This window comes from Siniperca chuatsi, linkage group LG21 (genome assembly GCF_020085105.1).
Source record: "Siniperca chuatsi isolate FFG_IHB_CAS linkage group LG21, ASM2008510v1, whole genome shotgun sequence".
NCBI lineage: Eukaryota > Metazoa > Chordata > Actinopteri > Centrarchiformes > Sinipercidae > Siniperca > Siniperca chuatsi.
This window is the reverse complement of record NC_058062.1, coordinates 10653-82741: the sequence shown is the minus strand read 5'-3', so window position 1 is coordinate 82741 and position 72089 is coordinate 10653. Positions and strand designations below refer to the sequence as shown.

The window sequence follows — 72089 nt, the reverse complement described above, 5'->3', positions numbered from 1 at the left end:
TATTTAGCTGCCAACGAAATATATTTGAACCATGTACCTGAATTATTCTAATAATAGAATATATTTGAAAGCCACCTTCAAAAAAGTCTAAACAGTCTAAATACAAGCAGAGTAACTGTTAAAGGTTCTGATGGGAACTAAAAGTGAAAATAGAACAGGAGGTTAGTGGAGAAGTCAGAATTGCATTGGACGATATTGCATGATTTTCTTAATAAACTGGGGGTTGTGTTTATAGTGGGAGGAGGCTCAGATGATTGTTGGTCTGAAGTGTATGTGATGAAAAATGTAGTAATGTGCAGTTAGAGGAGGTTTAGATTAAATTACATTTTGTTTGAAATGTCCATTTAAAAACTGAGAAAGTTATTGACAAAAATGTGAAAAGCCCATTAGCTATTATATTATTATATTTGTCCCATTAGCAGCATTTTAGAGACGGCCCCTAACTTCACAGTGCCAGGCTTCAATATCTGATCATCAGGTAAAAACAACACCTGCGGAACATCGGTCATCTTTATACTGAACTACTAATCTGGTGAAAACTGATGCAAGTATTGCTGCAAAAATTCTGTTCAGAGTGATTTATCTCTGCATATAATAATATACAACACACATAACAGTATTGTGTAGTATTCTCACAGAGCTGCGTTGTGTCTCGTGCTTGTCGATGGGGCTGATGATGTAATCAGAGTTGCAGAAATCCTGCAGGAAGATTTTGTTGAGTTGACGCTGCTCCTCCGTCTGCAGAGAGCTCTCCTAACAGACACAAATACACAAAGTAATACACACAACATTTCACACAGATGTTTAATGGGATACAACAATGAAGTGATGACATTTTTTACCCAAAAGGTCAAAGGTGAACTTCACTGTGACATCATCATGTCCTGAAAAACCCTTTTTTGGCCATTTTTCAAAACCAAAACTCAGGAACAGATGGGGAGACTGTGACCATATTTCACAGCTAGTCAGACACTGAATAGGGGACACTTTTGACTCAAAGGTCAAAGGTCATTGTGACCTCAAAATAGGTTTTTAGGCATAATTTAAGAATGAATTGGGCGATTCCAGATTTCACACACATGTTGACTGGGACGACACAAAGACTAAACAATAACTAACACAGTACGTGCTTTCCTCCATCTCATCCATTCTGCCTTTCCTGCCTCATTCTGAATTTCGAGCGTCATCGGAATCACGTGACTGCAAACAACAAATTGGAGCGCGCCTAGCTAATCGTGATTCTGTGAGTGAGTTTCACCTACAGCTCATAGAGAGGCTTCACATCTAAAAATGCCCGGAGAAAACAAAAGCAGCACATTTTGTGCAGCTCTACTCTATAAGAATCCATCTTTACATAGTAATCAAGTACATGTGTCCCTGTTCAGCTAATACATCTATGATAATTCATTAATCAGTTCAACACTTTATATTCACTGGAATCAGACATATGTATCATCAATATAGTGATAACTTACATTTAACCAGAAATACACTTTATACCTATTATTCTATTCCTTCCAAGGCTTCACTACATATATGAGTCTGGACAGACGTGGATGGAAACTGCAACTTCATTGGTTGGTGGATGACCTGCAATTTTCTGATGTTAAACTCTGACAAAACTGAAGTTATTGTACTTGGCCCCAAACACCTCTGAGACACATTATTTAAAGATATAGTTACTCTAGATGGCATTGCCCTGGCCTCCAGCAGCACCGTAAGGAACTTCTGAGTTATCTTTGATCAGGACTCATCCTTTAACTCCCACATGAAACAAACTTCAAGGACTGTCTTCTTTCACCTACATAACATTGCAAAAATCAGGCACATCCTGTCTCAAAATGATGCCGAAAAACGAGTGCATGCATTTGTTACTTCTAGGCTGGACTATTGCAATTCCTTATTATCAGGCTGCCCAAAATAAGTCCCTTAAGACTCTCCAGTTGATCCAGAATACCGTGGACGTGTACTGACAAGAACTAGGAAAAGAGATGATATTTCTCCAATATTAGCTTCTCTGCACTGGCTCCCTGTAAAATCCAGAATACAATTTAAAATCCTTCTCCTCACCTACAAAGCTCTTAATGGCCAGGCACCATCATATCTTAAAGAGCTCATAACACCTTATTATCCAACTAGAACACTGTGCTCCCAGGATGCAGGGTTACTAGAGTCTCCAAAAGTAGACCGGGAGCCAGAGCCTTCAGTTATCAAGCTCCTCTCCTGTGGAACCAGGTCCCAGTTTGGGTTCAGGAGGCAGACACCATCTCCACATTTAAGAGTAGGCTTAAGACTTTCCTCTTTGATAAAGCTTATAGTTAGGGCTGGCTCAGGTGAGTCCTGAACCATCCCTTAGTAATGCTGCTATAGGCCTAGACTGCCGGGAGACTTCCCATGATGCACCTCTCTCCTCTCTCCTCCTCTCCCTCTCCGTCTGAATGCATTTTTATCCCATTGCTGCATGTTACTAACTCGACATCTTCTCTCTCCCGTAGTTTTGTGCTTTCTCGTCTCTCTCCTCTCTCCTTCTGTCGCTTTCAGCAGGTATTTCTGCAGGTATTTCTTGTGGGCCGCCGCTGCTGCCGGAGCTGCAGAGTCTGGATCTGTGGATGTTCCTGCAGAGCCACCTGCCACCTGCTGCCCCGTGTTCCTGCAGAGTCTGGATCTGTGGTTGTGGGCCACCTGCTGCCCCCGTGTTCCTGCTCGACAACTGCTGCTACAGTTGTTGTTATTGGCTCTGTTACTGATGCTGACATTATTTTTCCTATAGCTGTCATTCCTATTATTATTAATTTCTTAATATTACCACTACAATTACTATTCTACTATTTAAAAAATTCTAGATGTTATTTGCATTGTGTTGGGTTCTGTACAAGGGTTCTGCCTCTTAAAGGAAGTTTTTCCTTGCCAAATTTGCATTGTGTCTCCCTCTCCCTCACCCCCCCAAAACCCCTCTCTCTCTCTCTCTCTCTCTCTCTCTAAATCTTTCAAAACCTAACACGGCAGCAGTGGATGGTCACCCACCAATGATTCTGGTTCTGCTCCAGGTTTCTGCCTCTTAAAGGAAGTTTTTTCTTGCCACTGTCGCCAAATGCTTGCTCATGGTGGGATTTGTTGGGTCTAAGTAAATTGTATTATAAACATTACGGTCTAGACCTGCTCTATAGGAAAGTGCAATGAGATAACTTCTGTTATGAATAGGCGCTATATAAATGAAAGTTAATTGAATTGAATTGTCTCTGTTTTGTGTTTTTGTCTGTGTTGTGGGATTTTTGTCTCATTGTCTTTTTGTCTCTTTTGTGTGTTTTTGTTCCTGTTGTGTCTTTTTTGTCCTTGTATGTTTTTCTCTCTGTTATGTGTTTTTGTCTTTGTTTTATCTCTGTTGTGTCTTTTTGTCTTTGTTGTGTGTATTTGTTCTTGTGTGTTTTTGTCAGTTTTTTCTCTGTTGTGTCTTTTTGTCTTTGTTGTGTGTATTTGTATCTGTTGTGTCTTTTTTTGTCTGTGTTGTGTCTTTTTGTCTCTGTTGTGTCTTTTTGTTCTTGTGTGTTTTTGTCAGTTTTTTCTCTGTTGTGTCTTTTTGTTGTGTCTTTTTGTCCTTGTTGTGTGTTTTGTCTCTGCGAGCTGCTGTAAACTTACGAAGTCAGAGAAGAGTCTCTGAGCGAGCAGGTGGAGGTGTTGAACTCTGCTGACAGCTATGGAGAACAGACGCTGGCTGTCTGTGATTGGTTGAGAGGAGACGCCCAGAGACACCACCGACAGCAGGAGGACAACTGACAGACAATTAAGAGACAGGTGAGAGAAAGGGGAGCGAGAGACAGTAAAGGGACAGGTGAGAGAGAGACGGGGAGGTTCAGACTCACCTGTTCTCAGGTAACAGACACTTTACGATCATTAATGTTCATTTTATAATAATTAATTTCAATTAATCAAAGTTCACTAAAGTTGTTTTAATAAAGTTTTTTGGGTTCAAACTGTTGCTCTGCTGCTTTAAACCTGCTGATGTCACAGTACACCACAGTGCAGTGTGACATCTGGTGCTTCAGTATTTACCAACTCCACTATTTCTCATCGGGTTGCATCACAAGAAATCAAAAATGATAACTAAAAGGAGTAAAAAATATATATGTGTACTATAAAAAATAAACAAGAATAAAACCACTGATCTTCATGTCTTACCTCTGTCCATGGCTGGTCTGGGATCAGTTCTGGTTCAGGTTCTGGTTTGGATTCAGGTCTGGTTAATCTGAACAGAGTTCAGTTGTTCAGTGCGTTCTGGTGTTTCAGCTCAGAGTTTTGTGGTTTTATAGCAGAAAACTTGATGATTAAATTCAACAGAAACATGAAACTAACAAACAACCACGTGTGCGTGTGTGTGTGTGAGAGAGAGAGAGTGTGTGTGTTCTCTATTTAACATTAACACCTTTATAATAATATTTATAGAGCATTACAAAACTGACTGTTGATGGTTTAATTGATTTTGAGGGGAAAACACTGAAAACAAGACAAAGGAAACATTCAGATTTTTGTTTGATTGAAAAGTGAAAAAATTGTGACTACACTACTGTCAGAAGGAAGAATCTACAAAAAAATGAACAAATAAAAAATGTAATCTTTACCTAAAGAGGAAACAATATTAAATCATTAATTAATTATTATTATAAAACAACTGAATTTAAAACAGAATATACAACTCATTAGGACTGATGTGAGGTTTATTGATGGTCTAAAATGACATTATTGATGATGTCACACAGGTCCCAGACAGTCAGTGTTGGCAGTGGTCAGTTCTCATATGGTGCTTTGTCCATGGGGCTCAACACATAGCCCTGTGGGGAGTGTAAGGGTGGAGGAGAGGTGAGGGCCCAGTCTAACAGTCTGGGGGCAGTTGGTCAGAAAGTCCTTGATCCAGTGGCAGGTGGGTTGGGAAAGTGCTTAAGTTAGTAAGTTTAGTAACCAGTTTGCGGAGGATGACAGTGTTAAAGGCAGAGTTAAAGTCTATGAAAAGCATCCTCACATAGCTCCCCTGGTGTTCAAGGTGGGTCAGTGCAATGTGAAGAGTGGTAATGGCATCCTCTGTAGACTTATTTGCTCTGTAGGCAAACTGGTATGGGTCAAAGGTATGTGGGAGCACTTCGAAGCACTTCATGATGACTGGTGTGAGTGCTACTGACAGTGGGATGATGGATTTAGACAGGACCAGGTTGAAGATCTTTGTCAGACCTTGGATAGCCGGTCTGCACATTTCTTCAGCACACTTCCTGTCACACCATCAGGTTTCGTCAGATTCCCCGCTCTGAGCAAACGCCTCACATCATGCTCCTGCACAGTGAGGATGTGGCTGTTGGAGGCTGGTGAAGGTCTTTCACCTCAAAGTAAGCAAAGAAACAATTAAGTTCCTCTGCCAGTGAGATGTCACCATCGACAGTTGTGCAGTTGCTGGTCTTGTAGTTGGTGATGTGCTGGATGCCCTGCCACACCTTCTGTGGGTCATAATTGGTGAAGTGGTCCTCAATCTTCCTCTTGCAGGCTGCTTTAGCATCCATGATGCCTTTCCTCAGGTTGGCTCTAGCAGCACTGTATAAGGCTCTGTCGCCAGACCTGAAGGCAGTGTTATAGTCCTTTTTGACCTCCTTTGTCATCCAGGCCTTCTGATTGGGGTACACCCGGAGGTGTTTGTCGATGGTGACATTGTCAACACAGTTCTATATGTAGCCATTGTGAAGCTCAGTGTGGCGCCTCCTTCTTGGCAGTCCCTGACTCCGGCTAATCCAAAAATGGGCAAAGAAGTGGAGCTGAGGCAGGCTGAATGTAGCCTGGTTGCTGAAACCACCTAGCGGCTAACCACCTGTGACAACACCCACCTGTCACTCAAAGCGGCCATTCCCTTAATTATGCATAACTTTAAGCCTTAACATAATTTAAATGGGTGAGTTATATAAAACCTCTTCCCATAAGTTGCCATGAATGGGGAAACTAGCTTTAGAGACCAAAGTCGTTTTTTGTACCAGGCTGGAAACATGTTTATTTCTGCTGTAAAGTTTAACACGGGGTGCTTTGGGGACTGACTCCCTTTTGGAGCCTCAAGTGGCCATTCAAGGAACTGCTGTTTTTGGCACTTCCTGTTGGCTTCATTTTTCAGCCCTGGAGGTTGCTGCTTGGGTGTGATCGCACGACTGAACTTAACACTGGCAAACAGACAAACAAAAACACACATAAAAAGCACAGAAAAGGAGAGCGAGAGCATCAAGCAGGCTGAGTCTGTGCGCACCACCATCGTATCTTATACACATTCATACTTATTAAATATTCTTTTGGTTACCATCTACTCTCCACTCCCACCTCTAGGCTCTGCACTATGGGTGATAGGGCACAACTGAAAACTCACTTGTTTGAATGAGTTTTTCCTGGTGCTTCGTAATGTGTATATTATGATTTCTTTCTTTTATCTGTATATATATTTCTTTGCTGTTGTTGTTCTCATCTTTTTCTTACCACTGTTATCTTTTGATGTCTTGATTTGTAAAGTGTCCTTGAGTGACTTGAAAGATGCTTAAAAATAAAATGTATTATTATTATTAAAAGTGGACATTACCTCAGCGAGGACTCACGTTCCAAAAGTGAGAAGACAGCAGATTAAAGAAATTAAGTGTATAAAATAAAAACACTTCCTTTAATTATGAAATTATCTACAAACTGAAACTACAGACAGAAACGTCTGAAAGAAAAATTACTCATTAGAAATAAAGTCTTAGATTCCACAAAACAGACAAAATGAAACAGAAAAGTGAAAGTTAATGTTGAAACACTGTTATTATGAATCTTATTATTTATTTACCTTTTTTCTTTCTTTGTTTTTGTCTTTATTTTCTTTCTTCTTTACTCTTTGTTTTTTCTGCTTGATTTTTGTCTCAAATTAAATAAATTATAAGAAAAAAACACAGAAAAGAAGTCTGAAGAATAAACACAAGGATTTATGAAAATAAAAAACAACAAATAAATGAAGATTAACAAAAGAAAGACAGCCAGCAGAGTGTTTTATTAAGTCAACTTCCTGTCGTTAGTAATCATTACAAAGAGTCAATTAAACCTCCAAGAAGAGCAGAGAACAATAGTTTCAAGAGTTAAAATCATCTGAACAGAAAGGAGACAAAGTAAAAAATAATATTTATATTTAATATTTGTTTTAATGTCCAGTGAAAGTTATTCAGCTGTAAATTCACTGATAAAGTCCATTTAGTATAGAAGTACTCCAATCTGTTACTTCAGTAAAAGTACCAATACTACAGTGTAGAAATACTCTAGTATTAAAAGTAAGTCCTGCATTCAACATTTTACTGTGTTAAAGTACAAAAGTATTAGCAGTGTTCGTCACTTTAATATTTTAATATTGCAGCTGGTAAATGTGGAGCTAATTTTAAGTCAGTATATATATATATATATATATATAGTATATATGTATATTATGTACTGCTGGGTAGTTTATTGTATTTTGTATAAATCTGAATTTGTATTTTTAATCTGAAATGAAGTGGATCTGAAGTACAAAGTAGCAGAAAATGGAAATAATCAGGTAAAATACAAGTACCTCAAAACTGTATTTAAGTGCAGTACTTGAGTAAATGTACTTAGTTACTTTCCATTTCAGCCTGCTACAACATTAAAATGCTGCTTACACAATAATCAGTCTTAGTAATCCAAAAATAAGTATAATGTAAAACTCTGACTGTCTTGTACTTTAAGTACAAAACAAAAGCATGGCCATTAGTATTTTGTTTATCTGAATTATTCCCAGTGGTGGAATAAATATTCAAATCATTTAGTTAAATAAAAGTAGCAATAAACAGATACAATAAAAAGTCCTGTGTCTCTTCAGTAGAAGTACAGAAGTATTATCAACAAAATGTACTTAAAGGTGGGGTATGCGATTCTAATCCAATACACGTTTTTTTTGTCAAATTCAGCGAATATTCATGGCGCTAATGAAAAAACACCGGTGTTTGTACATTTCTGTAGCACAGTTTGCTAACCCACATCCGCTAACCCACAACCTAGCTGTTAGTTCAGTGTCATTGTTCGCTCTATATCATGATATTTTTCATGGTATTGGATTTCTCCAAAACCTTTAAAGTATTAAAAGTAAAAGCACTCAGAATGGCCCCTCTCAGTATTATTGGATCAATGACGTATTAATATGTAAGCGGTAAAATCTGAATCTGAAAAGTAACCAGTAACTAAATAACTGTATATCAGTTACCACTGATTTAGCAGCAGTCCTGTAGCTTTTGATCATGTCACCTGATCTTCATCAGCAGATGATATATTTTTTTCAATGTCATAGAACTGTAGATGTTGAAAAATGTTCATGTTTATATTCTTGATGTTGGAAAGTTTCTAAAATCAACACTGAAGTTCAGCTGCTGTAAATGTTTCTGACTGATCAATAAAAAAATCAATTCAAATCTAAAATATCAGAGTTCATTCTGAGACAATGCATTAAAGTATGTGACATGATCACTGTGTGTTGATGCAGTGTGTTACCTCATAACAATAATTGAACTTGAACATCAATAAATGCAGATTTGAACTTAATGCAACAAGTTTTAACACTGTTTTATACAGTATGAACATGAATGGAAAACAGTGGAGACCTTGAACTGTAGATCTCTCAAACACAGCAGCAGGTCTGTAAAATGTTTTAAATGGGATCAAACATGAAAAATAAAACCCTCGTCTGGTTCTTTAAACTAATTAACATCTGCAGGTTTTTAACAGGACGATTCAGTACAGCTGCAAAACTGTGGGATTACAAATAATAATAATGTTTAAAAGTAAAACTCAAAACTGAACAGAAATCCATCTAACTAAATGATTCTGAAAATGTCTCAGTAAGGAACAATGTGAATATTTAAAGCTGAGGTTCTGTAATTTAGTAGATTTAGAGGAAACACGTTTCTGATGTAAAAATGTAAGATCCACTTTTAGAAAACAGAGTCAGATGTTTGATGTTTTTGTCCTCAGAGATCTGAATTTATTCATAGCTGTCACTGATCTGAGGTCAGACATTTAACAGTTACATTACACAGGAAACTGAATTTATTCAACACTCCATGACAGCGATACGACCCGAGCAACATCAGCTCAGATACATGAGACAGCAAACAGAATTAACAGGTTTATCTAATTAAACTTGTCAACAGAGGAGGGATCCCTCTCCCAGGACGGACAGACAGGAAATAGATGTGTGTACAGAATAGACCAACATAATAAAATTACAGTCTGGCCAATCATGATGACAAAGTTATGAATAGATTGTAACATATATGAAGACTACGGATCTGGGAGGATGCCAATTCAATTCAATCAAATTTTATTTATACAGCGCCAATTCATAACAGAAGTTATCTCATCGCACTTTTCCTATAGAGCAGGTCTAGACTGTACTCTTTATAATATAATTTATTTAGACCCAACAAATCCCACCATGAGCAAGCACTTGGCGACAGCGGCAAGGAAAAACTTCCTTTAAGAGGCAGAAACCTCGAGCAGAACCAGACTCAATGGTGGGTGGCCATCCGCTGCTGCCGTGTTAGGTTGGGGGGAGGGGGTAAGAGAGCATACAGTAGCACAATGCAAATTCCACATAGATAATAAATTAATAATATTAGGAATGACAGCTATAGGAATAATAATGTCAGCATCAGTAACAGAGCCAATAACAACAACCGTAGTAGCAACAACAAGCTGATAGTAGCAGTTGATCAGACTCTGCAGGAACACGGGGCAGCAGGTGGCCCACAACCACAGATCCAGATCCAGACGGGGGCAGCAGGTGGCCCACAACCACAGATCCAGACTCTGCAGGAACACGGGGGCAGCAGGTGGCCCACAACCACAGATCCAGCTGCAGCTGGAGGCAGAAATACCTGCTGAAAGCGACAGAAGGAGAGAGGAGAGAGACGAGAAAGCACAGAACTACGGGAGAGAGAAGATGTTGAGTTAGTAACATGCAGTAATGGGATAAAAATGCACACAGACGGAGAGGGAGAGGAGGAGAGAGGAAAGAGGTGCATCATGGGAAGTCTCCTGGCAGTCTAGGCCTATAGCAGCATAACTAAGGGATGGTTCAGGACTCACCCAAGCCAGCCCTAATTATAAGCTTTATCAAAGAGGAAAGTCTTAAGCCTTCTCTTAAATGTGGAGATGGTGTCAGCCTCCCGAACCCAAACTGGGACCTGATTCCACAGGAGAGGAGCTTGATAACTGAAGGCTTTGGCTCCCAGTCTACTTTTGGAGTTAAAAGTAGTGAACCTATAGTTTACCTATAAGTTAAAACATATAGGTAAAACAATAGCCAGGAAAACAGTGTAGCATTGAAACTTGGCTTAAAAACTAGAAAATTTCAATTTATGATGGTTTAAGACAAAGCCTCTGGTGGGCACACAAAAACGGTGACACATGCGCACAGGATGGATGAGGGGGCGAGCCCATTTACAGTTTTATAAGTCATCAGAAGCACCTTAAAGTCTGATCTGACATGATTAGGAGCCAATGAAGGGAAGCTAAAGTTGGTGTGATATGATCAAATTTTCTAGTTATAGTTAAGATTCTAGCTGCAGCATTCAGAGCCATTTGAAGACTTTTAGTACTAGTGTAACAGATAGAAGAAATGACAGGAAATAATTTTTGTAATTTTTACAACGCCAACAGGCAGCATGCACAAAAAAAAGGCTTGTTGGTATCAGGAGTACTGTATTAGTTTGTGTTATTGCTCCCTCTATTGATTGTTAGCAGTCATACTGCATAATCATCATTATCATTAGAGTAGACTAACCGTGTAGTTTTCTGTTTTTTACATTTTACTTGTAAAGTGAGTTTTGAGAGATTGAGTAAACTAGCTAAACACATTTTCTGTGTGTGTGTGTGCTGGCAGTTGCCATTTTATCTTCTCGTGGGATACATGTTGGCTCTGTTGCCGATACTGACATTGTTTTTCCTATGGCTGTCATTCCTATTATTACTAATTTATTAATATATTTAACAGAGCGGCTAAAGCTCCTGCCTCCCAATTGGGACTATTCTACTATTCCGGGTTCTCCGGCTTCCTCCCACCGTCCAAAGACAATTCTCTAAATTGGTGAATGTATTTGAGATTGTAGCCCCCTCGAGTTGGCCACTGTCCAGGGTGTACCCTGCCTAAGGCCCAAAGTCACTGGGATAGGCTCCAGTCACCGCGACTCCCTAACGGGACCAAGCGGTAGAAAATGGATGGATGGATGGTATTTGCATTGTGCCTCCCTCTCCCTCTCTCTCTTTCTCTCTGTCTCTCTCTCTCTCTCTCAGCAGCAGATGGCCGCCCACCCTGAGTCTGGTTCTGTCCAAGGTTTCGGCCTCTTAAAGGAAGTTTTTCCTTGCCACTGTCGCCAAATGCTTGCTCATGGTGGGATTTGTTGGGTCTCTGTAATTAATATTAGAAAGAGTATGGTCTAGACCTGCTCTATAGGAAAAGTGCAATGAGATACCTGCTGTTATGAATTGGCGCTATTTAAATAGTGTGTTTAAGCTTGTCTTTTTCTTGGAGTGTTGTTGTGAAGATGAGATGTGTATGACAGCGTTTTGCTCTCTTTGGACTCAAAACAGGAATAAACCTGAGTTCAACAAGATGTGCCAGTGTCCAGTGTCTAATTGTACACCAGAACACAATGCAGTGTAGTCAGGACCTGCTACACTAGCACACAGCAGACCTGACAACAAAACGTAACAGTAATCAAGTCAGGATGAAACATTCCAGTATTCAATTGCGTAAAATGACTCCACTCCTCCCCATCCAAATGATTTTTACATGAATAAATTTGAAATGTTCTTTAATTTGTGCGCACATGACAAGTGTAGAGAGCCAGCACAACAGACCAGCCTTGTTTATCAGAGTGTTGAATGGGAAACGTTAATTCTGAAGGACTAGGAGTTAACAGTTTGAGTCAAGTATAGAAGGTGTATTAGGCTATGTGTAGCTCTGGTTGTGTCTGTTTTACAAACCAACTGCAAAAAAACAAACACAAAGCCAGCAGTGCTGCTGATGCCATTGTGAGATGAAGTTTCCTCGGTAAACACACGATCTCTTCGGCTGTTGCGCTCCCTCTTGCCTGGCCTGCCTGCTGCTCCTCTCGTGATCACTTCTCCTTGGGAGCCCACTTCACTGCCGGAGTCTTTCTGGGCTAGGTAGAGCGGACAGGCTGGATGTCCGCAGAACTGGCTGCCACGCACTGGTCCGGAGCTGGGTCCAGCCCGCTGGAGAACAAGGTGTAGAAGTGTTCAGTGTGTGTGGAGGGGCTGCCCGGCCTGCAGACTTGGTGGTTTCATTAATGTGTTGATCAAAAGAGAGGGTAGGATCAAACGTAACACCAACAAGATTCTTGACTGTGACAAATCCCACAGGAGCCAAGAGTTACTGTTACTTGATCAAATTGGTGTCTATGTTGAGCAGGGCCAATAGCACTGGTACCGATACTGATACTGGTACTAATACTACTGCCACTGCCACTGACACAGCCAGGACCACAGGCAGTCACTCACCAAATGCAGCTAAAGTTGACAGACCGATGTGGCGAGTGGTGAATACATCAGCATCAAAATTACAAGGATAGGCTAGTGTGCCCCTTTTAACACTCATCACTGTTTTCTCTAGTCAAGTGGCCATCACTCCATGCCAGATCCACTGGTAGGTCATTTATAAAACTCATTGGCAAAACCCCTCCATATCTCCACTAACTACTCAATATTTCTAACGGTAACCGCAATTTACGTTCTAGCAAAATCATTAGTATTGTCATTCTAAAGTCAGCACCTCCTTTGGCCATTACTCATTCCAGTTTGCCACTCCTAGTGACTGGAATGAGTTGCAAAAGATGCTAATAACTCATTACAAGTGATAGTTTCTGATCACTGTACCTCCTTTTGAATTTGCTTCTCTGGAACACAGTTCATAGATCACTGTTGTATATAATGTATATATTCTGATGTTTTAATTTTGTCTAATATTGTTTTCTTGCACTAGCTGTATCTATGTTTTAATAACTTGTATCGGCTTGCCTCCTGTTGCTGCCTCTTGGTCAGGTCGTTATTGTAAATGAGAATTGGGTTAGAGGATCAAAGACCTTATTCAGGAGAATATTGATATCACCAATAATTAAAATCTCCTCAGAATGAGTAACAAGGTCTGAGAGAAGTTGGGAATAAGGCCTAGGTGGTCTATAGAGAACCACAAGGTGGAATGATCTCTGAGTCTGAGTTTCCCTGGACAAAGCAATTCATAGTTGATGGAGATGGTTTTAATACAAGAGCCTTAAATTAGCTGAATTTAATATGAACATTGGAGTTCACATTGAAAATAGATTCATAGATTAAGGCAACACCTCCACCCTGTTTAGAAGCCCAAGCAACATGGGTATTGATATAGTCATGTGGGGAAGCTTCATTTAATGGGAGGAAAACATTTGGTTTCAGCCATGTTTCACAAAAACCAGTCATATCCAGATTATGCTCAAGAATTAAATCATTTATAAAACCAAAGGGTTTATATGGGGGTCTTGTTGGGGCTGCAGTTTTCATTAGAAAGCCAATCTGTAGAGCTAGCAGTAGATGGTGTATTAACTGGAACAAGATGCCTTATAGTTTTATTATTGGAAAAATGTTGTGGCCTGCACACGCCACGATGTGGGGATGTAAATGTGATTACCTTAGATTTTTTTTTTGTAGGACTTTATCAGGTGCTTTATGGGACACTTCACCACCGCCAGAGATGATAATTAGATTTTTGTGATTCACATATTTTGGGAAAGAGAACTTCTGAGTAATACGGTGGGGGAGGGAGACAGTCTCAATGTTATTAATCAGTCTGATAGTCTGCACTGTGAAGGTATCCTTTGCTGGACATATTAACAAAGCCAGTGGACCCCAAATCTGCATTAACTAAATCTATGTTGTTAATCAGTCTGATAAGTCTGCACTGCAGTAGGATGATGGCTGTCTGCTCTCAGCAGGTTGGGGCAGCAGGGTAGAAACTGTTCTTGTGTCTGGTTGTTTTGGCATACAGCCCTCTGTAGCACCTGCCAGAGGGGAGAAGGTGGAACAGGCTGTGTACAGGGTGTGATGGGTCTGCAGTGATGTTTCCTGCCCGTTTCCTGACTCTGGATGAGTCCTGAATGGAGGGCAGGTCGGCACCAAGGGTTTTCTCTGCAGTCCCAACTGTCCGCTGTAGTCTGTTCCTGTCCTGTTTGGTGGCCGATCCAAACCAGACAGTGATGGATGTGCAGAGAACAGACTGGATGATTGCAGAGTAGAACTGGATCGGCAGCTCTTACGGCAGGTTGACCTTCATCCTCTGCTGGGTCTTTTTGATGATGGAGTTGAATTTGGATGGCCACTTCAGGTCCGGGACCAAGTTATCAGACGGCTGTGATTTGATGTGAGCAGCTGTGTCTATCATTCGTCTGTGTGACATCAGTGTTAAACCTCCAAAGAGACTTGACTTTTGTGTTTTGTGACTTTAGCTTTCAGTAAATGTACAAACACATTCTATATAAACAGGAGCATGTTAACAGGTAAGAGCAGGTGAGATAGTTGAGATTTAGTTCTTAAAGACAGTTGCAGACTTTAAGACTCTTTTGTTTGTATTTATATCTATGATTTAACCCTCAGGCTCCTTTTCCACTGTAGTTCACCAACAACCAATAATTAAATAAATCATTTTATTTTGCTTCTCCCAGAGAGCTCCAATTATATACATATATAATAATTACACATATTTTACTTATTAACAAAAAGTAGTAAAACATTCATTATTAAAGATACAGTTATTTGTGTCTTAACAAACTGTGCTTGTTGTATATTAACGAGTTGTGTTTGTGGTGTATGATGTTGCTGGTGTCTGACCTGTGTCTGTTTGTGTTATAATGAGATAAAGCTGTTGTTATTGTATATTAACAGTGTGTGTGTGTGTGTGTGTGTATGTGTGTGTGTTGTGATGTTTGAATGGCTCTGACCTTCTCGTTGACACACTTTATCTCAGTTTAAATATTCAGCATCTGACAGCAGAAACAAACTCATTCATCTTAACAAACCTACATAATCTCATCTCCATGGTGATAATGACACACACTCAGAGTCAACTGTGCAGGTAAAGCTGCCCCCTGCAGGTGTGTGTTTACACACACTGAAGACACTGGGCCTCATGTAAGAACCAATCCTCCTCTATCTGTACAAATTCTTATCCCATTACTGCATATTACTAACTCGACATCTTCTCTCTCCCGTAGTTTTGTGCTTTCTCGTTTCTTTCCTCTCTCCTTCTGTTGCTTTCAGCAGGTATTTCTGCCTCTGGAGCTGCAGAGTCTGGATCTGTGATTGCAAGGCACCTGCTGCCCCCGTGTTCCTGCTCGACACCTGCTGCTACAATTATTATTATTAGTCTTATTAATATTATTACCACTACCATTTACCAACTATTATTTTAAATCTTTATGTGGAATTTGCATTGTGCTACTGTGTGCTCTCTTACCCCAACCCCAACCCCTCCGGCCATATTATCTGCCACGTGAATTCTCACATGCCATTGTTGTGGCTGTTTACATCCCCCCCTCTGCTAACCCGCCATCGGTGTGCAACGCCATTCACACCGCCATAGCACAACTCCAGACCCAACACCCGAGTGCACTCATATTAATCTCGGGTGACTTCAACCATGTCAGTGTTTCAACAACACTGACTAATTTCACCCAGTATGTGAGTTGTCCTACTTGAGAGGAAAGGACACTGGACCTGCTGTATGCTAACGTTAAGGACGCATACAGCTCTTCCCCCCTCCCCCCCGGGTAGGTCAGACCACAATCTGGTTCACCTCAAACCCTGCCTATGAGGCCTATGAGACACTGCAGGAATGTTTTGAGGTGACAAACTGGGATGCACTCTGTGAGCCTCATGGAGAGGACATTGATGGGCTCACTGAGTGCATTACTGGCTACATTAACTTCTGTGTGGACTGCAATGTCCCAACTAAGGTGGTCCATTGTTACCTGAATAACAAACCCTGGGTAACAAAGGACATCAACGACATCCTGAATGCCAAGAGGAGGGCCTTTACTGATGGTAATAGGGAGGAGGTGAGGGCAATCCAGGCTGACCTGAAGGTGAAGATCAGGGAGGCCAAGGAGAAGTACAGGAGGAAGCTGGAGCGGAAACTCCAGCAGAACAACATGAGAGAGGTCTCGAGCGGCATGAAGAGTATCACTGGCTGCTTGGACAGGGCCATCGAACTTAATCTGTTCTTTAACAGATTCGACACCCTGGCTCCTGCTCATCCCCCCTCTAACTCTGCTGCTGTGGGCCCTCAGACTCCTCTGAGCCCTCTGTTCCCCCCTCCTCCATGTTCCTGGGAGAGTCCTACTCCCCCCTCAACTGGCTACCAGGCTAACGGCCCTCTTGACACTAATGATACCCCCTCCCCGCCTGTAACCTCTGCTGTGTACCTGACTACTGACCAGGTGAGAAGACAGCTGATGAAACTCCACTCAAACAAGGCTGCAGGCCCCAATGGAGTTAGCCCCGGGTGCTAAAAGCCTGTGCCCCCCAGCTATGTGGAGTCCTTCAACATGTCTTCAACGTGAGCCTGAGTCTTCAAAGGGTCCCTGTTCTGTGGAAGACATCTTGCCTCGTTCCTGTGCCGATCGGTGGCACTGACCTCCCACATAATGAAGACCCTGGAGAGACTGGTGCTGGAACAGCTGCGGCCCATGGTCAGACCCCTCCTGGACCCCCTTCAGTTCGCCTACCAGCCCCAGCTGGGAGTTTAGGATGCCATCATCTTCCTGCTGAACCGCATCCACACCCACCTGGACAAGCCGGCAAGCAAGGTGAGGATCATGTTTTTTTACTTCTCCAGTGCTTTCGACACCATCCGGCCTGCCCTGCTGGGTAAGAAGCTGGCAGTGATGCAGGTGGATGCCCCCCTCGCGCAGTGTTCTAGTCGGGTAATATGGTATTATGAGATCTTTAAGATACGATGGTGCCAAACCATTAAGAGCTTTGTAGGTGAGGAGAAGGATTTCAAATCATATTCTGGATTTTACAGGGAGCCAGCGCAGAGAAGCTAATATTGGAGAAATATCATCCCTTTTCCTAGTTCTTGTCAGTACATGTGCCACAGTATTCTGGATAAGGAATTGCAATAGTCCAACCTAGAAGTAACAAATGCATGCACTAGTTTTTCTGCATCATTTGGAGACAAGATGAAGAAGATTTCATGTGGGAGTTAAAGGACAAATCCTGATCAAAGATAACTCAGGGGTCCCTTATGGTGCTGCTGGAGGCCAGGGCAATGCCATCTAGAGCAACTATATCTTTAGATAATGTGTCTGAGAGGTGTTTGGGGTCAAGTACAAAAACAGTTTTGGCAGAGTTTAACATCAGAAAATTGCAGGTCATCCAGGTCTTTATGTCCTTAAGGCATGCTTAAAGTTTAGCTAACTGGTTTCATCTGGCTTGATCGATAGATATAATTGGGTATCATCCGCATAACAATGAAAGTTTATGGAGTGTTTCTTTATAATATTGCCTAATGGAAGCATATATAAGGTGAATAGAATCGGTCCAAGCACAGAACCTTGTGGAACTCTGTGACTAACTTGGGCGTGCAAGGAGTACTCACCGTTAACATGTACAAACTGAGATCGATCTGATAGATAGGATTTAAACCAACTTAGTGCGGTTCCAGTCTCTGTAATAGGATGTGATGGTCAGTGGTGTCGAATGCAGCCGTAAGATCTAACAAGACAAGTACAGAGACAAGTCCATTGTCTGATGCAATTAAAAGGTCATTTGTAATTTCACCAGTGCTGTCTCTGTGCTATGATGCACTCTAAACCCTGACTGAAAATCCTCAAATAAACTATTGCTATATAGAAAGTCACACAACTGATTGGCTGCTTTCTCAAGGATCTTAGAGAGAAAGGGAAGGTTAGATATAGGTCTATAGTTGGCTGAAACCCCTGGAGAGGGGGAAGAGTGGGCTTTTTATGAAGTGGTTTAATTACAGCTACTTTAAAGGACTATGGTACATAACCTGTTAATAAAGACAGATTGATCATATCCAGTAAAGAAGTACTGACTAAGGGTAAAACGTCTTTAAGCAGCCTAGTTAGAATGGGGTCTAAGAGACAGGTTGATGGCTTAGATGAGTTAATCATCGAAGTTAGCTGAAGAAGGTTGACTGGAGAAAAGCAGTCTAAATATACATCAGGTTTTACAGTTGTTTCTAAGGTTCCTGTGTTTGAAGATAAATCGGTACCGGTTGAGGGCAGGACGTTATTAATTTTTTCTCTAATAGTTAAAATTTTATCATTATAGAAGCCTATGAAGTCGTTACTACTGAGGGCTATAGGAATACATGGTTCAGTAGAGCTGTGACTTTCTGTCAGCCTGGCTATAGTGCTGAAAAGAAACCTGGGGTTGTTTTTATTTTCCTCTATTAATGATGAGTAGTAGGCTGCTCTGGCATTACTGAGGGCTTTCCTATACTTTTTAAGACTATCTTGCAAGACTAAACGAGATTCTTCCAGGTTATTGGAACTTGATAAAAACTGAGATAAAAAATTTAGAAGAAGGCAAGGCACCGCTTTACACTATAACGAATAGAATTGGCTGTCGTGTTTTCCAGGTTGGGTGTGAAAGACTAAGAACAAGGCTTTCGAATGAGTTATAATTTAGTTTAGGGTTGATTAATAGGCTTGAGTCGAAGATGGCTGCAACTCCACCTCCTCGGCCGGTGCCTCGAGGAATGTGAGTTATGTACATGACTGGGCGGAGTGGATTCATTTAGGCTAACATATTCTTCATGACCCAGCCAGGTTTCAGTAAGACAAAATAAGTCAATATGATACTCTGATATTAAATCGTTCACTAGTATGGCTTAGGACTGCAACTCTGCCTCCTGGTCTCAACTCTGAGTTGACATGGTTTAGGTCCACTAATAAACTCAGCCAGATTTCTAGATATGAGAGCTGCTCCATCCAAAGTGGGATGAATGCCGTCTCTCCTAATCAGACCAGGTCTTCCCCAGAAAGTCTGCCAATTATCTACAAAGCCTACATCTTTTGCTGGACACCACCTCAACAGCCAGCGGTGGAATGAAGACATACGGCTAAACATGTCATCACTGGTCAGGTTTGGCAGGGGCAAACAATCTTACTGTATTTACGTTTATCCTTAGCCAGCAGTTTTAACTAGGATTCAGCGTCGCCTGCTCTGGCCCCAGGAATACATTTGACTATGGTCGCTGGTAATAATATTAATAATAATAACACTTTTATTTATAATAATAATAAACTATATTTATAGAGAACTTATCAAAACAAAGTACAAAGTGCTTCACAGAAAGAGAAATAAAATACCACAGTGAAGGATAAAATACAGACAGCTCAGGTAAGATCAGGATATGCTTTCAGATAAAAATGCATCTTGAGAAGAGACTTAAAAGAAGACGCTGACTCAGACAACCTAATTTCTTCGGGCAAGTTGTTCCAGAGCCTCGGGGCCCTGATTGCAAAAACTCTGTCCGCCTTAGTTTTCATCCTGGACTCAGGACGAGACAGGAGACCCCTGCCCGAAGATCTAAACTAAGTTTAGTTTCATAAGGGATTCTTCTTTTCCTTTCGGCTGTTCCCTTTCAGGGGTCGCCACAGCGAATCATGTGCCTCCATCTAACCCTGTCCTTTGCATACTCTTCACTCACACCAGTTAACTTCATGTCCTCTCTCACTACATCCATAAATCTCCTCTTTGGTCTTCCTCTAGACCTCCTGCCTGGCAGCTCCAACCTCAGCATCCTTCTACCAATATATTCACAGTCTCTCCTCTGAACACGTCCAAACCACCTCGATCTGGCCTCTCTGACTTTATCTCCGATACATCTAACATGAGCTGTCCCTCTGACGTCCTCATTCCTGATCCTGTCCGTCCTCGTCCCTCCCAAAGAGAACCTCAGCATCTTAAGCTCTGCTGCCTCCAGCTCTGCCTCTTGTCTTTTCTTCAGCGCCGCTGTCTCTAAGCTGTACAACATCGCTGGTCTCAGCACCGTCTTCAACACCTTTCCTTTCATTCTTGCTGAGACTCTTTTATCCCACAACACACCTGACACTTTTCTCCACCCGCTCCAACCTGCTCGCACTCGCCTCTTCACCTCTTTTCCACAGTCTCCATTGCTCTGAACCGTTGACCCTAAGTACTTAAAGTCCTGCACCTTCTTCACCTCTGCTCCCTGTGACCTCACCGTCCCACCTGGGTCCCTCTCATTGACGCACCTGTATTCTGTCTTACTGCGGCTAAGCTTCGTTCCTCTGTTTTCCAGAGCAGACCTCCATCTCTCTAGATTTTCCTCCACCTGCTCCCTGCTCTCACTACAAATCACAATGTCATCCCCAAACATCATAGTCCATGGAGATTCCTGTCTAACCTCATCTGTCAGCCTGTCCATCACCAGAGCAAACAAGAAGGGGCTCAGAGCCGATCCTTGATGCAGACCCACCTCCACCTTGAACTCCTCTGTCACACCTACAGCACACCTCACCACGGTCTTACAGCTCTCATACATGTCCTGCACCACTCTAACATACTTCTCTGCCACTCCAGACTTCCTCATACAATACCACAGCTCCTCTCTCGGCACCCTGTCATACGCTTTCTCTAAATCTATGACGACACAATGCAACTCCCTGTGACCTTCTCTGTACTTCTCCATCAGCATCCTCAAAGCAAATACTGCATCTGTTGTACTCTTTCTAGGCATGAAACCATATTGCTGCTCACAAATGCTCACCTCTGCTCTTAGCCTAGCTTCCACTACTCTTTCCCACAACTTCATTGTATCATCAGCTTTATTCCTCTGTAGTTGCCACAGCTCTGCACATCTCCCTTGTTCTTAAAAATTGGCACCAGTGCACTTCTCCTCCATTCCTCGGGCATCCTCTCACTCTCCAAGATCTTGTTAAACAAACTAGTCAGAAACTCTACTGCCACCTCTCCTAGACACTTCCATACCTCCACAGGTATGTCATCAGAACCAACTGCCTTTCCACTCTTCATCCTCTTCAACGTCCTCCTCACTTCACTCTTGCTAATCTTTGCTACTTACTGCTCCACACCAGTCACTTCTTCTACTCTTCGTTCCCTTTCATTTTCCTCATTCATCAACTCTTCAAAGTACTCCTTCCATCTTCCCATCACACTCCTGGCACCTGTCAATACATTTCCATCCTTATCTTTAATCACCCTAACCTGCTGCACATCCTTCCCATCTCTCTCTTTGTCTGGCCAACCTGTACAAATCCACCTCTTTAGTGTCCAACCTAGCATACAAGTCCTCATATGCTCTTTGTTTGGCCTTTGCCACCTCTACCTCCACCTTACGCTGCATCTCCCTGTACTCCTGTCTACTCTCTTCAGTCCTCTCAGTGTCCCACTTCTTCTTAGCTAACCTCTTTCTCTGTATACACTCCTGCACTTCCTCGTTCCACCACCAAGTCTCCTTGTCCGCTTTCCTCTTTCCAGATGACACACCGAGTACCCTCCTACCTGTCTCCCTGATCACATTAGCTGTAGTGGTCCAGTCATCTGGGAGCACTTCCTGACCACCCAGAGTCTGTCTCAGCTCCTCCCTGAAAACTACACGACATTCTTCCTTTTTCCACTTCCACCACTTTGTCCTCTGCTCTGCCTTTGTCCTCTTCATCTTCCTCACCATCAGAGTCATTTTACACACTACCATCCTGTGTTGTCTGGCTACACTCTCCCCTACCACTACTTTACAGTGACTGGTCTCTTTCAGATTACAACATCTCCACAAGATGTAGTCCACCTTCTACCTCCGCTCTTATATGTCACCCTATGTTCCTGCCTCTTCTGGAAGAAAGTGTTCACTACAGCCATTTCCATCCTCTTTGCAAAGTCTACCACCATCTGTCCTTCTGTATTCCTGTCCTGAAGACCAAACCTGCCCATCACATTCTCATCACCTGTTCCCTTCACCTACATGCCCATTGAAATCTGCACCAATCACCACTCTCTCACCTCTGGGGATGCTCTCATCATCATCCTGTTTTGCGCCCTGGTCATGGAATAACCTTCAGAACATGATTTCAGGAGAGTTCAAAACTCTGATAAAAAACTGTGTAACCGAATAGTGCAATTCCTAAACTGGATTTTGTATTATGTATCTGCATCTGTATCCCTTTTCTGTTTTTACATGACATGTTTTATTTTTATTTTTGTAACCTTGTAATGGTGTGCTGTATTGGCCAGGTCTCCCTTGAAAAAGAGATTTTAATCTCAAGGGACTTCCTGGTTAAATAAATAAAAATAAAATAAAATAAAAGATAAAATTGAACTAATTTTGGACACTGCTGTGACAAGGCACCATTAACCCTGACCCTCTGGGGACTATATGTCAGGGAATCCACAATCTAACCATCTAACAATGTTAACATCAAGATTAAAAAGAGACAGCAGTTTATTGGCTGAAATGAAAGGCGGGATTGTATTAAAAGCAGATGAAAAGTCAATAAATAAAAGTCTTGCATGAGTTTTTGTGCCCTCTAGGTGCAGTAGGGGTTACATCCTCAACCCCTCTGTTGGTTATACAGGCAAATTGCATGGGGTCTAGTAACCCCTCAACCCTGTTAACTAGCTGTTGCTTAATCAGTCTCTCTAATGACTTCATGACCAGTGTGAAAGCACTACTGGCCTGAGGTCTTTGAGCTCTTTGGGGGATTTATTGTTTGCAACGGGTACTATGATGGACCTTTTGCTGTCGTTAGCGGGGTGCTGTATGGAGGTATGTGGACCCAAAAGCAGATGACGAGGAAGCGGTCTCAGGGTGAAGTAGCCGGATGACTACCGTGTTTATTGTGGGATGGAATGAAAGCGAGAAACAGGCAGAGGTGAGCAGACAGGTAATGAGCAGACAAAAGGCAGATAAGTACTGGCTAGCATAGGTGAAAGCAGGGGAGTGAGTCCAAGGTGGGAACACAGTTCACAGGGGAACAGGCAAAATCCAATAATCCAAAATCCAAGAATCCAGAATCCAGACAAGGTCCACAGGAGAACAAAGAATCCAATACAAACTTACAAGATACGCTTGGCAGGACCAACACCATGTGTACAACAATGATCCAACAGAGAACAAAGAAAAGACCCAGACTAAATACCCTAGGGGAGGTGAGACAACGAGACACAGGTGCAAACAATCAAGGGAGGGCCAACAATCAAAACTGGAGGGAAAACACAGACAGGAAGTAAAAACACAAGACACACAAGGGAAGAAGAATACCACCAAAATAAACCAGGAACAACACCAAAACTACCACATTTGCTGCTCTGCATCTAGGTTAAACAGGTAGGGTTGTTCTGCACAGACTTTCACTAGTTTCCCTGTAATCCTGTCTGGCCCAGGGCTATGGCCAACATTTTTCTTGTGTCCTCACTCCTCACGTTAGACAGGTCTACATGTTCGTTTTCAAAATTAGAATTAGAGCCATCATCAAATCTCAAATAAAATCCATTCAATTCATCAGCTAGTTCAGAGTTGCTACTGAAACCGCTAATACTAATAGGCTAATAGGCTTGTTGTTCCTATTTTTCTGGCCAGTCAGGGTTCTCATGCCATCCCATACTGCCTTTAGATTATTGCTATTGAATTTTCCCTCAATTTTGTCCTTGTACTGGAACTTGGCTCTCTTTATTTAGCCTCTCTGTATCAGATCCATGTAGTCTTCTCAAAAGCTCAGAAGAAATTATTTCATTACACAAAAAAAGCAATGGTTATAAGAAGACCTTGTGGTGCAGCAGCAGCGTGGAAGAAAGAGCAACATTTCTGAGGGGAATCAGATGTTTGAAATCAACAGCCAAAGACTTGCAGGAGGACCTGATGAAGGCAGGAACTAAAGTATCAGTACAGACTATAACAAGACCAGTAAACAAGCAGGGACTTCATGCCCGGAAACCTCGACACACTCCATTCTTCATCAAAAAGCATGTAAAAAGTCGACTTGAAAATGCAAGAAAACATTTGGATAAATTCGTTTTCTGGAGGGATGAGATTAAACTGGACATGTTTGGACCTCTGGATCAGTGGTCCTTCTTGTTGTGGGGTGTTTTGCTGCTGCAGGTTCTGGTAAACTTGACTGTGTGACTGGCATCATCGGTTCTTTGAAACACCAGGACATGATGAAGAAGAATTTGAATCCTGTTCCTGGGAAGTCCTTGAGTGGCCGTCTCAGTCCGCAGGTTAAAATGGAAAAAGAGAGGTGTCAGAAAAGAGAAACATTTATTGGAGGTTATACTGGTCAAAGGATGCTCGACTAGTCTAAATATTAATTTTGGGGTTGAATAATTTTGCCTCTGGACCTTTAAGGAGAAAATGTTATTTATCTTTAGTAATATTAGTATGCTTAACGTTATGTTCTCAAAATCACTCAAAAATAAATGGTAAATGGCTGAATTTATATAGCAACTTTTATCCAAAGCGCTTTACACTTTTTGTCACTCATTCACCCATTCACACACCGATGACAGCGAGCTACCATGCATGTTATTACTTTCTTTGACTGCTTACAAAGACCTCTGATTTTATTCACATCACTAGAACATCTTGCAAGTTACGGGGGTTGAATAATTTTGATAGCAACTGTATTTCGTCAGTATTTGGATTCATCATTTTATTGAAGCTTCTAAGGGAGTCGAGCAGAAGAGAAATCACCTTATCTGTTTAAAGACTTTTAATGTCACAGAGAGATTTTAGACTGAGAGAAGTCTGCTGGACGTCAGTTAAAAATGCTAAAAACACACTTTTAAATGTTTTTACACTGAACTGTTTAATTTGAAATCTCTTTATGTTACAGGGTCACTCCACCAACTTTACAAATGGTCAGTTTACTCGTCATGGAGACTCAGGCTGTTATTATGTCGTTTGTGGAGAAACTTAAGAAGTTAATTTTAGACAAAATCCTGAAGATTTCGTCTGTGTAACAGAGTGTAAGTCAGGGGAGGTCCAGCAGAGGGCGACAGCAGCACACAGACTAAGTAAAGTCAGAGTATAAACGGTTTCTATCAGCTGAAGAGACTCGAATGTTTTCTGTTCACATCCGTTGTTTCTGATGAAGACACATCAGAATAAAACTACTGATTCTACTGAGACTAACTACAACCAGCTGATGACTCTGACAATCAATAAAAAAACATAAAGGAATATTTCATGTTTCACATGATGACCAAATTGATCACAGATGTTTCACTAATTTTAAACAGGCTTTACCTGATTTTAAATATTAAAACTAACAAATTAAACTGCTGGTTATTTTAAGAAAATTCAGACTTTTTAATAGTTGTTTTTTTAGTTACCAATTTCATGTTTTTTAAATTGGGTCAATGTTTAACCCAGTGATTTTAATGTACTTTTATTTTTAATTAGCATATTCACCTTGTTCTGCTGTAAATATTTTAGAAAACTAAATAAAATAATGTTCACAAACAAAAGATTTCAGTGGGGTTTCTTTAATAATTTCTAGAACCTCAATATGGACCTCAGTATTCAGAAATGACTTCATCCAGGTTTGTTTCCAGCTGCAGCAGCAGGTTTGATGTCCACAGAGTTTTATTGTGTTACAGTGAAACACGCTGACATGTTGAAGTGAAACTCCTGCAGAGACTCACAGAGAGCTGAGATTTCCTCTGAAACACATGATGACTGAAACAAGAAACTCAGTGTGTTACTGTGTGTGTTTAGTGTGTTTTCTTTGAGTGTGTGTGTGTGTGTGTGTGTGTGTGATGTAATCCTCAGTAATGTCAGTTCTGTTGGCAGCTGTTGCTCTTCTTGTCTTTCTCTTTGAACTTTGGCCGTTTATATCTGACAGCTGCTGCTATGCTGCCTCTGAGCCAGGCAGGAAGCAGAATCATCCCCTTTACTTCATACTTTATTGCACTTTATTGTTGAATCCCAGTGTTTTTGTCGGAAGCTTTAAATAATTAAGAACTTATCCAGCTGTGCATAAAGTTTGAGTGTCTCTGCCATCCAGTTGGTCTGAGGTGGAGGAAACAAGTGAAAATAATCCATTGACAACATGTATGATGCTTCTGCCTCCTCAATCTGCATGTATCACGTCGCATCATGTCTTTGTATTTTTACTTTATTAATTTTTCTCATTTAATTTCCCTGCAGTTTTGTGCTCCCCCAGTATCCTGCGCTTTGAGCTTTAGCCTTCAGTCCTCAGCAGCAGCTGTCAACCTTTATTGATTACAGGTCAGGTGTTACATTAATGAGTTGAATCAGAACGTTGACTGCAGATGAGGACATACTACACAAGTTTGTTTGGAGGAGATGGAGCTTTGAGGTCTAAAGGTGTATAGGTATAAAGGTGTACAGGTATGAATGTGTATGGGTGTGCAGGTATAACTTTGTTTTCACTGCAGGTCACATCTGTCATTCATCATTCTCAAACATTAAAGCCGACCAATCAGCAGGATGGTGACTCATCCACCAGTCAAATGAAGCGATGGTTTCTTTGCAACAAGTCACAGTTTGACAATCGTAATCTGAGTGAACTCTTTAAAGAAACAAAAGATGAAAACAAACAACTGATGTTTCAGCTGAACAAAAATGTCTGCACAGATTAATACTATAATATTATAATAATACTGATATACCATACTTCATACAAAAAATACATGAAATAATAGACATTAATGGAGGATTTACTCCGTGAAGAAGGGAGAGCTGCAGATAAAATGTATCAATTTTTCATTAATGATCAATTTTTAGTAATTAAACAGTTTTTCTTAAAGTGCATCCATGGACACGTTTCAACCACCTATATTTTGTAAATCAAAAACATTTACAAATATTTATTTCTATTTTGTTGAATGTTGAGTTATTGCTAACAAGCACAGTTGTCAGCTTAATGTATTATTTGGAACCAGCTGTCATTGTGATTAAGAGACTATAAACTATAAATCTATTTAATGTGTACATCACAGTCACAACCACAACTGGACCTAGCTAACATTTTACCACAGACTGCTCTTTAGGTGTTTTTTGTAAATGAAAGGGATTTTCGTAGCCTCATTAACATCGGTATAAGTTCCTCTGTGGACATCAAGTTATGTTACAGCTGTAAAGTGAGCAAATAAAAGTGAGCGAGTCCAAATCTCTCTGGATCTCCCAGTAAAGATGTTCACCTATCTGGATGCAGGAAGGTCTGAAAAGATGATGTCAATATGAGTAATGTCTGGTATTAATGTAATAAATACAGTGTTTGTGTAAGTGTGCATTTCCACAGGGGTTATTTCGGCTGCATAATAATTTGTAGTCATGGTCACCAACCACAATGAAACCTATCAATGTACGGAAACAATCCGACTCATATCTGCTGCAGTGTCAACTGTCAGCTGATGTTATTTCACAGATAAAACCAGAGTTCACTGTTAAAATCGATCTGAAAACTTTTTATTTAGTTTAGCTGAAGACTGGAACAGAAATGAAGTGAATCAATTCCATGTCAACCAGCATGCCAGGGTCCGCGAAATGATCCTTTTGTTAGTTGATTTTTTCAGTTTCAGCTCCATTACTGTTACATCACACATTAAAGAATCTGGAACCCTACTAATATTATTATTAGTGTGAAATTATTATTGAAGTTGAGAGAAGGAAAAGAAGATGCAGAAACAGAGGATGATAATACAAAGATACAGATTTAAAAAATACACCTGCAGCTGTATCGACTAATCAGAATCAACATAGGCAAAGAGAAGATCACAAATGGAGACGGGTTCTTCACTGTGACAGAATTTTGTTTGGAGTTTAATATATTTTAGTGGATATAGAGGATACATATTAACAGACTCTGATGGTTAAATTCAACTGTGTGATTGATGAAAAGTAAAATCAGGACCAGTGTGGTAACAACATGGCAAATGGTAGTAACACTAATTATAAAACAAGAATACTGAAGTATTTTCTTTCAGTTCTGGTGGCATTCTTGAATCTCCCTGAACTTTGTTTAAGTTTCCTTGAGTCTAAAAAAAAAATATATATATATATCAAACGTTATCTTTAACCAGGTCTCATCTGTTCAGACACTGACCTCTCATTGGCTGTCTGCTCTGTCAATAACCAAATGACGTGTGTGTGTGTGTGTGTGTGTTTGTTTACTGGTTTTTATCAGTCTGCTGAAAACAAACTTCGTCCAACAAACCAGAGCAGAAAACAAAAACTCTGGCTTGTTTAATTATGAAAGACACACGTTTCAGTCTGACTGTCTAATGGCTCAGCAGAGAAACAGGATTAAACCCAGATGTATGACTCAGAGACAGACAGGATAAGTTTGTTTGTGGTCCAAAAGAAGGCAAAAGTCAAAACCAGGCAGGTATATTCAAACAGGCAAACTTCAAAAGGGGTCAGGCTGGGGGGCCAGAAGTCTGATGTTCAGGCAAGGGATCATGCAGGCCAGGTCAGGCAGGCAGAACAGATGGTTGAAAAGCTAAGGCGGAAGAACAATAGACAATCTGACAAAGAGTGAAGGAGAATGGACTGGTATATATACTGCTGGGCTGATGGGAAAAGTGGCAACAGGTGTGCAGGTAGGTGGGGGAGGTCAGGTGATGGGTAATGACAGGGAAAGGGGGTCACTGCAGGGCAGGAGGGATCTGAAGTGACAAGAGAGTTAGTATATGGCAGGAAAACAATGCAGACATGAGAATGTACGACTAACAGTTGGCTGGCTGACAGAATAACAAGTTTAATTATTGTTTGAGCAGGTTAGTTTGTCTTAAACTGTCAAATTCGACCACTGAACAACGTCATCTGATTGGTCATCAAAACACTTTTCTGGTCAAAGCAGGTGGCTCCTGAACATGTTAAAGAACACTGTGGACCAAACACTGTTGACCAGTCAAAGCTACAAGGTGATCAGGCTGACTAATAAACAGGTAAGAATTACCTGGTGTGGGACTAATTGTCTACAATCACAGATTACTGATAACATAATAATAAGTGTTATATAAGTTAATCACCTGGATAAGTAGTTAAAGGTTCAGTGTGTAAGATTTAGGGGGCTCTATTTGCAGAATATGGCGATAATATTCATAAGTATGTTTTTATTAGTGTATAATCACTTGAAAATAAGAATCACTGTGTTTTCATTACCTTAGAATCTTTATATCTACAGAGGGAGCGGGTCCCCTTCCATGGAGACCGCCATGTTTCTACAGTAGCCCAGAACGGACAAACCAAACACTGGCTCTAGATAGGGCCTTTCACGTTTTTTTCACGAGTTTCGTGGCCACTGTAGTTTCTTCTAAACACTTGGAAAGGGAGGGTGAGGCGAGTGGTATTCAGTTGGTCTGCAATTTCACCGCTATTTCCTACACACTGCTCCTGTAAATCGAGTTTATCTGTAATGTTTAATATCACATACAGTGTCTCAGCAAGCCTGGACAAAGACTGAGCTCTGTTAGATTAAAAACTCCCTGAACACCTCAGCACAAACAGAAAATGAAGTCACAGTAATAAAACATTTTCATGTGCAAAGCCAGAAGAAGAGCACAGAATCAACCGACAGTAAGAAAATTATTATTTTCAGCATATTTTCAGAGTCATTGATGGTTCAGGATCTGCAGCGTTTGCTCATCAAACTGACAAACTTTAAATCGAGTCATCTCTGCTGTGATCTGTCGCTGTGCTGAGTCTTTACAGAAGCTAAAGCTAACAGAGAGACAGGAAACACTCCACAGGTGAGTTCGCACATTGCAGAGGAAAACAAGAAGAAACAGGAGAAAAATGTCATCAGACAACAGACTCCCTCAGGTTGTCATCTCGCAGGAAGTCAGGGGCGTTGAGAGGAGGAGCAGCATGGAGGAGAAACTCGCTCTGAAGCTCCACCCGGGCAGGGGGATCCTCACCTGAAACACCTGAGACATTCTCCTCTGTTTCCTTGCCGTCTCCGTAAAGCTGACTGATTCGTTTACAGAGAAGTCCTTCTGTCTCTGGTGGTAAATCCTTGTCTCGACGTCCCTCCGTCTTCTCTCTGTATTTGTAGGACGCCAGTTTTACCGTCCGCTGCAGGAGGTGTTTCCTGTACGCTCTCTGGATCACCGTCACTGCCACCTCTTCCTGTTTCCTCCGCAGAGTGCTGCTGATTGGTTCATACGACACCTGTAGGTAACAATAATGATCTGTGACTACAGTATAGTTTGATAAATTATAAACAATATCAGTCACTTGCAATCTCTCAACAGCGAGAATTTACCAAAGAATGACCTCTTTATCTGTGAGAGACAAGTTGTAGAAAATATTTAAACAGAAAAGTCAAAGTAGAAAAATGTTTCCAAACTTTGACCAATCATCTCAGTTTTCTTCATGAATTAATCCAGAACCACTGAAGGGCAAATAAAGTCAAACTTCAACAAATCATCTTCCTTACAAATTCATTCATGCCTGAAGGTTTCTCCTGAAATTGTCTAAAACTCAGCTGAACATATAGAGCTGATTATTTAAGTCCAGTCGTCCACATACAGTGAGAGGCTGTCCTGATTCATGTCAAGAAGGTAAAAAAAAAAACTGAAATACAGCAGTGAATACAGACAGATTCCTACTATATACTACATTGCTGTTTAGATTGTTTAATGTACTTCCATACAAATGTCTAATAAATGCAAACATGACTGCTAAACACTGCAGCCTGTAAGATTTAATATTTTTTAACAGTTTCATGTATAAAACATCTGGAAGTTTGGTGCTCTATCATTAATGTCATGAATACAAGACTCATGACAACAAGTTGAAAAGTAAAATGTTGAACATGAAAGAAAAACTTAAATTTGGCTGCAGACAATTGTATAAAATACTCTATATGCAAAAGAATACTGTGAGATTAAATATGAATGAAGATAACTTTAGGGTCTGGGTTAAGATAATGGGAAAAACAATAGAATAGAATAGAGTAAAACCTTGGAGGGGTTGTTGGCCATGAACTTCTCCTCCATGCTGGCTTTGAGAGCGTCCATCTCTCCTGAATCACCCAAAACCTGCACACATTAATATAACATAGAACAACATTAAATATGTGAATGTAATAAATATCACAGCATAACACAACATAAAATAACAACATAAAAAACATGACATGAAATAACCTAACCTGACATAATATATGACCAGGTCATTTTACCTGTGCAGTGAGTGCGAGCAGGATGTCCAGACAGTGGATCTTGTCTCCAGGAACCAGAGGCAGATCCATGTGGATCAGTTTGATAGTGTTTGGTTTGGAAATCCTCAGAGGATCCTTCAGAGTGTCGCAGAAATCTGACAGCTTGCTGTGGAACACAGAAGAGTCCATTAGAGTTCTTTAGAGTTTTTGACAACACATCAGAGTCAGATTAAGATCAATAACTACCCAGATTAAGACCCAGCTCAAAGAAAGTAATCATTCTTCTAATGCAGGTGGGAATCACCTGTACTGTATAAACTGTGAAGCGTCGGGGTCGAACTTCTCCCAGGTTTCATAAAACATCTCAAAGTCGTCCTCACACAGCGGGTCAGTGCTCTCCTCCGTTGCCACGTTAAAGTTCTCCAGGATGATGGCGATGTACATGTTGACCACCACCAAGAAGGACATGATGATGTAGGTGGTGAAAAGATGATGCCCAACCCTGGGGTACCACAGTTCCCTCTAACCGTCGTTCCTGGGTTCTCTATGTTGGGGTCACAGTCCGGCGGTGTGTTCATGATGGGATTCAGCAGACCATCCCATCCAGCTGATGTGGTGATCATAAACAAACAGATCATGCTGTTCCCAAATGTCTCAAAGTTAAACATGTCGTCGATCATAGCCTCCTTCTTCACATAGGCAAAGTTAGACATGCCAAAGATGGAGAAAATGAACATGATGAGGAAGAGGAGGAGACCAATGTTGAAGAGGGCAGGAAGAGACATCATCAGGGCGAACAGAAGTGTCCGGATCCCCTTGGCTCCACGAATGAGACGAAGAATTCGGCCGATACGAGCCAATCGGATCACACGGAAGAGCGTGGGCGAGACAAAATATTTCTCTATGATGTCAGCAAGGAGGAGGCCTGAAGGGAAGGAAGGGAGGAAGGAAAAAGGTAATAAAGGAAGGAAGGGAGGAAGGAAGAAAAGAAAAAATGGCACACTTGTGAATGAATAACATCACCAGATGAGACGATGACATCACCAGACACTGATTCACCAATTTACCTACGACGGACAGGATGACGACCACGAAGTCGAAGATGTTCCAGCCAACAGCAAAGTAGTGCTGCCGGAGTGCAATGATCTTCAGAGTGCACTCTGTGGTGAAGATGACGATGAAGACAAAGTTGACCCAGTACAGGATGAAGTCTTTCTCCACGCTCTGCTCGTCCGTCTCCACCATCATGGTCACCATGTTGAGGCAGATCAACACCATGATGAAGATGTCAAAAAACTGTTTGGTCACGAGGTCAAAGACCAGACCCTGGAACTTATTCTGATGAGACAGAAGGAGAAGAAACAGATGATGTTAACCCACAAAAAAGGACTGAAAACTTCATCAAATGGTTTAAATTCGGTCTCACCTGAACTTTTCACACCTGTATTTACTGTCTAACAAGTCAAAAAGGAAGTAACTGAACTGACCTCAGGTCGTGGAACAGGTTTCTGAGGTTTCTTGGAGCCCAGTTTCTTCATTGCATTGTAATATTTCTTCTGTTCCTCTGTCATGAAAATATCTGTTCCTCCCAAGTAAAGACAAAAGAAAAAACAACAGTTAACTAACTGACAGAGAAAAACAGAATAATATCTATTATCACAACTGAAGATGGACGAAGCTGAAGTTGATCTATCAATTTAAACTGTTAAAATGTGAACAGAGGTGACTCTAATGTCAGTCTATCTGTCAGTAAGTAGAAACATATCTTGGCTTTCTGCTGGTTGAAGTTGTCGATAATGACTCCGATGAAGAGGTTGAGGGTGAAGAAGGAGCCGAAGATGATGAAGCAGACAAAGTAAAGGTACATGTACAGATTGGCCTCATACACTGGCTGGGACTCCACCTACACACAGAAACACACACAGTTTGGTAACTATGGTAACCAGAATCAAGTCAATTTCAAGTCTTTCACAGTCTTTACAGCACCGATGTAGGTCTGATCTTTTACTGTGGTTATTATATAATGGTAACTTTGTATCAGGACCAGCATCTGCATCACTATCAGCACGAGTATCTGTAACAGTACTAGTGTTAATACCACTATCAGTAACAGTAACGGTATTAATACAAGTACCAGCGCCAGTATCAGTTCCAGTATCAGTAACAGTATCAGTATCTGTACAGTAGTATTAGTAACACTATCAGTATCAGTACCAGTACCAGTATCAGTTCCAGTATTAGTACCAGTGCCAGTAACAGTATCAGTTCCAGGGTCAGTAGTAGTATTAGTAACAGGATCAGTATCAGTTCTAGTACCATTGGCCCTGCCCGACATAGATACCAGTGTGATCAAGTAACAGTAACTCTTAACAGTTGTGTGATTTCTCAAAGTTTTACAGCCAAGAATCTTGGTGATACATTTGATCCTATTCTCCCTTTTGATCAGAACATTAAAGAAGCCATCAAGGATCCCCTGGCTGTCGGTGCCTAATTCATTTTGGGGAGTTTTTTCTTATCTGAATCGAGGGTCTAAGGACAGAGGGTGTCATATTCTTTAAAGACTGTAAAACCCCTTGAGGCAAATTTGTGATACTGGTCTATGTAAATAAAAATTGACTTGACTATCAGTTCCAGAATTTATAAAGCTATCAGTTGGTGTACTGACGTCTCTGGAGTCCACCGCTGCATACATGATGTCCATCCAGCCTTTAAATGTGGCCTGAAAGAGACAAAACTCATTAACATAATTTTCAATTAAGACAGCTGAATATAAAAAGTCTAGTCATCTGCGTACAGTGAAACCCAGCACTGGTGAAAATTACAAATTACTTAATTGCATCAGACAATAGACTTGTACCTGTACTTATCTTGTTAGATCTTAGTGCTGTGTTCGACACCATTGACCATCACATCATTTTACAGAGACTGGAATTAAAATGGCATTAAAGGAACCACACTAAGCTGGTTTAAATCCTATCTATCAGAACGATCTCAGTTTGTACATCTTAACGGTGAGTCCTCCGTGCACGCCAAAGTTAGTCACGGAGTTCCACACGGTTCTGTGCTCGGACCAATTCTATTCACCTTATATATGCTTTTGTTAGGCAATACTATTAGAAAACACTCCATAAACTTTCATTGTTATGCAGATGATACCCAATTATATCTATCGATCAAGCCAGATGTGTCATGGTTTTGATCATTTCCGTTTTATTTTGTAATACTCCCCTCTCCTCATGTGTTTTGTATTTTACTTCCTGTCTTTGTTGACTTTCAATTCAATTTTATTTATATAGCGCCAATTCATAACAGAAGTTATCTCATTGCACTTTTCCTATAGAGCAGGTGTAGACCGTACTCTTTATAATAATATTTACAGAGATCCAACAAATCCAACCATGAGCAAGCATTTGACGACAGCGGCAAGAAAAACTTCCTTTATGAGGCAGAAACCTCGAGCAGAACCAGACTCAATGGTGGGTGGCCATCCGCTGCTGCCATGTTAGGTTTTGAGCGATTTAGAGAGAGATAGAGAGAGAGAGAGAAATGGAGAGAGAGAGAGAGAGAGAGACAGAGGGAGAGGTTTAGAGAGAAAGGTTTAAAGACAGAGAGAGGAGAGAGAGTGAGGTTATAAGAGAGAGAGAGAGAGAGAGAGAGAGAGAGAGAGAGAGAGAGAGGTTTTGGGGGGATCAGGGTGGGGACTGGGAGGCACAATGCAAATACAACCTAGAATTTTTAAAATAGTAGTTATGTAATTGTAGTGGTAATATTAATAAATTAATAATAATAGGAATGACAGCTATAGGAATAATAATGACAGTATTAGTAACAGAGCCAATAACAACAGTAGCAGTTGTCAAACAGGAACACGGGTCAGCAAGTGGCCCACAGACACAGATCCAGACTCTGCAGCTCCGGAGGCAGAAATACCGACTGAAAGCGACAGAAGGAGAGAGGAGAGAAACGAGAAAGCACAAAACTATGGGAGAGAGAAGATGTCGAGTTAGTAACATGCAGTAATGGGATAAAAATGCATACAGATGGAGAGGGAGAGGAGGAGGAGAGAGGAAAGAGGTGCATCACGGGAAGTCCCCTGGCAGTCTAGACCTATAGCAGCATAACTAAGGGATGGTTCAGGACTTACCCAAGCCAGCCCTAACTATAAGCTTTATCAAAGAGGAAAGTCTTATGCCTACTCTTAAATGTGGAGATGGTGTCTGCCTCCCGAACTGAAACTGGGATCTGATTCCACAGGAGAGGAGCTTGATAACTGAAGGCTCCCGGTCTACTTTTGGAGACTCTGGGAACCACAAGTAATACTGCATCCTGGGAGCGCAGTGTTCTAGTCGAGTAATATGGTATTATGAGATCTTTCAGATATGATGGTGGCAGACCATTAAGAGCTTTGCAGGTGAGGAGAAGGATTTTAAATTCTTTTCTGGATTTTACAGGAGCCAGTGCAGAGAAGCTAATATTGGAGAAATATGATCTCTTTCCTAGTTTATGTCCTTAAGGCATGCTTGAAGTTTAGCTAACTGGTTAGTTTCAGAATCAGAATCAGAAATATTTTATTGATCCCCGAGGGGAAACTCTTTCATTACAGCTGCTCACTATCACATTAATGCACACTTGAGAATAGAAGGAATAGAAGTACTAAGCAAATCAAAATATAATACACTATGATACAGGTAAGACAAATTAAGTATATTTGTTTATTTAACCAGTTCCCATGTGTCTTGTCTGCTTTTGGGTCCACGTGCTGAACTGAACCGTAACAAGATGAAACGAATCAGTTAGCTAAACTTCAAGCATGCCTTAAGGACAAACACCTGGATGACCTGCAGTTTTCTGATGTTAAAAGCTGACAAAAGTGAATGGCAATGCCTTGGCCTCCAGGTAGGGCGGTAAGGTACCTCGGAGGTATCTTTGATCAGGACTTCTCCTTTAACTCCCTACTCCTTTAACTCCCACATGAAACAAACTTCAAGGACTGCCTTTTTTCCACCTATGTAACATTGCAAAAATCAGGTACATCCTGTCTCAAAGTGATGCAGAAACTGCTGGATTACTGCCTTATTATCAGGCTGCCCGAATAAGTCCCTTAAGTTGATCCAGAATACTGTGGCACGTGTACTGACAAGAACTAGGAAAAGAGATCATATTTCTCCTGTACTGTCTGGTGAGCCAAGTTCCCAAGCGTAGCTATGGAAATTTGTATTGAACTTGTTGACGATGTAACCTAATGGAAGCATATATAAGGAAAATAGCAGGGGACTAAGCTTCCTTGTGCAAAACCAAACAGCAAGTCATGGTTCACAGATACATAATCATCCAGGCTAACATAGAATTTTCTGCCAGTTTTGTAGGATCAAAACCAGTTTAAAGCACTGCCAGAGAGACCAACCCATCTTTCACAATGATTAATTAAATTAGTATGGTCGATGGCATCAAATGCTGAGCTTAGATCTAAAAGGATGAGGACTGACACTTGATTTAAATTGGTAGCATGTCTGAGATCATTTACTATCTTGACTAGGGCCATTTCAGTACTGTGTATTGTGTTGGATCTAAAACCAGTTTGGAACTTCTCTAAAATACTGTTTTCATTGAGAGAGGTATTAAGTTGATTAAAAACTGCTTTCTCAAGAACCTTGCTCATAAAGGGTAGGTTGGATATAGCCCTGTAATTACTGAAGATGTTTTCATCTATATTTGGCTTCTTTAATAGAAGCTTCACTACCGCAGTCTTAAAGGCAGTAGGAAAGATACCTGTTTCTAGTGAAGTGTTAATTATCTTTAGGATGCAGGGAGACAAGCTATCATATACATTCTTGGGGAAATTGCTAGGGACTGGATCAAGAGCGCAAGTGGAGGAGGATGTTTGAGCTACAATCTCCTGGTTGGTATGCGAAATACTAGTAAAACATTTAAAAGTTGGAGGACTGCTATGGGGAGCGTCACCAAGTTTATTAGCTGTTCTACTAATACCTGACCTAATCAAGGCAACCCTGTCTTTAAAAAAGGTAGCAAACTCCTCACTGAGCAGAAACCTGCTCGGAGCCAGAGGAAACCTGATGTAGCAGCCTATCGATGATTGACAATAGGACTCTAGAGTTTCCACTATTCTTAGTTATGATCTTAGAAAAATGGAGCTGTCTCTCAGTGTGAACAGTTTTATTATATGTGGCAATTTTTCCTTTCAGAATACTACAGTTTACCTCTAGCTTAGTTTTCCTCCTGTTCTTTTCCTACAAGACTGCTTTAATGCACAAACATCTTTGTTCATCCAAAGCCTTGCTTTAACGTGAGAACTTTTTTTAGTTTTCATAGGAGCTACTTTATCGAGCATGTCATCCAATTCATTATTGGAGGCATCTACCATTTCATCTACAGGATAATTAAAAAGATTTGAATCTAGGGAATTTGTGAGCTCGGCAAATCGTAGTTCTGCAGTGGTATCTAAATTTCTTCTTTTAATTATAGTTTCAGAATGATTTCTTATGGTATTCAATGAAACATTAAAAGATACACAATAATAATAATTAGACACATCGATACTGTAGATGTCACGTCAGATGGTTTTAATGATTCATATATCAGACTGAATCACTTGTGTATCTCAGTGGAGACACATGTTGAATGTTGAGAGTGAGACTCACCACTTGCAGCAGCGACAGGTAGCCAGTTCCTACGTTGTCAAAGTTGACCTTAATGTTCTTCCAGCGGACCTCAGTGAAGTTAGCCTCCATCAGAGCGAAACACTCAGTCTTGTTGTTGACCTCTTTAGGAAGAAACATTTCCTCAGACGTCTCGTTAAAACAGTAATAAAACTTCCCTGCAAACAGATTCACTCCCATGATGCTGAAGATCAGCCAGAAGATCAGACACACCAGCAGCACGTTAAAGATGGACGGGATAGCTCCAACCAGGGCATTCACAACCACCTGCAGGGAGACAGGTCAATATACTAAAACTAACACCTGGAAAAAATAATAACTTTAATAATAACTTTATTTATATAGCACTTTTTAAACGCTTTAATTGTACTGCAACACAGAATAAAAACATGAAAACAGTTCAAGAGAATGTCATTCTAAAATAATACGTTTTTAAGAGAGATTTAAATAAAGCCACAGAGCTTGTTTGCCTGATCTCCTCCAGCAGGTCAAGGGTCCCTGAAGGGTCTGGTTTTTAGCCTCGACCTAGAGACTACTAACAGACCCCTACTGGAGGATCTCAGGCTGCACTTAGGCTCGCATGGGTTTAACAAGTCAGAGATATAGACAGGAGCCAACCCCATACATGTCTTAAAAGTAATCATTCAAATTTTAAAATAGATTTTAATATGTACAAGCAACCAATGTAGATATACTAAGATATGTGTATTCTTTTGTTGGATCTTGTGAGAAGTCTGGACCAATTGAAGCTTGGACAGGTTGTATTGACTCAGAGAGGAAATATCAAGTTGCAGTAATTAAACCGGGATGACAGTTTCCTTGTTCTTTGCAGATAGAAAACATCTAGGTGTTGCAAAGGTGCAGGAAGACAGATTGGACAAGAGATGTCACATGACACATGACATGTAATAATAACACCCAGATTTCTACAATGGGGAGGACAGCAAACCTAAGTGGGGGGAAATGTGATCGATGGAAGAGTCTGGACCTATGATAATAACTTCTGACTTATCTTTTTTTAACCAAAGAAAGTTTAGAAAGACAGAGAGAGACAGGAAGGGTTAGAGAGACAGGTAGACAGAGAGACAGGTTACCTACTGATAAACCTGTCTGTCTGTGTGTCAGTGTTTAAAGCGCCTGTCTCACCCTCATGCCCTCGAAGCGAGAGAGGGCCCTCAGGGGCCTCAGAGCTCTCAGAGTCCTCAGAGACTTGATGGCCCCCAACTCAGAGTATCCCAGGATGTTTGCTGTCAGAGACACCAGAGACACCTGGAAGAAACAGCACACCTGGTGATGACATCATACCGCAGGTGACCACCCGAAAGAGACTGTTAAAAAAATCCTACTCCATGTTTTACAGTCTTTCTGTAATCAATTTAACCCAATGTTAGTTCACTGAAGCATCAGTACTGTTGCTATGGTTACCTGCTCCTGCAGGTATTAATGTTCTTACGTCTACGATGAGGAAGTCGAGCCAGCACCAGGCGTTGGTGAAGTAAGTCTTGAATCCGTAGGCGACCCACTTGAGAACCATCTCCACCACGAACACATAGGTGAACACCTGGTCTGCGTATTCCAGAACCGTCTTTATGACCTGACGTTGCTCCAGGTAGATGTCCTCAAATGCCTGATCACATACAGACTAACGTCACTACCTGGACACTTGTTCACTGACAGGTGTATCATACATCACAGTTTCTCAACCTCAAGATCGGGCCTCAGTCTGAGGTCACTTTACATGCAGACAGAGCAAAAAAGTTTTGATAATTATTTAAAATTAAAAAGCATCAGGTCTGACATAACTTCACTTCTACATCATTGAATTGTTTGTTGGTATTTTATGTCAAGTTGTGTTATATTATGTTGTTGTTATTTTATTTTGTGTTTTGTTTATTTTATGTTATGATGTGTTATTATGTAGCATTGGTATTTTATATTATGTCATGTTAGTTTATGTTACATTATGTTGTGTTGCGTTGTGTTAGGTCACCATCACTTTTATTTTGTACTATGTCATCATTATTCATCATGATGTCACTGTTTATTAAGGGTTAATAAATGTCATAGTGTTAAAAAGTTCTGAGTTAGTGAAATATAATCTCACCTGTGTAACATGTGGCGGCCATGTTAGTAGTCAGAGTGTCAGCCATTTTAGAAGTCCACTGTTAGCCATGTCAGCCATGTTAGTAGCCCTGTGGTCAGTATATCAGTGCTCTGCTGTCAGTCATGTTGTCTCCATAGGTTAGTACTCACACCGTGCACATTCCTGAGAACCAATCAGATCTGAACTGTTCAGTCATGTGATCAGATCAAACAGACCAACCAGAATCCAGGAGGACTGAGCAGCAGTCAGACTTATGGAGGATTTTAAAAACAAATATTGCAGCGTGCTTCACAGCAAAAAGAACAAACAAGAAATCAAATAAAAAACTTATCAGTTTAAATTGATAATCTATAAAATTGTATAATAATTACCAGAGCTCCACTGCTCAGCAGGATCATGAAAATGATGAAGGTCTCAAAGTAGTTGTGTTCTACGATAGAGAAACAGGTTCTCCTGAAGTTAGACCAGACCTTCCCTCTGCCTTGGGACGTGTCTATGTCCAGGAATGGACAGCGTTGGTAGCACTCTGAAATATATACACACGAACAAATGTTTTATGTGAATCAGCTGGTCACATTACAATGTATACAGGACTTAATTATTTACAGAGGTCTTTACAGTGTCTTCAACAGTCAGGTGTAAAGAATACAGTTTCTGCAGCAGAGCCAGATTACTTGTTTCACCTACTGACTGCTCTTTTTCTTTTTGTAAACCTGCCAATCGTAACACACCGTCACTTTGTGACCGTGTTTGATGCCAAATATCATGATCACTCATCTACATTCATATCCTGCTCTGATACCTGATCAGTTTACCAGAAAATAAACTTCATCCATGTACAGGTCAAAAACACAACCTATCTCTATCAGTGACACTCTGAAACACACACACATACATAAAAATACCCATACACTCATACAGTTAGTCAGTGACTGAATCAGAAAAGCAAACAGACTCCATCCAACAGCTCAGACTTCTGCTTTTCTGCTTAAAGCTAGGGTAGGCAATTTATTTCAGAAGCATTTTGTTATAGTTGTTGAAACTGTCTTTACAGCAATCAATAAACCAAATGCTCTGACACAAAAATGAAAAAAAAAAGGTATCTGTGGCTGTCACAGGAAATAAGCACATCCAATCATTTCATTCGGCCCAAATGAAATGATTGGCTGGCCTACCTGCCTGCCTACCCAGTACCTGTCTACCTGTACACTCATTGCGCATGAAAATGTGTTATGGGGAAGTGGCTTTGGAGGGAGGCCTGAAGGGAGGGGGTGGGATTTTTTTAGTTGGATACTTTCAAAACCTAGCTGTCTCTTGCTAGTTTCTCTGTTACCTACCGTGGCTTTAAAGAGCAACTTGTAGGCTGATTTATTTTTATCAAATTTATACTTAATACTTATACTTTTACTGGAAATTATAATTTGGAAAGTTAATGCAGGATGTTTTATAAGACATAAGGGCAGACGTAGGGGTTTTCAGCAATGTCCCAAACCAAATTACATCACACAAGGGAGTAGGTTTCCCTGACTGCATTCTAGTTTTACATTGCATTTCACCATTTTTCATCATGGTGAATTATTGTGTTTGTGCAGGTTGCACAAACTCCAGCCTGTCAGGACATTGAGACTACAGTTTTCCTAATAGGAAAAGCAATGGCGCTAGCTCTCGTACCCAGGTGCGTGCAGTTGAAGAGATGGGATCTGTAATGAAAAACGCGATTTTCAGGAGTATTATGTTCCTGTTAATATGACGTACACACAGCTGCTTCATCAGGTCCGTCAGCACACTGATTCTTGAGACATGGGACAAAACATGTCCACAATTGTAACTGCTATTAGGTTTGAAAATAAAAAATATTGTCACTTGGTAGATGTTATGAGGGATAGGATGTATTTAACACAATTATCCCCTTCAATGGAATTTAATCATTATTATATCAAATCTATGACACTTCTCACTACATCTAAAACAGTATGTCCACAGAGAAGGGTACAATCATTCATATGCAATAAAATGGATAAAAATGTTTTTTAATGATTAAAAAGCGCCTATTTCATTAAAGCAACACTAAATAATATCTCATATCAGAGCAAGGTTGTTTTTCAGCAACACATGCGTGTTCCATAAGGTTTCAAAGTTGTGTCCCCACTTTTTGTCAACACCGTCAGATATTCATTAAAATGTAATAAAATCAAGGGCAGCTGTCAATCTGAAGGACCCCCTGCCACATCCCACCTCTGCAGAATGCATCAATGTCAGACAGGCTCTGGTAAGTTTTATAGTTTTAGAATATTTTAAATCTTAATGTTAATATTTCCTGTGTCACAACCATGATATGTCAACACACTCTTCCAGTTTCTGAGGAAATTATTTGAAATGTTTAGATCATTTTATTCTCCTGAAGTAGGTTCTATTAGCATCTAGCATCAACAGAAAAAACTAAATGGCCACTACATGTGAAAGAAATGCCTAATATATCAACACTGTTAGATTTTTTGTCTCTTTCTCTTTGTACTTTACTCTCTCACCCAGATGTGCTCTCAGGTACCAAAATTTGGCACCGATTGATTTAACATCTGTACCATTTAAAGTACCGAGTTCGGTATCCAACCCTAAACATGACAGCGTTCACTATATTGCTTTGTGGATTGATAGTCATCAACTCTCGCAGGGTTAGGGTGCGAACACATTGTTCTGAGATAAGATAAAACACATATCTACATAATACAGTTCGTTTGTATTGTGATTGTATGTTTTCTGGTACTTTTTTAATTATTTGTTAGGATGTTTAAAGGTACCATGTGGAGTTTTTTACAGGTATTAATTAGTTTCCGCAGAAATTCAAAGGATGTGACTTTTATGCATGCTCCTGAGTGCATTGTCTCTCTTCAGCTCCCTATACAGCACCAACACTAGCTAATGTTAGCTTAGAAATGGGGTCCGAAAACAAACAAATGGCCGGCACCCACCCATGACAACGGATACAAGAATTAGGTTGGAAAAACGATAGACGCTGCTGGAGTGGAGTGTTTCTGTACAAAAACACAGCTTTATAACTTTATTCGCTGATTTTATTGAAGCTAGATCACTAGATTTTATGGAGAAAATATTTTCTGGTTTTTCCACTGATGTCCTCCGCCTGCTCTGCCACGCCTGTGGGTGATTTACTGATGGACTGCCATTAGTTAGTTAGCTCAGTTAGCCTGAGTAGCTAGCAATCCCATTAGCTGAATCTGCCCGGACTGGGAACTCGGAGCACCAGGGGGAGTGTTGGTGTTGTTTAGCACAGGAACTTTGGACAGCTGGGAGGAGGAGTTTGGTCAGTGGCAAGGTAAAACTTCCTTTTAACAGGCGGAAACCTTGAACAGAACCAGACTCAGGGTGGGCGGACATCCGCCGCTGCCGTGTTAGGTTTGGGAGAGAGAGAGAGAGAGAGAGAGGGGGGGGAGAGAGGGAGGCACAATGCAAATTCCACCTAGAATTTTAAAATAGCAATAATGTAATGGTAGTAGTAATATTAATATTAATAGCAGGAACACGGGTGCAGCAGGTGGCCCACAACCACAGATCCAGACTCTGCAGCTCCGGAGGCAGAAATACCTGCTGAAAGCGACAGAAGGAAAGAGGAGAGAGACAAGAAAGCACAAAACTACGGGAGAGAGAAGATGTCGAGTTAGTAACATGCAGTAATGGGATAAAAATGCATACAGATGGAGAGGGAGAGAGGAGAGAGGAAAGAGGTGCATCATGGGAAGTCTCCCGGCAGTCTAGGCCTATAGCAGCATAACTAAGGGATGATTCAGCCCTAACTAAAAGCTTCAAAGAGGAAAGTCTTACTCTTAAATGTGGAGATGGTGTCTGCCTTCTGAACCCAAACTGGTATCTGATTCCACAGGAGAGGAGCTTGATAACTGAAGGCTCTGGCTCCCATTCCCTGCCATTTCTATTCAAGCTTTTGCGATGTTTGCTTCAATTTGCAGGTTTGGAGGTTATACCATGGAGCTCTTTGTTTTATTATCTTCTTTTTTAGAGGAGCAATAGAATTGAGTGTCATTAACCACCTATACTGCAGCTTCTACTCCTAATGGAGATCCAACTGAGGCCAAGTGGCAAAGCATGGTGAACCATATTCAGGACATCCATGAACATGGCACACTTACATTTCCCTGCTGTGCACATCACATCTGGTGGGAGGAGTGCGGAACAAGGAGTGGCTGGAACCAGGTACAACATACCCGTGTACAGTATTAGGTTAAAAATACTTTGTAGTCCAATCTTTGCTGTGCCTGTTGGTGCCTAGTTTATTTTTGTTCCACTGCATTCCAGCCATAAAATAGTCTGTTGGTAAATGTTCATGCTCATCAATATATAACTGTGCTAAAAATTGCTTGTTATATTGCAACATACCAAAATTTGCAAGTTTTTGCAATTTCCAATTCTGCAGGGAAAATCGAAAAAATGTGTTTAAATTCCCCACTAAATGGGGAATCACACATTGTGTATGAATCATATTATACATATGATGTTGCAGCCCAACAGCTTTCTCGAGATAAAGAATAAACACATGAACAAGGTCTTATACAAATTACACCTGATAGTAATCATGCCATCAGTTAAGGGAGGGGGTTGGATACCTTCAAAATCTGCTTCTTGCTAGTTTCTCCAGTGTTACCTTTTTAAATACTTAATTTCTTCAAATTTTTACAAAGACCTCAACATGTTTCAAGTTATTTTCCAAGTTGGACTTTCATTTTTATCTATACTATGATGTGTGTGTGTGTTCGTACTGTCACTCCAGCAGTCCTCAGGTGTATTTTTATCACGAACGTCGTCTTCAGCCTCCTGGACTTCAGGGAGTTTCTGCACAGTGCTGCAGACCGACGACTCGTTACACTAAACAAACACATAACATAACTTTTTACACTGAAACCACCACCAATCTGTTGTTCATATTCATGTTTGTGTTCATGCCTGATAGACAGCTCAGCAGTTTGTGTTCACACCTCCATGTTTGATCAAATTGATTTTATTATTGGAGAAGCCATTTTCCTTATCTGGTCAAACTGCTGAATGCTGACAAGAAAAAAAGTTTTATTCTCAAGAACCCATAATGCCACTTTGTACCTCCCTGTCATCCACACACTTTATACTGAAACTGTCTGATCTTATAAATCCCTGGGAATTTATTGAGACATTGATCTGACTTCTAAACAGCACATGGAGCAATTGGTACAGAAACTAAAGATAAAAACTGGTCTCTTTAATCAGAAAAAGTTTGTGTGTTGAGGAAAATGATTGTACAGTCACCTATCATGTCTGTGCTTCACCATGGAGATATTCTTTGTTCTCACTGTTGGTATTTTTATTCCTCTCCTGGAGCTCAGCTGGCCAAGCTTGTGGAGACAGAGATAACACTTACAAAACTTACTTTGTTTCTGACTTCTGTACAGACAACTGCCATAATGTAAGGAGAAACGAGATGCTTAGAGAACGTCTATGGGATCCAAAATGCACCAATTAACCTATACAATGAGTGCAGCTGGCAACCATACACAACACAATCTGCACAGTCTCTGCAACGTGAGGAATTCACAACATTCAATTCAATTTTATTTATATAGCGCCAATTCATAACAGAAGTTATCTCATTGCACTTTTCCTATAGAGCAGGTGTAGACCGTACTCTTTATAATATTATTTACAGAGATCCAACAAATCCCACCATGAGCAACCATTTGGTGACAGTGGCAAGAAAAAACGTCCTTTTAACAGGCAGCAACCTTGAACAGAACCAGACTCAATGGTGGGTGACCATCCGCCGCTACCGTGCTCCACCTTAAAACACCTTGATGCAGTTTATTATTGTGCTCTGTTTCATTACAGGAGATAAATATCGTCATCATCACTGTGCACTATATAAAACAGTGGGCTGGTCCTCACCAGCAACAAGAGAACTACATTCTATACTTTTTATTTATAAAGGTCTCCTGCAGAAGCTGCCTTAGTAAATCACTTCACTCCTCATGTTTAAAACCACTGCTCACCAGAGTAGATCTCAGGTCTATTTAACTCTAGTTAGCCCTAGGGTAAATACTGAACCAGGACAGACTGCCTTCCACCACTTTGCACCTTATAAATGGTAAGAACTACAGAGGATTTTAAGACTTGAATGTCTCATTCTACTGGCTGATTTTAAACTTTTAACTTTGAATCTATTTAATGATGTCAATGCTTGTGTCTGATGCTCTTTGTTCTATTGTCTGGTCATATGGTTGTTTCTCTTCCTCTCTGCTGTTCTCAGGTCTCTTGATTTCAATGAGATAACCTGATTAAATAAAGGTTATATCTTTATGAAACCAGTGAATGCACCACTTCTGACACTTCAGTTAAGTGAAATGTGCAATAGAATAGAGTAGAATAGTGTTTACTTGGGAGTGTTTTTCTTCATCCTCTTCTTCTTCATGCTCTTCATCCTCATCGTCTATATCATTGTCAGGCGTCTCGAAGTCTGATTCGGCCTCTGCGATGGGGACCCTCAGGGAGGCAATGTTGTGGTAGATGCTGGTCATGTTGCCATGGTTACAGCCGAGAGACTTGACCTGTGACGCCGGCTGGTCCGAGGTCAAAAAGGTCAAAGCCAAAAACTCCTTTGTCGTCCTATCGTCTTCCTCATTGTCGACCTCTAACGATGAAATTCACAAACATGAAAAATCAGTGAATCACACAAAATACACTGAGTCATAAATTTGTTATTTATAGAAACAGAACCCCAAAGCAGTCTGAAATCATAATGAATATTTAATTTAATAAGAAAGTACTGAAAAAACCTGAATACATAATAATAATAATAATAATAATAATAATAATAATAATAATAAGAAGAAGAAGAAGAAGAAGAAGAAGAAAACACTGTTAGAAAGATAGATAGGTAAATAACGAAATAAATAGATAAAGTATTTGCTGCTTTTCCAGGTCTGGTCCTACCGGTGTGGTCTGGGTTGACGTGGTTCTTCTTTCCCATTAAAGTCCACATATGTTCCAGGATCCAGGTCTTTGTCCAGGCCACAGCCCTATTGATCCGGTTCATGGCAATCTGCAAGTTGTTTTCTCCTTCATCTTCTGGTGCCGCAAGATTATCCCCACTGAACGAGCTCAGCAACAAGGCCAGAAAGAGATTCAAGACCTAAAACAAAACCAGGAACAGATTCAAGAGTCTGGTCCCTAAGTTTCTGCCTCTTAAAAGGAAGTTTTTCCTTGCCACTGTTGCCAAGTGCTTGCTTATGGTGGGATTTGTTGGGTCTCTGTATATATTATTATAAAAAGTACGGTCTAGACCTGCTCTATAGGAAAAATGCAATGAGATAACTTCTGTTATGAATTGGTGCTTTATAAATAAAATTTAATTTAATTGAATTCAGGACCTGCAACAAGGCCAGGAAAAGATTCAGGACCTGATGAGGACCTGAGTGGTTTAGAAATTTCAGACTTAGTTTGCTCTTTGTTCTCAGTCAGCCTCATTCAAACCAGAACCCCCAACCATTGACCCCAGAACTAGATCTATTTGTAACTAAAATTGCCCTGCTGGACTGGACAGGATTAGTGACATACTGAAAGAAGCTCAGGTCAGAGTGTAACTCACCACCAGGTTTCCAATGACGAGAACCATCATGAAGATAATCAGACACATGGTCTGACCTGAGACCTCCATGCAGTCCCACATAGTCTCAATCCACTCGCCACACAAGACCCTGAAGATGATGAGGAAGGCGTGGAAGAAGTCGTACATGTGCCAGCGCGGAAGTTCACAGTCGAATGAGATGCGACAGATGCAGTCTTTGTAATTCTTCCCGAACAGCTGCATGCCGACGACTGCGAAGATGAAGACGATGATGGCCAGAACCAGAGTTAGGTTACCCAGAGCCCCCACCGAGTTCCCAATGATTTTTATCAACATGCTGAGGGTCGGCCATGACTTGGCCAGTTTAAACACTCGCATCTGGGCATGAGATAGGTGAGGAGACAGGTAGACAGAAAGGTGAGGAGACAGGCAGGTAGACAGGTAGGGAAACAGGTGAGGAGCCAGTCAGCGAGACAGGTGAGGAGACAGGCCGGGAGACAGGTAAAGAGGCAGACAGAAAGGTGAGGATACAGGCAGGTAGATGGATGAAGAGACAGTTGGGGAGACAGACAGACAGAGAGGTGAGAAGACAGGTAAACAGTTACTTGATTGTTTTTAAAAATTGTGTTTGGTATAAAGTGATGACCATGATGATGTCACACTGACCAATCGGAAGGAGCGCAGCACAGACAAGCCCTGAACGTTAGCTAATCCCAGCTCCACCAGACTCATGGTGACGATGATGCTGTCAAAGATGTTCCAGCCCACCTGTAACCATAGCAACAGAATAATCACAGTTACCATGGGAACAGCTGTCAGTCATCACCCCTGTGCTGGTAACAAAGAAACAGTCTGTGTGACCTGGAAGTAGTAGTACGGGTCCATGGCCAGAAGTTTGAGGACCATCTCAGCTGTGAAGATCCCTGTGAAGACCTGGGGGGGGTCAGAGGTCACAGGTGAGGGGTCAAAGGTCAGGTATCAGGATCATGGGTCAGAGATAAATAGAAGAAGGTTAGCACCAGGGGCCAGAAGGGAGTAGTAACCAGTTCCACACAGTATACTTTTTTATTGTTACATGAGTAGATTTTTAGAGAACAGTCATTACTTTGGCATTCATCACACTACTTTTTATTTATTTATTATTTTATGCATTCATTCACATTGGCTGGTGGTCTGCTGATCCCAAGTCTGCTGCTGTTCTGTTATCCTGTCGCAGAATAACTGTTGAAGCTGCAGATTCACATGATTAAATCATTGATCTGCACCTGCTTTGCCTCCTAGTCTGCGTTTGGGTCCTATTCCCTATTTCTCCTGCTTGACACTATTTATGACATCAGCAAGATTAGCGACTGGTTTGGCCACTGGTGTAATCTGATTGTCTTCATGTGAGTGGACAGACCTAATCACACCTGATCTGTGGGGGTCTGTGATGGAAACTAGGACATCTCTACTGGAATGATCAAAGTTTAAGGACACTGTAACATGTTGACACTCTTTATATTTACTTTTAGCCAACATGGTCCATGCATATTGGAGTTACCGATTTTATTTGCCAAATCATAATATAAAGACAACAAGCAAAGAATGTAATTGAAAAATGTCTTTACTTCTTGGTATATTTAATGTAGTATAATAATGTAATATTTAGTGATCACACTTAAGAGAAACAGACTGAATATTGTCCTGGTGTTTATGTAGCAGATAATCTAATGAGATGATGATGTGACATTAGATCACAAACTGACCATACCCTACTAGAATAGGTTTACATGCTTTAAATGCTTTTATTTGGGAGCCCTAAAATAGGTTTACATTTTTTCATACTGTACATACTGTACATTGCTGCAGTGCCTCACCCTCTGTCTGAAACAATCCATTTTAGCTCCCCACAAAGCCCAGTCTACTCTGATTAATCAGCTGGCCCACTCTGATATGTCAACCGCTTAGAGCAGGTGTCGGGAAAGGTCGTGACCCTTAAAATAACCGGATTCCTGAGGCTTCCTGATCAGCTGGAAACAGTGGTAGCTACGGTAACCGTGGCAGGCATTATGCAAATGTTAGAATGTGTTACATAGTGTCATAGGTGCGTAACGGAAGAAAAGGCTGAAATGAGATGGTGTAGTCCCTCATTCGTCCAGGAGTGTTCTATCGTAGAAAAGGTTTCAGTCGTAGTCGTCTGGACGCTGTTTTCAGAATCAAGATGTTTCGGCTCCCATCCGGAAGTCATTCTCAATTGTGAAAAAATGGACCGGGAACTCAGAAATTTAAGCTACTCTGTGGTAAGGTACGTTGCCCTGAACAGTAAATTAATTTACCACAGTGTATTCGCACCTTGGTCACGCCAATCATGTGCTAATCAGGTACTTAACAGTGATGAGGGAGGTGCAGCCAAAAAACAATAGGCCTGATTACTGTTTACTGGGCCATCATGGAAACAATTAGGTCAGTTTCAGTTGAAAACAGTGTCCAGATGACTACGACTGAAACCTTTTCTACGATAAAAGGCTGAAATACAAACAAGGCGTTTCAGCCATGTCAGAAGCAGAAACTTTGGTGGGAGAGAGTAACTCCTGAAGGCGTGGACTTTGGGCATTGTAACTTTTGTAGACCTTTTTACATACACATAAAAGCTATATAACACCCTAAAGTAAAGGGGGAAACCCCCAAAAGCATAATATGGCCTCTTTAAAGTTACCCAAGTATTTTTTATTTTTTGTTCTTCAGTTGTATTTTTGTGCTCAAACTCAAGTAATTATTTTGATGACTACTTTAACTTCTTTACAAAGTTACAGAACTTTTACTATACAGTTTTTGGCTACTTTACCCATCTCTGCACCAGGCACTGAGAGCGTTCATTTTGAAGGATTTCCTATTTTCAGCAAGCCTGTCACTCTCACCACCATGTGGCAGTAATGTCACCGTACCCCTGACCCTGGGCAGAGTGTGTAAATCAAGACTCCACGGGTTCTACTGTCAATAAAAACCGACTCTCTGACTAGTCTTCATCACTGACCAGATTTCCGACACTCAGAAGCTCCTCGAACTCCTCTGTCATTGGATAATGCTCCATGGCCATGAAAACTGTGTTGAGGACGATGCAGATGGTGATGCCAAGGTCGACGAACGGGTCCATGACGATGGTGTAGAGATACTGTTTGAGCCACCGCCAACAGCCACAGCAGTTCCACTTAAGAAAGATGTCAGCGAAGGCATACCAACATGGAGGACACGGTCTCTGGTCGTCCTCAAAGTCTGAAACACACAACAGGTTAGTGAGATCATCAACTCGAAAATATAAAGTCTTAACTAAAAGATTGTCATCTACAGAGTCACTTTGACCTCCAGACTTTCAGCTCAGAGATTTACGGTTCAGAGAATCCAACAAGGTTCTAGTTCAGTGCTGGGGAGTCATTCGCTCCACCTGTCGGAGGTTGAGATGATCTCACTGAGAATCTGATAGTTCTTTATTCTTCATTTTCACACCTTTCCTCCTAGAAACTACATTTATATACTACTATTTTTGCCAAATACATTCAAAACAGAAATCTAATTGCATTATGGATAATGTTCATTAGCATGTTTTTGTGTAGTGTGGGAAGTCTTATGCATTTGAACTGCACATAGTTGTAGATCGGAGTGTCAGAGTTCGGGGTGGTTCCAGACATTTATTTCTATAGGGGAGGTGGGGTGATTTTAACATTACCTGTGCAGACAACTATCACTGGATTATTTTGATACTGAACAAAACTTAAAAACATGATGATTGATGTAAGCAAATTTGGAAGTGTCTCTTTTTATCTGGTGTCTAAGTGGATTTCTGGAGGTTTATTCTGGATGGACATCAGAGATAATGATATCTTCTGGAACTGTAAGTCACACTGAGTGATTCAATATGTGTTTCATGTCTGTTCAGATTTGACTGAGATATGACTGAGAAGGAGTGTGTGTGTGGTTGTTTTTTATTTATTTATTTAACTCAAATACACCTTGCGCAGTATCTTTGCCTCCCCTTCAACTCTCCAATGCCCACCTGGGGAGGCTTTATTCTTTGTCCTACTGAATGTCCATGTCTGTTACAGACCAGGTCCTGTCATTTTACCAGAGTTAAAACGTTGCCCTGAACGATTAGTTAAATTACAGATGAGCACAATGAAGATTTCATTCCCCACCTCCCTCTGTAATGTTCGTCCTGCCTGAATTAGGATTTTGTCAGCAGAGGTCGGGGTTCACGTCCTGAGTACCACCCATTGTTGATTTAGATACTAAAACACTTTGGTAGAGCAGTAAGCAGGAACACCACCTGACGTGCATTGTCTATCTGCCTCCATTCTTCGTATTTCCTCTTCCATCTGATTTATATCCTTGTCTATGAACTCCAGATCAAATAAATACATTGACCATCAAAGTGATGGTAACCCTAACCCTAACCCCCTAACCCTAACCCTAAAGTGATTCATGATGATAATGTCAAATAAAAATGTAAAATAGAGCTTTATACAGTGTATACAAATCTGTTTTTTTTTACTGTGAGAACATGTGAGTGTCAGATTTCCTGTGGTCATTAATGTTGTGTGGGGCTGCATTTTCGTACGTGTGTGGTAGAAATTGAATGGACATGAAGGAATGTTTAATTTATGCACTGACATGGTAGTTAACCTGAGAGGCCTTTGAGTCCTTCACACTTCATATGATTTACATATTAGGAGGCTCTGGTGCCCCGAAGGTAAAGATAGGATGGAACTTGGAAAAGTTTCAGACTCCCCTGATAATATTGAAGGAGAAATGACACTGACTGAGAGTTACACACACACACATTGTTTGTCGTGGTGGCATGATAATACATTATTCTATATGATGCGAGCCCTACTGTTTTAAAGCTGACAAATGTAATGTTATTTTTGTATTGACTGTGTCCATGTATACAAGCTATATACAATCTTCTCTGAGGCCAGATTTGTGTTGTAATAAACATATTTAAGTAAGGACTGAGACTCATCAAGTTTATTCTCCTATTCATCAAAGTGATGTTTGACTAGTAGTAAAAGTTTCTCCACATGTCTTTGTGCATGTGTGTGTGTATGTATACCTTCCATGGCAGTGTGGTCTTGCTCCTGGCTGTTCTCTGAGTGTGCAGCCCTGCAGGCCGCCTGCTGTAACAACAAGAATACATGTTAAGCTGACTGTGTTTAGTGTCAGCTGATTAAATGTTGTTTGTTGTGTCATCTGTCAGATCGGACCTCCTCCTCTCTCTTCTTCAGCGCCTCCAAGATCTGAGCATACTCTTCCTCCTTCTGTTTGGCCTCAGCCATTGTGGCCTCGTTTTGCTCGGCATACGCCATGGCAACCACGGCCAGAATGAGGTTAATGAGGTAGAACGAGCCGAGGAAGATGACGACCACAAAGAAGATCATGTAGGTTTTACCTGCTGCTCGCAGCGTCTGCAGACAGACAGGTGAGAGACAGACAGATAGTTGGAGTGTCTTGTATAAATAAATATTACAGGTGTTTCTCAGGTGTTTTTGAATTGGGTGTTTTTTGAATCTGATGTTTTCATTGTTGGTTTTTACTGAAACATCAAAACTAAATTTGAGAAGAAACCTACTCTCATTTACCTGTTAATGTTCTCCACTCCAATTTGCTGTCTACTGTGCCTATCACTACACCTACCTACACTCTGTGTGAATGAGGCAGGTCTGATGGTTGTTATCAGTTAGAGAACAAACTTATTCCAACAAGAGTGGAAAAACCTTTAACTCTCTAAGAAATAATGGATGGAGTAAGAACATTGAGTGTTTATCAGACAGATGTTTGTTGACCTGCTGAAATACTGATAAATTATCAATGTGAATCAAAGTCAAAGACCAGTGAGGAGCAGTCACTGTACTGGGACCAGTCAGTTACTGACCAGCTGAAAGAGGTTTTCCCAGTAGTCCTGGGTCATCAGTCTAAACAGAGACAGGAACGCCCAACCAAACGAGTCATAGCTGGTGTAGCCGTAGTTTGGGTTTCTCCCCACCTTCAGACAGATGTAACCCTCCGGACAGACCCTGAACACATCATCATCACTATTATTTGACATCATTATTATGATAATGTATTTATTAGTCTGTCAAGTGAACGTACCCGGCATCAGAACTGTTTCCACACAGCAGAGCATCAAGCTGACCAGGCAGGTAGTAGTAGTTCTCTATTAGAGACAGACAGACAGAAGTAATACTCAGAAATTATTTCTCTAAATATGTGAATCACAAAAACCTAATTATCTCTACCACTGGTGGTGGTGGAAGTGTCCCACAAAGGACCCGATAAAGTCCTACAAAATATCTAAGGTTATCACAATTGTATCCCCACACTGTAGTGTGCGTAGGCTACCAACATTTTCCAATAATAATATAAGGCATCTTGTTCCAGTTAATACGTCATCTACTGCTGGCTCTACAGATTGGCTTTGGAAAACTGCCACCTTACTGATTTACTTACTGATTTCATTCTTGAACATAGCCTGGATATGATTGGTTTATGTGAAACATGGTGGAAAACCAAATGTTTTCCTCCCATTAAATGAAGCTTACCCCCATTGATTATATCAATGTCCATGTTTGTTGAGGATTACAAGTACCTTGGACTACACTGGACAATAAACTGGACTGGGCTAAGAACACTCAAGCTCTTTACAGGAAGGGCCAGAGCCACCTCTATTTCCTGAGGAGGCTGAGGTCCTTCAACATCTGCCGGACAATGCTGAAGATGTTTTATGAGTCTGTGGTGGCCAGTGCTATCCTGTATGCTGTTGCATGCTGGGGCAGCAGGCTGAGGGTAGCGGATGCCAACAGACTCAACAAACTGATCCGTAAGGCCAGTGACATTGTGGGGGTGGAGCTGGACTCTCTGGCGGTGGTGTCAGAGAGGAGGATGCTGGCCAAACTACATGCCATCTTGGACAGTGTCTCCCACCCGCTCCATGACGTGCTGGTCAAACAAAGGAGTACCTTCAACGGAAGACTCATCCCCACAAAAATCACCACAGAGCGCCACAGGAAGTCATTCCTGCCTGTGGCCATTAAACTCTTTAACTCCTCCCTCTAAGTGTCAGTTTATATGACCCTAAGTCATTAAACTGGACATTAAATCATTAACATCACTGCAATACTTGAAATAATTGTGCAATATTCTGTTATATACTCTTTTCAGTTTAAAATTCCCTATTTTCCCTTATTTATATTCATTCATACTTCTATTACTGCTGTGCAATATCCACCGTCTCATAATCATCTTAATAAGCTACACTTAACTTGACAGTACATGCACTATTACTTATTACTTATATTATTACATTGTATTATTATACCGTACATACTTATCATCAACCGGTAATCCGCTTCCCACTTTGTACTTTACACTTATTTTAATTTTATACTTATATCCACTTGGTACTTAATTTATCTTGCCTGTATTATAATGTATTATATTTGATTGCTTAGAACTTCTATTCCTCTGTGCACTGATGTGATAGTGAGCAGCTGTAACAAAAGTTTCCCCTCGGGGATCAATAAAGTATCTCTGATTCTGATGTTGCTTAGGCTACTAAACTGGGTGGAGGTTGTTGGGATTTACAATGGTTAAAGGGTTACCAAACTGTGTAGGTGCAATCAATGAATTATAGCTATCAGAATTATCAAAGATAATCATAAATAACTTTAATGAATAAAGTCCTCGGGGCACTACTCTTCTTAAAGAAGAGAAATGATAGCCATTTAATTCATTCAGTCTACTAAAATACACTAAACTATCAATTTGGCACTCAGATTAATATTTTAAATAACTATAACCAGAGTTACCAAAACGCCAGGTTTCTTTTCAGCACTGTAGCCAGGCTGACAGAGAATCACAGCTCTGTTGAGCCATGTATTCCTATAGCCTTCAGTAGTAATGACGTCATGAGCTTCTTGTTTGAGAACTGAAGTTATTGTACTTGGCCCAGGAGTGGCTTAAGGACAACTCTGTGTAAGTCCTTGAGTGGCCCAGCCAAAGCCGGACTTTAACCCTAAATGAACATCTCTGGAGAGACCTGAAAGAACATAGTGTGTAACAGTGTAACAATAACAATAACAACAACAACAATAATAATAATGATAATAATAAAAAATAATAATAATAATACATCAGAATTTTTTGATGTGAAAAATGGAGTAGCTCAGGGCTCTATTCCTGGTCCTCTGCTTTTCTCTCTTTATATTTCCCCTGTTGGCCAAATTATATGCAGTCATGGAATTAATTTCCACTGCTATGCTGATGATACTCAGCTGTATGTGCCTGTAAGGGCAGATAATCATTCCTAAATTATTAAATTAGAGGCCTGCTTGTCTCCTGTAAAAAACAACAACAAAAAAACAAAAAACAAAAAACAAAAACAAACTGGATATCACGTAATTTCCTACTTTTCAATTCTTATAAAACTGAGATGCTGGTAATTGGCTCTGCTCGACACTGATCAAATAACTGTAACTCTAACCCTAACTGTGTGATTTGTCAAAGTCTGACAGCCAGGAATCTTGATGTTACATTTTATCCTATTCTCTCTCTTTTGATCAGAACATGAAAGAAATTCCCATGATTGCCTTTTCCGCCTAAGCAACATAGTTAAATTTGATCTTTTCTGTCCTTGGCTGATGCAGAGATCCTAATTCACGCCTTTGTTTCATCCAGACTCAACCCTAACCCTACTGTAATGTTTTGTTGTCAGGTCTGCCGAGTGCTAGTACTAAAAGTCTTCAAATGGTTCAGAATGCTACAGCTAGGATCTTAAATAAAACTAGAAAGTTTTATATCACACCAATGTTAGCTTCCCTTCATTGACTCCCTATCCATGTCAGATCAGGTGCTTCTGATGACTTATTAAATTGTAAATGGCAATGCCCCTTCATACCTGTCTGACCTCCATAAACCTTATATCCCATCCCGTGCTCTCTGCTCTCAGAATGCGGCCCTCCTGTTTGAGTTAAAAAGAAGTCAGCTGGCTGCAGGGTCTTTTCTTTCTAAGATCCTTGAGAAAGCAGTTGCCAATCAGTTGTGTGACTTTCTACATAACAATAGTTTATTTGAGGATTTTCAGTCAGGATTTAGCATCATTTGCATCATAGCACAGAGACAGCACTGGTGAAAATTACAAATGACCTTTTAATTGCATCAGTCAATGGACTTGTCTTTGTACTTGTCTTGTTAGATCTTAGTTCTGCATTCAACACCATTGACCATCACATCCTATTAAAGAGACTGGAACATTTAATTGGCATTAAAGGAGCTGCACTAAACTGGTTTGAATCCTATCTATCACATCAATCTCAGTTTGTACATGTTAACGGTGAGTCCTCTGTGCATGCCAAAGTTAGTCACGGAGTTCCACACGGTTCTGTGCTTGGACCAATTCTATTCACCCTTTGCTTCCTTTAGGCAATATTATTAGGAAACACTCCATAAACTTTCATTATGCAGATGATACCCAATTACATCTGTCGATCAAACCAGATGAAACCAAGCAGTTAGCTAAAGCTTCAAGCGTGCCTTAAGGACATAAAAACCTGGATGACCTTTAATTTTCTGATGTTTATCTCTACAAAACTGAAGTTATTGTACTTGGCCCCAAACACCTCTGAGACACATTATCTAAAGACATAGTTACTCTAGATGGCATTGCCCTGGCCTCCAGCAGCACCGTAAGGAACCTCGGAGTTATCTTTGATCAGAATTTGTCCTTCAACTCCCACATGAAACAAAATTTAAGGACTGCCTTCTTTCACCTGTGTAACATTGCAAAAATCAGGCACAAAATGATGTTGAAAAACTAGTCCATGCATTTGTTACTTCTAGGCTGGACTATTGCAATTCCTTATTATCAGGCTGCCTGAATAAGTCCCTTAAAACTCTCCAGGTGATCCAGAAAGCTGCTGCACGTGTACAGACAAGAACTAGGAAAAGACATCATATTTAATTATTAAGCTCCCTACTTCTGAAGTAAACTCCCTGTTAGACAGTGTGACTCTGTTGAGGCCTTTAAATCTAAACTTAAATCTTATCTTTTTACCTTAACTTTCAGGTAGTTGCTTTTTTTTGATTACTCGGTCCGTTTTAGTCTCAATGACTCTATTAATCTGAGTACTTATAGTCATGCTTGTCCTGCCGGCAAGAATACTGTAAACTTTCTGAAACCACTGCATCTCTCTAAGCCTGAGAGTTTGAGGTTCCTGCAGTAATGGTCTGCTTCATGTTCCTCATATTCCGTGTTGGTGACTAACAATTTGTGATGGACATTAAATAAAAGATGAACAACTGTGTTAGAAAATATCTGGTTCTTTGACAAAAAGTCAAAAGGTACAAGAATCTTGTGGACATAAAAACTGAAGGAGAGAAATCAACTATGACTCCCAGGGTGCAATAACTGTTGATCTGTTTTTGTTGTAGTAGTAGTAGTAGCAGTAGTAGCATTAGTCCATTTGTCCCTGACAGGTCATCGATTATTAGTCCTTCAGAACCGGCTAATAGTAGAAACCTGGTAAAACATTGACACCTCTGACTGTTTTCTTCTCAATAGCAACAGCAGCTGAGGATCATGGGTATTGCAGTGTTTAGAAACAGAAACAAAGTGTAAAACAAAGTGCATGTTCAGTTACATTCAGCAGATCCAGTAAAGAAACATTTGAACTACACAATGACGAAAAACCAGCAGCTCTTCATGCTTAAAAATACAAAACCAACGCTTGTAGTCTTTCACTGAGCTAAAAAGATCAAGAATACAGAAATATTTGTGTTTTAAGTACAATGAGGCTGTAAAGAAAAGAAAATATAACTATCACCATCTTCATCATACCTGGCTTGTTGACATATTCGTAGAAATCAAAGTCACTGCTTCCTGTATTGTTGGCGTGGGTGTCATTGTCATGGTAACCAGTATTTAGGTCGATGTCAGACGTGTGGTTTCTAAGCAACAGCGGTGGTATGAGGACACATTTTTGCCGCAGGTTTCCCATGAAGAGCTGCAGACCAATTAGAGCGAAGACACTGAGGCAGAACACCGTCAGGATCATGACATCAGCTAGCTTCTTCACAGATTGGATGAGTGCTCCGACAATTGTCTTCAGACCTGTGCGGGGAGGGGGGTAGGGTTAAAATCTGACTGACCAAACATTGCATCATCAACATAAAAACAGACTGTTTCTAAAATCAGTGAAGTTGATGATTAGTTTGATTAGATACCATAATGCCGCCGTTTTAACACACACACACACACACACACACACACACACACACACACACACACACTGACCAGGGATGACTGTGATGGTTTTCAGAGCTCGAAGAACTCTGAATGTCCTCAACACAGAAACATTTCCCAAATCTACAAATTCTGTCAGGTATCTGAAACACAGAGAGAAACCATCATCATTATTATTATCATCATCAACATGAGTCACTTCATTTAATAAACAACTATAGATATAAAAACTACAATACCAAACAGGCGACTTAAATCCTAAAGCTAAGATGTTTCCAGAAAGTATGTATGACGATAATGAAGTAATTCAAAATAAAATTAAAAATTATATTATATTGAAGTAGGTATATTATAGTGTATTAGTCTGATATGAATGAGTGTATTTCAGGTGTGTTAAATTGTATTACTAGATGTACTAGATAGATCCAAGATGGAGCCACAGATGGCTGACTCTGTGTGTTGGTGACACTGTTGCTGACACAGTTTTGTCTTGTTTTGTTTGTTAATTCAGTGTTCTGCTGTAGTACCAGAGGTTCTCTTAGCAGAGAAGAGCTTATAAACATCAGGGAAACAACTCCAGTCGATTTATTTCCCACATTTCTCATTTTGTCCATGGAATTATTGTACATTCCTCTGCGACTTTAACAAAGGTAATCTAAGCCATGAACTCCCAAAATACAGATGTTTATTAAATGTCAAACGAGAGAGGAGAACATTCTGGATCACTGTTACACTACAGTAAGCAGTGCCTATCACGCTGTCCCCCGCGCTGCATTGGGACACTCTGGCCACGTCATGGTCCACCTGATTTCTGCATACAGGCACAAATTAAAGCATTGTAAACCTATTGTGAGGACATCAAAGCAGTGGACCAGTGAAGCCATGGAGGACCTTTGAGTGTACTGACTGGGATGTTTTCAGGACTGTCACCAACAGTTCACAGAGGCAGTGACAGCATACATCAGTTTCTGTGAGGACTGCTGTGAACCGTCACGCACCAGGGTGAGTTACAACAACAATAAACCCTTGTTCACAGCTAAACTCATACAGCTAAGGTCGGAAAAGGAAGAAGCGTTTAGGAGTGGGGACAGGGACAGACTTAAAGAGTCAGGTTTAATGTGCATATTCTTATATTATTCATACTGTGAACATTTGCGCACTCCTTAGTATTTTGCACATTCTGTCCTCTTTGTTTTAAACACTGTACAACTGTTTTCATTTTTAAACAGATATATTTTACAGATATATTTTTATACAGATTTTTTATTGTAAATTTATATTTCATATTTAAGATTTCTTCTTTGCTGCAGTACTTGTTTATTTTTCTTTTCTCTTCCTATGTTTATTGTGACCTGTTATGGCTCAGCCGCATTTATAATGTATTTTTCCATGTGTTGCATAAAACAGTTTTTCGTGGCGAGTGAGAGCTCACTTTTCTTTGAGGATCTGTGTGTCATTTGACAGATGCTGGTTCCATTGGCTGACCTTCAGTGATGGTACCACTGCAAGGGGACACAGAGAGTTGATGGTTGACAGCAGAACCTTGGTCTTTCTCGGTGAACCACCATTTTTGTTAACACTGTTTTCCCCTGTTTTTGTTTAGCTTAGGGAGTTAGGCTTAGTAAATGTCTTTTTGTTTTGTCTTTTGTTTGGTTAGGGATTCATCAGAAGTTGATCAAGAAGATACTGATGTTTTGTTAATTATTTGTGTAAAACAACATTCCCTGTGTGAAGCAATAAATTGCTCACTTTTGCGTTGAGTTCTGCTCTCTGCTTCTCGTCCTTATGTTGCGCTCTGACACCCCTACTCCAAGGCATTATGTACCAAAATACCAAAGCAAATTCCTTTTGTGTGAAAACCTACTTGCCAATAAACCTGATTCCGATTAGAGTCTATGATGAATAAGTGTATCTCAGGTGTGTTACTGAGTCTTACGCCATGCTGATGACCATGAAGTCGAGCCAGTTCCAGGGGTCTTTGAGGAAGGTGAAACCTCCGACACAGAATCCTCTGGACAGAACTTTGATCGTTGCTTCAAACGTGTAGATGAATGTAAACAGATATCTGTTGAACGAAAAATAATTCAGACACTGAAAAATTTTAAATGTAAAAAATGTCGAGCTGAAAGTCTACAGATTTAGAGAGATCAAATATTTTCACTGAAGACTGAACATTTTTATGGGCAGTGTTTCCTGGATTGATCCACTGTTAAAAACTATAAAGTCCTGTCAGAGCCCTCTAGAGGCTGCAACAATTAACAAACAAATAACATCCTGATGAATCCCTTATTCTTACTTACAAGTAGTGGTACTAAAACTATACAGTTACTGATAAAAATTCTTGCTCCCTTTTAGATCTTAATGACCCCATAAGATTTCCTGTAGTGCCCCCGTCAGGACGAACACATTTAGTTTGTTCATATTTTTCCTTTACTGAACACTGCAGCCTCTAGGGGGCGCTAGCTGGATGCTAGCCATTTAATCTGCTCATTATAAATAATATTGTCTAAATAGTATTGTGTTTTCAGGTTCACACGAAGTTTTTACAAACAAACCAACACGAATTAACATGAAGTCACATGACGGACAGGTAGCTCACTGGACAGTTCTGATGATGTCATCCTGCATCATTAGACTTACATGGACCCTCAGACGAAAATCTGACGCGCCAGAATTTGTTTTAACTGTGTGAAAGTACCCAAACTGTGTCATTAATCTGTTTCCATCAAATATAAAAACTGAACAGCAGAGCTCCAACTTTCCACTGTTTGAACAGTTTGAAGTGACCTTTCATCTGCATTTCCTCTGAGATCACAGATTTGTGTCCAGTGAGACAGAAGACAGAAGGATTCATTGTTTCAGTCCTGAACTTTAAAGGTCCAGTGTGGAGGATTTAGTAGCATCTAGCGGTGAAATTGTAGTTTGCAACCATTTGAATACCGCTCGCCTCACCCTCCCCTCCCAAGCGTGTGGGAGAAACTATGGTGGCCGCAAAACTTGCGAAACACGTGAAAGGGCTTATCTGGAGCCAATGTTTGGTTTGTCCGTTCTGGGCTACTGTAGAAACATGGTGGTCTCCATGGAAAGGGACCCGCTACCTCTGTAGATATAAAGTGCTTATTCTAAGGTAATGAAAACACGATTCTTATTTTCAGGTGATTAAACACTAATGAAAACATACTTATAAATATTATTGGCATATCTGCAAATAGAGGCCCCTAAATCTTACACACTGATCATTTAATACTTGACTTTAAAATCTGCATTTTGCCTCTGACTGCTGACTTCTTCTTCTTCTTCTTCTTCTTCCTCTACTTATTCTTCTTCTGGTCTTGTGGTAGAGTAACATCAATTGTGTGTTAGTGTGTATCATTGTGTATGTGTGTGTGTGTGTGTGTGTGTGTGGACTCACTCCACAGTCTTGCTCCATGCTGGAGGATCACTCATCGTCATGAATGCACAGTTGGTCAGAATTGTCACCATGATGAACAAACTGAATAAAGTTTTGGTTTTAAGGAACAAAAAACATCAATAACCTGTCAATCAAAGCTAAAATTCAGTCATTCTGGGAGAAAATAAGTGTATCCTCAGTGACCAATCAGGGAGGAGTACAGTGTGACATCATAAAGGATATGAGTGAATGAGGATCTTGATGGCGATAGTCCTCAGCGGGTTGAACGGACTCAGCAGGTAACAAGATGGCTCAGCGTTAAATCTATAGATGACGTTTCCTTTACCAAGCACGATGAACGTCTGCAGAGACATGTCAGAGAAGGCATGTTTTATTCATTACTGTGATGTTTAGAATGAATGAAACTGATCTGAGATCAGAAAGATGAGATGAAGATCGTCTGAACATTAAAACTTCAGATTTAGTTTATAATGTTTCATCATGTTGTGAGAATAAATGATTTATCAGAGATATTGATCAGTCTTCAGGCCACAGAGGGAAGATATTTTATCAAAGAGAGAGAGACCTTCTGTGATTGGTAGAAGGGATCCAGCTCTTCCAATGGGGTGTTGAGAAGCTCAGGGGGCGGGTCTCCGTAGATGAATGGGAGGGGCTTCCCAGCCTCCAGGTCACTGGCTGGTTTAGGAAGATCTTCCTCTGCAATCTGTCAGTCAGAGAAACAGCCATTTGGAGAGACAGCCAATCAAAGACTTGTTCTCAATGTAATGATTATTTGTTTCTGACAGCAGGTACCTGATCAATATGTTTTGTACCTCTATGTTCTTCTCTTTCCTCCTCTGTCGCTCCTTCTCCTCCACTTCATATCGTCGTTGGATTTCCTCCAGCGAAGCAGGAGTGAAGCGTCTGAAGATCTCTGAACCAACAGGGGGCAGCAGAGGTGCCATCCTTGCATCATGCAGGTTTGCTCGAACTCCACCGTCACCTAACAACAGTCTTCTGTAGGGAGACGCGGGGGTAAGTTTATGCTAAAAGACAGGTAATGTGACAGCAAATAATGTTTTTACTGTCCACAAAAAACAAACAAACACATGAAGAAGAAACAAACACACGTTCACACAGCTGCATCCAAAACTAAATCAAGCTTCATAAAAAGAAAAAAATGGCTAAAAACGTAACAATGACTAAATGACGAAAATCTGCCAATGAAAACTACCAATCACCACTGATGAATTAACTGAACCTTTGTGATTGGCTGCTGCACCTGCTGCATTATCATCCTCAACACCTGCTGCTTTGTTTTTATTGGCTGACAGAAAGAGCAGGTTGGTCTTAGGCCAATTAAAAACACGTCTGTCACAGATAAACTCCAGATAACATACATGGTATTAATAGTAAGTAAGTAGGTAAAGTTTATTTAGTATGGCACCTTTCACAGAGCAAGGTCACAAAGTGCTTCACAAGAGTAAAATTATATGAACATAAGCAACAGAAGCCCTTAAAAACACACAAGATTACACACACTAGACAGCAGGAGGCAAGACAAAGGCACATTTGAATAGAAGAGTCTTCAGCTGCTTTTTAATGGTGTCAACAGACACCTTTACACATCTCAGCAACTCTTGCTAGCACTTACTTATGTCTCCTTTCAAAAAACACACAATCTCTCAGCACTTGTACTGTAACACTGAACACACTGGTACTTATTAGTTTAAAAGGAGAAACTCTCAGTTGATGATATCGATTTCAGACGTGGTTTGAACACACTTATTATAAGTTGTTTTGGATAAAAACCTCTGCCAAATTAATCAAATGTAATGTCAACCGAGAAATGTTATTTATTTCATAATTATTATTTTATTATAACTAATTATATTATTCTATTTATTTTATTATCTTTTTCACATTGACATATTTGTGTTAATCTTTCATTATTCGATTTAAATGTTTCCAATGATTGATCACAGTGATTGATCACAGTTCATCTGTTAGCATTTCAGAGAAAAAAATGTAACTTCACTGAAGATGTTTTAACATCAATGTTATTGATCACAGCTGTGATTTACAGGAAGTCAATAATGTTATTGCTCACATCTGAGAGGAGTCAAACTGTCTGCTGTCTATAACCAGACTGCAGATCTCGGTATTGAACATGTTTATATTAAAGCAGTTACATTCTCTTGGGTTTCTGTAACGAAAGTGTCGTTCAGACTTACAGCTGTGAAGGAAGAAGTCTCAACTGATTAGCTCTCTTCAGAAGAGCTCCTCTCTCCTTGCTGCTTCTCCAAAACCCCAAAAATGACATTTTTCTGCTCATCATGGCTGAAGCTGTCTGTCCTCTGCATCTACCTGCTGCCACCCGTTGCACCTGTCCTCGTTACCTGTCTGTCTGTTTGTCTGTCTGTCTCTCTGTCTGTCTATGGTTTCTTTCTGTTTTTCATCTACAGACTGCATTATTTCTCTGCCAACATTCATGTGCTCATCATCGTAGTAAATGAGAACTTTTGTCTGATTTCTGTTCGTCTCTGAATGAAAAACTCTTTATTTCACTGCCAACTTTCATGTGTTCAACACACACACACACACACACACACACACACACACACACACACACACACAGCTCGATCAAAAACAAGAAATGAAAGAAAGAATTTTGTTGTTTATAAATGAGAACTTTTGTCTGATTTCTGTTCGTCTCTGAATGAAAAACTCTTTATTTCACTGCCAACTTTCATGTGTTCAACACACACACACACACACACACACACACACAAACTTCTGTCTGTGACTGGATTACTGTGACACTGAAAAAAACCTTGGATTTGTGGAGGTTTATTCTGGATAATATCAGAGACGATCTCCTCTGGAAGTGTAAGTCACACTGAATGATTCAATATGTGTTTCATGTCCGTGAGTTCAGATTGAGTTGACTGACGAAGGAGCTGAGAAGGAGTGTGATTTGTGACGCAAATTTGCCTCACGCAGTATCTTTGCCTCCTCTTCAACTCTCCGCTGCATCCCTGGGAAGGCTTTTTTCTTTATCTTTTGTCTTTGTCCTGCTGAATGTCCATGTCTAATACAGACCATATGTTACCAATGTTAATCCCGTCTGAATGTTACTTTAGAGTCTGATTGTAGCGTTGAAAGTCTCATATGTGATACAAGCGTGTTCGGGAGATGAGACAGGACTTAATCTGGCGTGGTGCAGGGGGGCTTATATTGATCAATAAAGTACTCCTGTACTTTATCACTGACACTTGGCGAGGAGTGGGTAAAGAAGCTGTTGTTAACAGTAATGCCCATCAGTCTTCACTTACAATGTTACCCCCACCCCCACCCAATATTTCTAACAACCATAAGAAGCATTCAGTGTTAAACTGAATCCAAAGCACACTGGATGTTCACTGAACTCCTCCTATTCATGTTGGTGTTTATGTAAACCAGCAACAGTGAACACAACAACTTATGATGTTTATATCAACCAGAGACAGTGAACACAACTGTTGATAATTAAAAATATAATTACACTCTATAATAAGCAATAAAACTGTAACCATAACCCCAAACAAATTATGAACAGTCAGGAGACTTTGTGAGAGATAATTGATTATACTCTTTAATACTACTTAATAATTGATTTAATACTTTGCACAATTAAGAATATACTAACAATATCATTTAAAACCAGTAAAGCCATGACAAAGGCATGTTAAAATATAATTACTCTCAATATAATAAACAAAACTGTAACCTATGTACATTTGCGTGCTCCAGTGTGAGATTCCAGCTGGTGATGGGCATCACTCATGGTCCAGTCCATCATAGAAGGAGTGGAAGTCTTTGCGCAAACCTTCTTCAGTTGTTGAAGGTATCTGAACTTCAACTCATAATTTTCTGGCTGGATGTGTAAAGTGGGGACATTCTGGTGACACTTCTCTTCTTCCTGAGGGATGGGGACGGATAGGGTTCCCCCACAGTGCCATCCATGTTGTATCTAGTTGATGGATGGATTGAAGAAATTGGAAGGGAAAAAGGGACAGTGGAAAGAGATGAAGGAGAACAAAAGCCAAATTTTAATAGATTACACATTGTCTATTCGATCGAAGAAGTACTCAGAACATTAACTTAAGTAAAAGTAGCAATACCACAATGTAGAAATAATCTAAGTAAAAGTCCTGCATTCAAGATTTTACTTAAGTAAAAATACATAAGCATTAGCATCAAAATGTACTTAAAAAATCTACTTTGTTGCAGCAGGTAAAGGTGGCGCTAATTCTAACTACTTTACATTCTGCTGGGTAGCGCATCATAATTAATTTTTTGATTATGTTTTCTATTTATAATCTGATTCTGCAGAGTAATTAGTAACTAAAGCTGTAAAATAAATGTAGTGGAGTAGAAGTATAAAGTAGCATACAATGGAAATACTTAATTTAAGTACAAGTACCTTAAAATTGTACTTAAGTACAGTACTTGAGTACATGTACTTTCCACCACTGATGTCTATTGACATAGAAGGCAATAAATATTTGTGTAAGAATGAATGTCTATGATAAAATACCTGATTGCTCAGAGGTCATGCACTGTTGGATCTCCAGCTTTTTGTCCTGGTCGGATTGACTTGCAGATGTTCACTTCCGCTTTCACTTTCGCTCCTCAGATCACTGCAGCACACTCAGCCAGAACACAGATGTCAAACATTTCCTCTCTTTCCAGTCAAATTTTCCCCAGAAGTACTTTAAGATCTCCTCCCTCTTCAATTCTTCTACTTCTCTGCAGTGGAGTTTAGTGGACTTTTGGCAGGCCACAGACTGGCATAGCATCCCCATTTGTCTTGCCTCCTTCAACCCAGGCTGCTGATTCTTCCTCCCGTGATAGGACTGGCCCCCCTCTCTCCTCCTTTTCTGGATGTTCACCTTCCAGGTCTCAGGAGTTTCCCTCTTCCTCAGCCTTCCTGGACAAGCCTCACCACCCAAGGAGTCCTCCTCAACTTCTTGTCCTTCTAATAAAGAGAAAGAGTTGTTGTCACACTATGTCTCAGTGTGTGGATCTGCATCTGTGTATGTGCATGTGTGCATGAGAAAGACAACGTGTGGCTGAACACAAACAGTAGCAAGCCAACTAGCAAACATGTAGCATTCACTTTTCATCAAACACTACTGCATTAAATGCATCATACACATACTTATGTGTATGATGCATATGTACTCTATGTTAATTAGTGCGTTTTTATTATTACTTTTTACTCCGTTATGATCTGTGAATCACTTTGACCTGCATTTTTATGTGAATGTTTCTATACAAATAAAGCTATTGTTGTTGTTATTATAATACCTTCAGAAGAGGGAGCAAGTGCTCACATTCAGGCAACGTTTCGACCTATGAGATCAGATCGAAACGTTACCTTCAAAAAAGATAAAATGTATTTATTTGGAGTCTAACAATGTGCAGACCTTTTCCCTTTCTGTCCTGCATTATTATAATACCTACCTTCATTTTCAGATTAATCTGGGACAACAGCAGCAGGAGAATCAACCTGGTCAAGTAAATCTTGAAAAGATAGAGGAACACATTTAGTACACTGAATGCAATGTTGACATAACTCAATGTTGCTGAGTTTTCATCTTTTCCTCTAGCTGACTTAATCCTAGTTTTCCACGACCCTTGCCTCTGCCTCAGCTGCCGTATCGTATTTAACATTGACCAACACACAAAGCTCCTCTAATGAGAAAGACATGTCTGTCCTGTTGAGGTTGACGGCAGCAAAACCCAAGTTTGATCGAAGCAAATATAGCAGTGTCAACAAGATACTAACTAATGTTAGCTGGCTAATCACAATACAAATCGAGCCAGCTAATGTTAGCTAGCTATCGAAAGCTACATGTTAGCTATCAACAATGAGTTGTAAAGAACAAAAGTATGTTAGCTAATCCATACAAATGACAGAAATGAATGACTGTTAGTATTCTAGTACATGACTAGTACAAACTTGGATACAGTTGTCAAACAATAATCTTAGGGTGATACTTTACCTTGATGGCGGTTTCTTACACACAGAAACCGATGAGTGGGACACTTTCCCCAACAAAGGGAGGGAGGGGCGTAGGGCCTAGAGCGGGAAATACGTCTAGTTTGATGGACAATTCTGACATCCAACGGCGATATGCACCTTCCATATATAGAAAAAGTCAAAACATCTAAAGTGGAGATATGAGTTGGATCTTGAATTTATTAGGTGGTGTTTGTAGACTTGGCTAAGGTCGTAGTTTAGTCACAAGACGACCTTGAGAGACAGAAATCAGTCCTGTTTTAAAATAGTGTTCCTGTTACAAAGTAATTACCAGGATGACGTGTTGCGTTTCAGCAAAAGTTCAGTCAGGTTTAACTTATTTTTTTTCCAGAGCCCTCTTTGTTTTGGACAATACAACAGTACCGAGACTTCTTATTAGTGTACAAAATGATCTCTTAAGGACTGCTGATTCAGGTGATGGCTCAGTTCTCATATGGCTTGATTTGTCTGCAGCCTTTCATACTGTTGATCCCAGTGTTCTGTTAAATAGACGCCAGAACTGCATGGGTTTATCTGGGACGGCCTGAAACTGGTTTACCTCATACTCAAACTGAAAATTCTTAGTTTCTATTGGTGACATTGTTTCAGCCCTCTCCTTAGTGGGCCAGGGATCCATATTAGGGCCAATTTTATTCTCACTGTATATGCACCCACTTGGCCATATCATTCCTTTCCATCTTTATGCAGATAATACCCAGTTGTATGTACCGGTAAAACCTGACAACAATACTAGTCTGTCCAATTGTGTCTGTCTAATTGACATTAAAAACTGGATGCTTGCAAACTTGCAGTTACATTAAATTCTGATAAAAGTGAAATCCCTATAATTGGCTCTCACCATCAGCATACACAAATCCGGTCCTCCTTTGGTTCTTTCTCCAACAAACCTTATGTTAAAAACCTACTGTAGGTGTACTGATTGATACCTGTCTCAGATTGTAACTGCATAACAAGGTTGTCCAATCTTGTTTTTATCATTTAAGGAATATTGCTAAAATCAGAACTTCAGATACACTGAATCCATCATACGTGCTTTCATGCCCTCGTGTTTAGATTACTGTAATGGTCCCCTAACAGGCATCAATCAGAAAACAATGCACAGACTACAAACTGTACAGAACACAGCAAAAACCAAAAAATGAGATCATATTACTCCCCATTTAATGACTTTCCATTGGTTACCCGTTTGTTTGAGAAGTAATTTTAAGATTTTACTTAGTATTTTAGTGTTTCATGGTCTCAGACTGTATCTCTGAATTACTGTTTCAACTCTGAATAACCTGCCTGATGAACATCAATAATGTAAAATCAGTGTCTTCTTTAGAAAACTTATTTTTATTATCAAAAGGCTTCTGTAACTTTATTCTGGGTGATTTGTCTTGCATGTGTGTAACAAATTATTATATTATTAACATTATATTTGTATTTTATTTACATTTTGTAATCTTAGGTTTAGTGCTATAAAATAAACTTATTATTGACATTATTATTATTATGATTATCATATCATGCAACCTGCAGACTTTTATCCTTTCATCAACATCAGAAACCAAACTACGACATTTAAACTGATCCACAGTCAGTCTGATAGCCAATGAGATGCAGAGCTGCGCAAAGAATGAACACACACACACACACACACACACACACACACACACACACACACACACACACACACACACACACACACACACACACACACACACACACACACACACACACACACACACACTTGTCTCTGGTGTCTGCAGCGTTGCCAGGGTTGACCCCACCCTTGCGTTTCCATAGCAGCAGCAGCTGTTTCGAGTCATCAGTTTGACCCTCTGGTGTAAAGTTACAGTCACTACGATGACCCAGCTCATTCCAACACACACACACACACACACACACACACTGTAACAAACACACACACTGTAACACACAAAAACACAAACACACACACTTCATTCCTCTCTGTGTTTCTACATGATTTTCTTTCAACCCCTCCTCACCTCCCTCTGATCAACCGCTGACCTCCTCTCCTTGTTTTCTCTTCTTGTTACATTCAGCTGGATTCTAGACAAGTAATTTGTGACAAACTAAGTTTATCACAGCTGAATATGAGTTACTTTGGCGCTTTACCCTGAAAAACAAAAGGAAACTGAAACTTTCTTCAATAAAAAATGTTTAATTTCCTTTTTATTTTGTGATTCTTGTGCCATTTGTTAGAGTTTTAATGATTTCGTAAAGTTTTTCTTGACTTCAGACAGTTGATGAATTTGCCTGAACCATCAGCTGATGATAATAAAGGTATTTGTGATTCTCAATGAGTCAGTGAAAGGTCAGAGGTCACACTGATCATCAGTTTTTACATCATTTAACTTCAAAATCAGAGAAAGAAACTCTGGAGAACTTTAACACAAACACAATGCATGCTGGGAGGTATGCATCCTGTCTGTCTGTCTGTCTTTCTCTCTCAGATCGTCTATCAGCTCAGTGACTCTGCTGGTTCCCACAAATATTAGGCTTCAGGCAGCTAAATACAGCACACACACACACACACACACACACACACACACACACACACACACACACACACACACACACATATTTTCAAATGTTTTAAGTCCTGATGATGAAATTACAGAGTTAATAATTAATTAATAAAGATTAATGATCATTAATGTTTCTTCTCTCCACTGACTTCTTGTTGCCGCAATTTAATTCAGAATTACATTTCTCAGCACTAAATTCACTGTTTCACAGTAGTGTGAATCATTCTGTCACAATAAATAAAACTGAACTGAACAAGAGACACAAGAGAGGACATGAGGACTAGGGATGAACAGATAATTCAATCAAACCAAAGAGGATATGAAAACTAATTATCAGGTCCAGTCTTCACAGAGTGACATCTGTTGTTTTTCTAATTATACTTTTGAGATGAAGATCTGTCAAAACTGTTAAATATGGAAGTTATACATTTTTAAAAATGGACTCACAGTCACATGTACTGTACATACATGATTTAAAACATGATCGACAACATGAAATGACTTAAACTATCAGTATGTCTCATTAATCAGCGCAACTCATTTCCAATCATTAACAATCACTAACAGAGTCGATAGTTTAAATTAAACAGGCCTCCTGTCTGTCCCCAGAGATAAACAGAAGTCAGCTGGCTGCTGTCCTGCCCCCCTTCCTCTGGAATAACCTCCCTGTTGATATCAGACCTACACAAAAATATCTACAAATGTTTATCACATTTTGTGTCATGTTTTAAGTTAAATAACACTCCAGAAATTGATATTGTTACTTTCATAGAAAATATAACAGCAGCAATAATTCTCACTTAAACAAATGAAAAGATAAATACAATGATGATGTCATAAAATAAAATCACCATTGCCTACATATGAACAACTGTATTTTAATCAGGTAATGAGGTATTTTACGTAATTTCAAGCCAAATAAGATAAGCAAATAGGACAGAATTAAAGAAAATGAATTTTTGTTGTTGTTGTTTATTTGTTAGGTCAGGCCTTTTTGGTTGGCAAATAGTGAAACAAGTCTTTTTGCGAGGGTTGTGACGCTCACAACAATTGATACACTGTTTTACAGTAGCGACGGAGTAGGCTACAGCGGAGCCTATGACATAATGCACAAGTTGAACTAAGTTGGTTGTGATTGGCCAGTGAGGCTAGTGCGGTCTCATACTC

The 72089-nt window shown here is 40.3% G+C and overlaps 2 protein-coding genes across 2 annotated transcripts in view; both read right to left on the bottom strand.

Moving 5' to 3' along the window:
• Nucleotides 1-4325, bottom strand: part of gh1 (growth hormone 1) — a 5650-nt gene extending 1325 nt beyond the window's left edge. The window contains exons 1-3 of the mRNA XM_044182315.1: nt 4177-4325; nt 3637-3770; nt 637-753 (exon numbers count right to left, since the gene is read on the bottom strand). Coding sequence (XP_044038250.1) covers nt 637-753; nt 3637-3770; nt 4177-4186 — 261 coding nt within the window. The 5' untranslated portion in view covers nt 4187-4325. The remainder of the gene's footprint in view (nt 1-636; nt 754-3636; nt 3771-4176) is intronic.
• Nucleotides 4326-29348: 25023 nt separating this feature from the next.
• scn4ab (sodium channel, voltage-gated, type IV, alpha, b) lies at nt 29349-64710 on the bottom strand. Its single transcript, XM_044181956.1, is given in 32 exon segments — nt 29349-30247; nt 31042-31119; nt 31263-31407; nt 31546-31729; nt 31732-32166; nt 32309-32579; nt 32729-32833; nt 33007-33144; nt 33907-33960; nt 37901-38185; nt 39065-39187; nt 39372-39545; nt 40394-40548; nt 44810-44915; nt 46451-46704; nt 47007-47205; nt 47662-48018; nt 48307-48408; nt 48502-48573; nt 50654-50892; nt 52727-52790; nt 52878-53078; nt 53546-53687; nt 53764-53827; nt 58505-58777; nt 58961-59052; nt 60846-60974; nt 62322-62411; nt 62544-62662; nt 62887-63024; nt 63134-63317; nt 64535-64710. Coding segments are annotated over 32 exon segments (5445 nt in total). The 5' UTR covers nt 64639-64710; the 3' UTR covers nt 29349-29878.
• Between the last annotated feature and the right edge of the window lie 7379 nt (nt 64711-72089).